This window comes from Hippocampus zosterae, chromosome 6 (assembly GCF_025434085.1).
Source record: "Hippocampus zosterae strain Florida chromosome 6, ASM2543408v3, whole genome shotgun sequence".
NCBI classification, from domain to species: domain Eukaryota; kingdom Metazoa; phylum Chordata; class Actinopteri; order Syngnathiformes; family Syngnathidae; genus Hippocampus; species Hippocampus zosterae.
Window position 1 is genome coordinate 11,173,465 of NC_067456.1, and position 61,460 is coordinate 11,234,924.

Sequence of the window (61,460 nt, forward strand, 5' to 3'; positions counted from 1 at the left end):
TACACATAACTTTAAAAAGAAAATATAACCCTTTCCACTGAATTGGTAAATCTATTTAGATGGCCATAGTGAGTTGGCTGAGCTGTTTAAGAAGAAAAGAAAAGCAGCTGTATAATTTTATAGTTGCCCAAATAAAAGATGAACACCCTGGGCAAAAAAATAACGAGGTGGCTGAATGATGTTTTTATCCTCACTTGTACGATATGACGTGCATTCAAGTGTGTAGCCTATTACAAAAGCAAAGACAATCAGCTTATTTGCGTGAATATAAAGTCAAGTAGATGCTCCGAAGTTTAACGAGCTCATAAAACTTGAATAAGACCAACATTTTCAGGGAAAATACATTTCTAACCCTAGATATCATAACCATAGCCTTACCCTAACTGGAACCTAAAGCCTGACCCTAAACCTCATCCCAAACTTGATCTAGCCTGTTCGTTGGCAGATTCGTGACACCCTGTATGATCTTCGTTGGATTGTAGCCTTTTGCTAATTGAGGTGATTACTTCGATGTAGACTCAATATCCTGGTGGACAAAATGACTCAATCCATACCACACACACACACACACACACACACACACACACACACACACACACACACACACAAGTGTGAATGAGTCACAGTTGATTTGATCATGTTCACATTTTATTTCTGGCTTCTCTTTTTGACAGTTTTATTTCAGCAGGCCGCCAAAAATTCAGTTTTACCATCATCAGACACACACACACACACACATTATTAAGACACACAACAAAATGCAAGTTTAAAAAAAAAAAAGGATGGAGAGGTTTTTGATGGAGGGAGAAAATGGCGAGAGTGAGGGTGAGAGTGGGGGACAGGAGGGGGAGGCGTAATCAAATTGAGAGAGGGAACACACAGTGCCGAAGCATTAGTGTTGCTGAATAATGGAATAACTTCAATCGTGTACACACACGCGCGCGCGCGCGCGCACACACACACACACACACACACACACAATTAGGCACTCCAATGCTGAGATGCTTAATATACATCCACACAGGTCGCATCCCAGAAACAATACTCCATTAACATCTCAGTAAAAAGCAACAAGTGGAAAGAAAATGCATGTTCACAAGCAAGTCAAACAAATTTATAGGTTATAGTTGGAACTATTCGATACACAAAAGCACACACACACATATAACATACATTCATAGACACAGTGGGTAAATATAAAGGTACAAACACCATTAATGTGATCTGTGGGCCCATTTAAGCTCGATATTTACTGCTGCGTGTTATACAACGTATGTGCAGTGCACTGTCTTTGTGAACATTCAGCATTTGTGTCATATAAACACATTATTTTATATATATACCGGTACTGTATATTTTTGGGGGGCTTACATAAACAGCAGAAGGGCACACAAAGGAACCTCATATTTGTTGGTGTCTCAAAGCAGTTTTTTTTTCCAAACTAAAGAAGGGAGAGTGAATTTATCCCTGCCAAGGTCAAACTGTGGCCGTCACTGAATATTTATAGACGGCTCGGCTAGAGTTTAATGTCACATATTGTCATGTAAAAGTGAAAATGACCCACTAAACTTTTAACAAGTGACGACGGCTCAAAAAGCATTCTCTTAGCAGTCATGCGTATGGAAAAATACTTCCGTATTGGCCTGAATATAAGACGGTGTTTTTTGCGTTGAAATAAGACTGACAAAGTGGGGGTTCGTCTTATATTCGGGGTCTAGACATTATACCCATTCACGACGCTAGATGCCGCCAGATATCATTGAAGCGAATGCTGAACTTGACTCCCCAGGCCAAAGTGAACCCGTCACGAAGAATAAAAATAGCGATAGCACGAAGAAGAAAAAAATAGCGGTAAGAAGGAAAAGAGAAGAAAATAATAGAGGAGATAACTGAAAAAATTGAGAAAATGGATAAATGTAGCAACAATCTGGAGAAAAGTGGGTCGAAGATCGGCCAGGTTAACCGGCAGCTAAGGAGAAGTTCTGATATAATTTACATTTCAAAAACCAGAAGCCATTCATTTACGAATGTGATTGCACTTTACATATTTCAATGTTCAGATATTAAGATTTGAATGAGGCAAAATAATTGAATTGAATAAAACTTTGTCAAATATTGTTAAATACCAGGCTTTTTCTCTCAAATATATTGTTATAATCATTTGTTTCAGATGTACTGTAATTATTTTCTGTATAAAAATTAATTTGGTGTTCAAAAAGTTGTTTTTGAAACTTGAGTTTTGAAAAAGGGGGTCGTCTTATAATCGTGACAATACGGTAATATGATTTTTAAAATTGCGGAGAAATTTTTTAAGACTATTTTTTAATGTATAATAGAGCATGGCCTTTTTATATTTTGATGTTTTGACATAACTAAACAGGGTACGCACTAGATAAAATGGATGGATGACATTTTATTTTACAAAAAGCAGTAATTCCGCCCCTAGTCTTTTTTTCCTTTGCAATGTTGGACCCCTAAATTGCGCACCCCCAAGTGACCAATAAAAAAAGTTCACTGATCTGAGATCTCACATGAGATGTTGTAAGATGGTGTGGAAATGTATCCACAACATTTCTGGTGGAATTCTGACTTTTATAACATCAGAGGTGTTCCATTTTCAAGGTTCCGCTGTATGTGCAACACACTTAAAGGGGGCGGAGGGATGCTTGCGAGGCCAAGTTTCATCAAGCGTCTTTCTACAAGGGGGACACTTGGTTCAGTCGTAGAGATTTCCGCCACAGCTCACGTTAAGACAGTAAGTGGGGAGTAAACAAGTTAAAGAGCAGGCGAAGCATGAGAAGGCATGCGTTTCGGTAGTCTGGGAAGCTTTGGTGTCATGACGAAGGCCCTTGCAAGCCTGCGATATCACCCCGGGGGGGTCATTACGGAGGCAAATTTATGAGCAAGTCCAAGAAGTGATCTGCGGTGAATGTAACTGCTCCCATTCGTGTGTGTGTGTGTGGGGGGGGGGGGGGGTTGTCTTCAGTGGTGCACCAAACAGCAGGTCAAAAGGACCTGCGGTTGCAGAGTTTTTTATGCCGTGACCGGCTTTAAGGCTGGATTTACACTACATGGGTCAAGCGAGGGCTATGTGAGGTCGTCAAGATACAGCAAATGGATGGCATGTGTACACACGCATTTTGACCCAAACAAATAAAATAACCTATTAGAGGCAAAGCATGCGGCATTAAGTGAAGTCCAGATATGCTAAATTACAGGTGTGTAGGCGGTGTTTCGCAGTGGATGCCTCACAGAGAGTGAGTTCAGTCGTACATTAAAAATGTGCATTTAATGGTGTACTTGGCAGGCTGGGATGAAAAATGTCTAGTTTTGGAGCGTAATTCTTAAGTCATTTTAAACTTTCAGTACTATTTAGGACAGTGATGGACAAACGGGCAGCTCACTTGTCCATCACACTCTCTGAGTGGCCCCTTGAAAATAAATACATTTAAAAATCTGATACATTCATTACGGGCAAAATTAATTTTAAAAATCCTGGGGGAAAAAAATAAAAATGCAGAATATTAAAAAATATATTGTACAGAAAGAAGAAAGAAAAATAAAATGAATGAATATTATCGACTGTAGTTTTAAGATGGAATATCACCATTCAGCACTAGGGCAGACATGGCTAAATTACCGGTACACTTACACCAGGTCTTATACTGTCCTAGACTACACCTTGAGTCTAAATAACCTTTTCAAAAAACTTTGAGAAGAATGAACAGTATTTATTAAAAAAAAGTTCAAATACCAGCTATTGTATTGTATTATTTAAAATTCTTATTATATTTTATTAAACATTATTATATTTTATTTGTATATATTTTTTAAGAAAAGACCAACAAACTTTTGATTGTGAATGTGGGGTGAAACCAATTCAGAGCACTTTGTGCAGACCTTCTGTGTTTAGTCAGCACTGGTCGACTAAAGTGCAACAGTTAACATTTGTCTTATGCTAATTAGCGCTGTCACTGTCCTATGTTCACACTTGTTTACGCGCATGCGTGGATTCAAGTAAAGGTAAAACAGTCATATTTGCAGTGTAAATCCAGCCTTCGAGACAGAGACATCGACAGTAAAAATAAAATCTAAAATGTGAGTGTTGTTACCTTCAGTAGTTTTGGAATTGAAACTGCTCGGGGGGGGGGAGAGGATGAATAAATAAATAAATAAATGTTTGTTTTAAACAGTCATTGGCTGCTAGTGACAGGCTCAGATTTCCAAGCGTCACGTTTGTTCTCGGAGTCTGACAGCAGCTCCGGAACTTCGCCGGTGTCTGTGGTGGCAGAGGCGGCGGCGGCCCCCAGGTCCACCTCCGTGTCCTCGTCGTTGCTCTCGGCGCTGTAATCCACCGCCTCCAGGAAGGATGGCTCATCCTCATCCATGACGTAGGTGGTGGGGCAGCTGCTGCCGGGCGACACAAAATACACATGTAGTGTTATCAAGACACTTTCAGGGACCGCGGTTACTACAGTGGAGAGTTTATCATGTTATCAGGTTATCTTTATTGGTACATGAAAGGGTTAAAAATCAGGAAAAAGTGGTACCTTAGCTTTCCTGAGTGGCCAATATTGCCACTCTGTTTATCGTATATATAATTTATTTTCCCTATTGAAATGAACTGAAATGAAAGCCACTGCGATTTTTTTTGTTACATCTGCCATCGAATGAAAGAGCCTTTTTTGCGCCTGTCACTTTGTGTCATTGGCATAGATAGCAGAACAAAGATCCATTCGGTGCAGGTAACACGTAATTTTCAGGATGTTCGAAACCATTTTTTTTTTTCAGACTGATAGCCTGATGAGTATTCGATGAGTACTCGACAATACCAAGTAACCGACACCACTTTTGTTCAAAGTTCAAAATAAAACACGAACAACTCACTCTGCTTTAGAATCGATTTGAAATAAATGAAAAGTGCAAAATAGTAGTTTCGGTCAAAATAAATCATAGTTAACTCCCACCTGTATCTTTGGAAATGTTTTTCTTTTCTTTTTAGTTTAAAATGGCTTATGTTAACTAGTGTCACAGTGTGGCCAAAGGTAGAATCCTGGTTATTGTGTCTTTTGGTGCTGTGGCAGATGCTGCATGCTTAATTAGCAAGCTAGCTCCGGAGGTGGTCCCTTCAGGTTTTTTTTTTTTTTTTTTGCCGTGAGAGGCGGCAGTAAAGTCACATCATAGATCACGTTAGTTGCACCAATTTTTTTCTTTATTTTGTTGTTGTTGTTGTTCTTCTTCTTCTTCTTCTACTTTCTTTGGGTGGTTGGCAACTACTTTTGGGGCATTACCGCCACCTTCTGAAATTGGAGTCCCAAAAATCATTATTTCAAGAAGCCACTGAAGATGACGCAGAATTTTAGTTGAGGTAAGCAATTTTAAACTAAAAAGAAAACATTTTCCAAAGTTAGAAGCAGAAGTTATGTATTCAACCAGAACTGCCATCAACACGATGAGGGATAAAAAGGCATCTATATATCATTAAATGGCCCCAAAAACTTTTAAATGCATAAAATCCTAATGTTTTTTCATTATTACAAAAAAGCATAATTTGGAATCAAAATGGCTGGTGAAGGACACCTCTTTCTTTCTTTCTCTCATTCCCCGTGGGTCCAGATGCTTAAACGCCTGGTGCATCTCTGAGGTTTTAGTGGCTTTTTAATGGTGTTGATGGTCTGAAATGCGATCCCGGGGAGACAGTGTCGTGCCGGCACAAGTGGGAGACAGACACACAAATGGTGTACTGTAAGTGTGTGCGTGTAATGGTGATGAGAGTTGCGAGTGGACAGGAAATGTCCTTTTCTTTGGGTTCCAGTAGCTCTTTGCTCCATTCTACACTACACATGCGCCTCGTCATTTCCAGCCACGCACGCACGCACACACACACACACACACACACACAGACCGTATCTTGCCTTTTACAAACTGGCAGACGCTCCCAATGGCCGCAATATCATTGCAATGACGACCTATTAAATGCTAAGTGCTAGCACGGGTGGGCGCGTGGCTCGGCCTGCCTGCCTGAGAGCATCCAATCTCCGAGGAGAGAACATTGTGAGTCCCTTAATGATCAAAGGCATCAATGATGAATGAACACCTATCAATATGAGAGCAGAGGAGACGGAGAAGGTCAGAGGAAGATGCTCAAGGGAAGGGTGGTGCTGGGGTTTGGGGGCGGGTGGGGGGAGCATTAAGTGGTTTTGGAGAATTAAGCCATCAACTGACTTAACAGAGGCAGCAAACATCCAAATGATTACGTAAACAAATAGCTTGTTGTTACAATTTGTAGTCTGTTGACGTTTGAGAGAGCTGCAAAACGTTACGGTACAATTTAGGTGACAGACTATGTCTGGATCACCGTTAGGTAGGAAGTTAGTTGTACTTTTATCCACAGTGAATTCTATAAATAGACTTATTAAAACTGTCAGTCGGCATGTAGACTCCAAGTTAATTCTACAAATATTACTGCTTCATTTGACCTAAATTTGACCTTGAAATTTCTGACATTATTTACATAAAATACATTTGCCCTTTTAAGATGACGTTATTTTTCAGAGAATCAAACGATTGCTCTGTAATGATTAAGAGTTAATTTGATATATACAATTATCATTCATTCATTCATTCATTCATTCATCTTCCGAACCGCTTGATCCTCACTAGGGTCGCGGGGGGTGCTGGAGCCAATCCCAGCTGTCTCCTGGCAGTAGGCGGGGGACACCCTGAATCGGTTGCCAGCCAATCACAGGGCACACAGAGACGAACAACCATGCACGCTCACACTCACACCTAGGGACAATTTAGAGTGTTCAATCAGCCTGCCATGCATATTTTTGGAATGTGGGAGGAAACCGGAGCACCCGGAGAAAACCCACGCCGACCCGGGGAGAACATGCAAACTCCACACAGGGAGGCCGGAGCTGGAATCGAACCCGGTACCTCTGCACTGTGAAGCCGACGTGCTAATTTGTAATTAATTGTATATACCAAATTAAATCTTTGTTCTCTCAAAATGGGGCTTCATTTCTCCCCAGAAATATTTTCGCCTACTATCACAATCACTGTTTGTGCTAAAATGCTGGCGGCCCAAGTAAAATTACGACTTCTTTCTCTATTACTATTACTTTATATATCCTAGAACTATCACTATATTCACATAAAATTAGATGCTTTTTTTTCTTTGCACTTTACGTTTTACAAAATAACTTATGTGGCCTTTTTTTTTGCTCTGCTGATATTACAACTTTGTTCACATAAAACAGTCGTATTGACTTTATTTGTTCTAAAAAAAATTCATGTAACATTTCAATTAAAAATTGTCCTAAAATTACGACTTTATTAATGTACTTTTCCCCGTGGTATTTTTTCTCTGAATGTTTTAGGCCTAGAATTCAGATTTTATTCACATCAAAAGGCACACTTCTTTTAATATTTCAATAGTTGACGTGTCTCACTGTAAATTCCCATCGATATTTACATACCTAAGTTGACTTGTATGATTCCCAATTTATTCACACACAATTACAAGTTTTGTTGTTTTTTAAAAACTTTTTGGTGGGATAAATTTGGTAAATAATCCCAAATCATTATTTGAATTAAGCTTGGGGTTTGGCGGCATGGTTGAGGACTGCGCCTTCATACCAACTACTACCTCTGAGCACTACAATGTGAGTGTTTATGCGGTCCTTATCAGGAAGAGTGTGCTTTTTTCCCCCCCAAAATCAATCTAATAGTTTCCAAATCGTCAGCTAAACAGGCTTTCGCCCAATTGTATTCAGCAACTTTCACCACATCAAATGTTGCTTTATCTATCTTAAGACGCAATCAACTCACTGTTATGTCCTTTGGGTGTCATTTCTAACCTGACTACTTTAGGCTGTGTCCCGATGAGGTCGCTCTCGAGGTCCAGCAGGTGCTGATGGCTGTGAATTCCCGTCATTCTCTTGAGCCTTAGAAGGGCCACACAGAACTGAGCTCCCATCTCTTCCAGCTCCCTGGTACCAATCTGAAAACCCTGCACGGATATAGATTCATCATAAGATCAATTGCATATAAAAAATAACCTGTCACACCATTACTTGGACATACTGTATATTGACTTGAATTTGGCACTGCGGTTCAATGCTGTAACGACCAACCCGAGGAAAGGCTTGACTGTCAATACATGTTCATATACTGTCATCCCATTACAGGAAGTGCGGATTCATGTGCATCGTTATGAGGCCAGTGAAGTCTCCACAGAGAAGTGCTCACACACTTACAGTACAATACACACACAGTCAACCACACATTCACAGAGCACTTTTTGTTCCTTCTCTGCAGGAAGGCCAATGCTGGGCCAGATTCGTGTGCTCCTTCACATCTCAGGGTACAACATTAATGGTGGCCTGTTGGTCCCAGGCCAAATTTCGAAGTTACAGTCACCAAAAAGTGCATTTTTTTGTTTTTGTTTCAGACCAAAAACACTTTTATCACTGGAACAACCTGGCAGAAACAGAATGTGATGACGCATTGACAAAACGCAACCAGCGGACACTTGACTGGGTCAACGGGCATGAATCGGAGTAAGCCTCTAGCGGCAATCAGCTCACCCGATTGCCGCTAGCCTTAATAGATTCATGGAAGTGCCAGCGGGACCATAAAATAGAACGACAAGGACAGCAATTCAAAACGACGCTTTATCACCAGATTATTATGTCCTGCAATATGTGGATAAAAATTGTGTGCTAACAAGAACGAAATGAACTACATACGTATATTGAAGGACAACGCGCATCAACACCACCACACAAATTTGTCTCCAACACTTGTTGGAATACAGCATACGACAGGCCTTGTTGAACAGTGCCTAATATTGTGTGCTTTTTTTAATCATGTGTTTGTATTTGTTCCGATGTTAGGCCTTCAAAATCAGTCTTCACATGAAAACAGCGAGTGGAACTAAAAGGTTTGGGGGCCGCTACCTTGAAATAAAAAATATATCTATTATGTGTTGTGCATTGTTGGATTCTCGGCATAAGTAAATTTTGTAATTGATTTATTCTTTGAAGCATCAATGTTAGTTAATGCCTTTATTTTAGGAGGATTAGCATAGAGTCATAGGCATTTTTGCAATGATAGGAAATAATTGTTCTGGAAAGTGCTTTGTCACAGCTGAAGCTGTTGTGACAGCGCTATCTCAAGAAATATGTATTGCATTGTGTATTGTAAATTATTACTAAAACATAATGTATTCCATGGTTACAACCGTATCGTGGCCATTACCACGGGGCCACCAGAACATGGCTGGTCGGGCCACCGCCCAAAAAGACTTCATGTCGGGCCCTGCATATGGACAAACGCTATAACGCACAAGGAACAACGGGGTACTTTTCAATGTCCAAAGCCTTTCATCACACAACAGTTCCTCTGTTGCCAAGGCAGCCTGTTGGACTGCAGCACCACCTGGTGGAAACTTCCCTCTTCGTTAGAGGTTGTGCATCAGAAAAATGTGTGGCATGTAAAATTACAATTTTACTCAAATGAAATGTTGTCTTTTTATGGGTATTTTACAATGTTATTCACATATAATTATTACTTTTATTTTTGTAGTGTTCAAAGTTTCACTATTCTTAAATTCTGGCTTTACCGATGTAAAATTGCAATTGACTTGGATAACATTAACATTTTATCTGCTCTTATAGTTACAATATATTCTTATAGAATGATGTATTTTGTACCCAAACCTTTCCCAAAAATACAATTTCATTCACATAAAATCACAAGATTTTTGAGTAATTTTTTTCTGATAATTTTACAACTTAAAATGAGCATCTTAAAATCGTGTCTTTTGTCTCCTAATCTTCTAAGTTTGTCATATAATTCTGGCGCTGTTGAAAAAAAACCCCGCTAATTATTTCTTTAAACCCTTTCATGCAGCCTGTCACCTGATAACATGATAAGCTGTCCACTGTAGTGACCGTTGTCCCTGATAGGTTTTAAAATCATGACTTTATTTGCTATTGGTTTATTGTTACGATTATATTCTCCAATAAGATAATGTATCTTCTCACACTATCACATGCTGATTTATCCAACTTTCTTCATCCAAAAGTTTACAACTTTGCTTTTCAAAATCACATGAATTTCAAAATGCCTCTGGCCCCAAAACTACTGTATAGAAAAGAAGCAAACAATTCAATAAACAAAACATATTAACAAAATGCAACTTGGCACGGTGTCATAGCCGTGCAGCAAAACTGAGGTCACAAGACGTTACCTTATATTTGCCCTGGTCGCAACCGCAAACGGTACTCTCCATGGTGTAGCTGCGCTGCACGCCAATCTCCCGCCACACCACCACGCGCGCCGTCGATTCCTTGGAGTGCTCCACCACAAAACTACAGCTGGCCATGCTGAAGGCCGGCGCGATCTGGGAGAGGATCTTTGGTAGGGCCTGAAAACATTGGCAAAAGTGAGAAGCAGAACACTGTGTGGGTTAAGCGTGTGTGTTAGGAGCGTCTGCTCGCTCACCCTGTATGCGAGGTCCTCTTCTATGTCATTGGACGCCGTGCTGATGTTGGACTGCCATATTGTTTCCTTCAAACTGCAGCCGTACATGAATACGTTCTTCTTTCTGGAATGGCCGTGGTAATCGCAGAAAACCTGAGCACGCACACACACACACACACACAACGTCATAACCCCCACAACCAATCCTGAAATCAATAATGTGGTATGAAGGTGTACCAGTGGTGCTCGTTGCGTGTGTGCAAGGTACTGCAACAGGCTCTTGGTGTGGTAGATGGTCGGGTGCAGCTCAGGATTGGGGTTCTGCCATTGGCGATTCAAATCTTCCCCGCTCAGAGAACAACGATGACTAAACCAAAACAATAGCGCTTTTAAAAGCAGCTGGTCTAGTCTAAGCTCCCGTTTTGCACACCTGCACACTCACTTTCCATTGATGACACCATCCGGGTTGAGCATGGGCACGATCTTGAAGATGTAAGACTCTCGTAAGTTGGCCGCCAGCAGGCTCGTACCCATCAGAAACTCCAGCGTCCCTTTCATCACCCAGCTGGCATTGGTTTCCCCAGGGTGCACTCTGGCTGAAAGGAAGATCAATGGACGATTTCCTGCAGAGAGGGAAGATCTTTTTTTTTCTTTCAATATGTATCAAATTTAAACTTTTTTTTCTCACAGGAATAAAGTAGAAATTTTTTTTGTTCATGTTTTTATGAGAATAAAAGTTTGAATTATATATTTCAGTAAATTCATAATATCCACCCATCTATCCATTTTCTGACCTGATTATCCTCACAAGGGTCACGGAACAAAATTTAATTTTTGTGAATAAAGTCCTCATTTTCGGACAAATTGTAATATTAGGAGTCAGCATTTTTGTCACAAACAGTGTGATTTTAGGACAAATATCAACTTGTAACTTCATGACAATAATCTGTAATTTTAGGACACATGCAGTTATAATATTATGACCATAAAGTTATAATTGTATCTGACAAAAGACGAGAGAATAAACAACTTAATATGTTGCTATGGCCCAAGGGGAGAAACAAGGTTTGCTAGTTTGACTTACTAAACTGGCAGATGTGATCACTGGAGTTAGACTCCGGCATGGCGGTGACGGTGAGGAGCGGGCAGCTGTTTCCCCCCAGCGTCTCGCAAAGGACATCCTCTCGCAGGTAAATCTCAGGGGCCTTCAAAGCCTCTAGCTTTGACAAGTGCATCTGAAAACATACGATGCCACAAATTGGCATTTGACTTCTGAAAAATTCTTCCAATGTCCGGCGATCTGTAATAATACCTTAAGAGAGGAATACGTGTACGGGTAGTGATAGGAAAAGTAGCAGACGTCATCCTTGTGGCTGAAGGCGGTGCTGAAGCTCATCGTGTAGTAGGACTTCCCTTTCTGACCGCCAGTTGCAATGGAACTCCTGGCAAAATGGTTCCTGGGGGCGGGGGATTGCAAAGAAAAGCCTTAAAAACTGTTTCTGTTAGGCACAAAAGTTGCCATTTTAGAATGAATAAAATCATGATCACATAATTTAAGAAAAAAAGTTATCTGATCTGAATGGAGAAGCAAATAAATGTAAATATCCAGAAGAATAAGCGATATTCTTGTTCTTTAAGAATCCGACCTACTTATAGTAACAGATGTCTGTTCCTGTTCTGACCCAGCAAGGCCTGCCACTGATGGCCTCCTGAACCGAGTACATCAGCGGCTGCATGCCTAAACACACACACACACACACACACACACACACACACACACACACACACACACACACACATACACACACACACGCAAAATCGGGGCTTTGAGAAACGAGTGACCTGACTTCGGAGTCTTTAAGATGGAAGCGAACTCAACTCATCCCACTTCGTGATACGTAGCAGTTTGGCAGAAAATTATTCAAAAAAGAGATGTAAAGCTGTGGACTGCCACCCCCAATTGAAGTTTACTGTCAAACTAAATTGACATACAACAAAGAGAATGACATCTTTTGTATTTGAAACAACCACATAGTTTTGCTTTCAAGTCTGTTTAGCTAAATTCTAAATAACAATGCAAAATGCCATAGATGGGCTAACTAAATTATAATCCTTTAATCCATGGACATTCGAACAAAAATGAAGGAGCAACAACGGTAGACAGACAATACAGCAATACTCACAAGCATATATGTATTTTTATCCACTGTGAAGAACAACTACTATCTCCACGTAACTGTACGTGTATATAATACTGGTGGCTAAGATTTGAATTATTTCCAATAAATTATGTGATTACGATTTTTTTTAATGAAGTGCTATTTTTCCTTTTAAAAAACACATTACATCATGTGTTGTTGTGGTTGTTGCTTTTTTTGGGGGAGGGGGCTAGAACGTATTCATAACATTTCCACTCATTTCAATGAGGTAACAATTTGGTTTTCGAGTCGGAAGCGTGGTCAGGCAACAAATTAAACTCATATTTCAAGCCACCACTGTTTATATCTTGAGTAATTTCACTTTATTTCATAATAAGAAAAGTGTAGTAGCAATCTCACCATAATTGAACTGGCTGTTGGACTTTTCACAATTGATGATGTTGAAGCGGTACATGGTTCCCACACGCATGCCGCTCACCTCAAAGTAGAACCACTGGTGGTGGTGGTTGCTGTTGATGTCCGAGTTCAGAATCAGGTCATACTCGTACCTGCGCACAATATCTGTATCATGTGCCGAGTGAACAGAACATCTTGTCATCACAATGGTAACGGATCTGCATGCTTACTTCCTGATCTGAATGGCCTTCCGGAGGTTGCCGGACTCAAACTGAGAATTGAACCTCAGTGACTCGCCAGCGCTTTCAATCACGGGACAACTGCAAAATAATGAAAATAGAATAAGATTTAAAAAAATTAAAGACTCTGTTCAAAATACTGTAGACTAAAAAAGAGGTATGAGATGAAAAACTAAAAACCTACCTGGGAATGTCAAGGTCGTAAACGACTTTTTCCATGATGTCATTTGGATGAATCAACCTCTCGATATCCTGGAATATCTTAGACCTGTATGGTTACATGAGCAAATTTAGGAGCTTTATTGCATTTTTGGAACTTGGAACCCCGCATAGTTACAGTTTGGTGTGGGCAAATTCACATATTTGCTGATTTTTTTTGGGGGGGGGGGTAATCTATTGTCCATTTTTGTTGCTGCTAAACTCACTTATTCACTGATTTTGTGCTCAGGAAAATTCCTGTATAATATAGAGATATTGCTTTAATGCCATTGTGGTGCCATGTAACTACGTTGACATAAAGAGAGAAGCACCATTAAGTCAGGCCAGAGCCTTGGATAATAGAAAACAGATGCTTTGTCGCAATCTAGTGGCATCTCCCAGCAATCACAAACCTTTTTTGCAGGGGGGAGAAACAATATAGGGTAGGGCTCTGTCCCTATGACCGTATATGAAATAGGTTGAACAAACCCAGCAGAAAGGGTTCTTTTTTACTTTTAATTTGAAATTAATCCAATACAAATAGTTGGGTTTCTGGAGCGTCTACCTATCAAGTGTGAAATTAAACAAGTACATCAATGTGTTTGCTGCGTATGCCGTAGGCAAGAATCCTGCACACTAATTCACAAAAAGTGATTTATTTTGCTGATGAAATGTTGCTGCCGGGAGTGAAAACATGATCTGTGTGGTTTTTGTGGGTGTTATCAGTTTGTACTCTCTTAAAGATTGGACAAGTAATCCACCCACAGGCTCTGTCTCTAGTCTCCATGATTAAAAAAAAATGCCTTCAAGTGTTTGCCCGCTATTTAGGGATAAGGGCCAAGCTCGGCCATGAATAACAAACATCGGCAAGTAACTGACGGCCCTAATGAAAATGCTTGAAATTGCCAAGACAGTGGCAAAACATCAACTCACGTCAACATAGCTCCGTGGTACTAAGAAGCCACAATAGGGCATGAAATTAATACTTTTATTGCGGCCTGAGCACTAGGGTGACTAGGGGAGTTTTGGGGTGAACAACTGAGTGGTTCACTGTATTCTGTATTGTAGTGTGATTAGGGGTACATTTGCATGAAACAGGGCAGTCGAACAGACGAATTTCTGCAAGACAAAAAAATATCATTACTTAATCCCTGGCACATTTTAATGAAAGCATGACATGCCAGGCAACAGTTTCAAATTGTGAACAAAATATAGCGTTTCTCCTCATTTTGATCATGAGTGAGATGGAGGCTATATCAGTCTTCACTCTCACATTCATAGCTAAGAACAATTTTGAGTCTGACATGCATGTTTTGGAATTGTGGAAACGCCACGCCACATAAGCACAGGGAGAACATGTAAATTCCACCAAGAGCAGCCTTAAGCCGAAACCTGAACCCAAAACCTTTCGACTATCATTCCGGCGCGCGAACCATTACATCGCTGTACTTCCCTGGACTGCATCATTTGTATTAAAATGTTCAAATGATTTTCACCAACTGTGTTTTCTCACCTCTGTACCCCGTACAACCTATCCAGAAGGGGCTCTCTATACGTGGGGGCCACGTGTCCAAAGTAGTCCGGGTAGGCTACCTCAGTGTAGCACGGCACAGACTTTGTCCCCTTCACCATCTTCACGTAAAGGTCCAGGTCATGCAAAGGGAGAAGCTGAGCTGTGTCGGGTACCTCCAGGACAGCGCCTTCACCAATTTCATCCTCTGCGCCCTCTGAGCCGCAGTCTGATCCACCTCCTGCTAAACAGCGAATGGTGATGCCCTCCAAAAGCAGAGGGGGCTGCGTGGCCTTCAGCGCACTAACTAGCGTTTCTTTTTGTTTGACTCTCAACGGAGCTGCATTTAAGGAGACACATTTACGAAGTTTCTGCTCCGCTGGTTGATTATGTGTCTCCTGTTTTTTGTTGGGGCCCTTGGCAAAATCACTGGCATCCAGCTGCAAAGGGCGGAGAGCGGGAGTGGGAGCAGAAGAGTCACAGACATCTTCAGTGCTCCGTGCGGTGACGTGATTTGGGGACGGCACTTGAGCGGTGGGCACAACGATGGGCTGAGCAGATTGAGCCGATGAAGATGTGGTAGAGGATCCAAAGTTGAAACCCTAGAGTGGAGGAACATGTGGAAAATATTATTCTCATGTGAACTCTCCACAATGTCTTTTTTTTCTCTTTCCTCTGTCTTCTGGCTCCTGGATGCTGCTGCACGTGACTTATTACACTATAGTCTGCCTCTGTTCTTGGAGGTTCATGATTTTATTATTTTTCGTATTCAGTAGTTAGTTAGTGAGTGTCTTGATAAGTTCAGTGCTTAAGAAGTGCAGTCTACATACTCACATATTGTTTGGAGTATGTGTAATTACAATTATATTGTTTTTCAAAATCGTTCAGACTTACCTGGAAGTCTTGAGACAACTCCATGAAAAATTTCTCGTAGACTTTTAACTCTTCGTAAGGTCGGCTCGGGATCTCCTGGGGTTTTAGCTTGTTTATATCTTTTTCAATGTCGTCATTCTGTATAAATGAAAGGCACGACAGTATGTGGGCATTTGCATACGTAGAGGCAAGAAAAGAAACCAATGTAAGAGTTACCAGTGAGCGACAATCCTTCTCATCTTCCTCGTTCTCCGTATCGTTCTCCGTGTCTGCCTCTGTGTCCTCGTTATCGTCACTTTCATCCACCACGTCGTCCACTGGTGGGACACACATACACACAGCGCATCACTTATTACCCTTAAAAATTGTTTCTCTGGAGGAACATATTATTCTTGTGAGGGGTCACCAGGATGTCTCCAAACACAAAATGCGTGCAGCCATGATCAAATGATAATGTTTTTTGAAGAAAGTTGAACATTTCTTCAAGTACCGGTACATACAAGATGAATAATCGTGTATTTGACTTCAGCGAAAGTTAATAGACGACGGTTGGTGTTCGTGGTTTAAATCTATCGATCGATATTTTTATTTTGATCTGACATTATGAATTAACAGTGGTTGAGTACGTCACAGTGAAATGTATATTAACCTGCCTGTTAAACTGCTAGTCAATTTGACCCCCATTTTAAAGTTTCAAAAGCAAAGAAAATATTTTTTTTAAATTAGAATGACACTTTCTACTGGCCTTATTTTTGTCATTTTGCTCTTTCATTAAGCAGATCATGTGTACACACACACACACACAGAGATTTGTTTTAATTATTTATTAAACATGCCTTGGGTTATTTGAGAACAAATTTGTCGTTGAAAAAAAATCTAAACAGCAGGGTTGAACCATTGCATGTTTCGTTAATAAAAGTTTGATGATGGCGAAAGTTTGAGCCTGAAACAGATTTGTTCAACCTAAATTATTTCCAATGGGAAAATAGTTCAACTTGATCTCTGTAGCAACAACATTGTATACAAGGAGTCCTGGGGGGTAGACGAGATATATTGTTGCACAATGATCTTTGAGAGCATGAAACGAGCATTATATGATGCATGTATACCACGAGTTTAGTAATGACTCATGCAGGGATGATGAATGGTAAATGTTATTCTCTGCTTGTCTTGAATAGTCTTACCCTTCTTTAAGGGCTTGCTGAGCTGTGCATGTGTTCTTCCTGTAAGTGTAGCAGTGTGTGAGAAACATTGAGTGTGCATATGTGTCCATGAATTGTACGGAGCCCTCCCCCACCCGCCGTCATGTTTTGGTGCATGTTTTCTCACCGCCGGGAGGTTGGTTGTATAGCTGTGTGACAGGCCCTGAAGCCAGCCCGTACTCCAGCTGATAATGGAAAGCTGACTTGATGGTCGGCAAAGGCAGGCGGTTTTTGGGGAAGCACTTCCTCATGATGAGACTTGAGCCATTGACAAGAGGATCCAAGGTGCGCAATGAGAGACACTCCTGGAAAAAAATACCACAGTGGAAATATCACTATTCATAAGAGGACATTTCAGTATGGGCGTAAAATGCATGATGAAATACCGGTAATTACATTCCACCGATAGATAGAAGCAAACACCAAGGATGTGTGCTTCTGCTGCTATTGAAACCTGCTGATGACGCTTCCCTCTCACATAATCCTTTTTGAGGGCCCATAATAGTGGTTTACTGATGATCAATTATTAGGCATCCTTTTGATCTCAAAATGTCGAAATGTGAACAGTATAGGGTGCATTTGAAAATCCGCCCCAAGCCTACACTGGTTCATTCAGAGTGCACAGAAGACGGAATGCCAGTGTGCACTCCAGAAAATTAGTCCATTCATGGATTGCACACCTGCTGTGAATTTTAAATTCAAGCACCTTGTTCAAGAAGATGTGCTCAAAAAATAAAAAATGCACACTAGTAAAAGTTACAGTGCAATTTAGGGCCATACTAATATTTTACCCTACAGCCAAACAACCCAAACTTTTTGGGAGGACTGTAGTGTGTTAGCATTCACTCAATACTCTCACTCACGGTGGAACAGTTGTACAGAATGCGCATGCCATCTGCTTTCGTAAACGCCCGCCTGCCCAACTTGATGTTGGTGACATTGCGCAGACAGCCCAGGAGTCCCTTGCGGATCACCGTATGACGATGCAACGTGTCGTTGCGATGCCAGTCCAGGTAGAGGGCGAGCAGGGTGGGAACGTAGCCACCCTCCACTGTTTGCCGAGCATTTGTTTCTGGATAGAGGATGAGAAGATACAATGAAGTACAGGCACATGAAAAACCATTTGCTCCTTTCCTGATTTCAGATTTTTCTTTTCCTTTCCCGATTTCAGATGTTTCTTTTTGCCTCCTTATTTATCATATACATATATCACATGATATATTGTCGCTCAGAGGGACAACCAAGTGAATACAAAATGCAGGTGCTTAATTGATGGTTTTATACAGATGAAAAAAATCCAACCAATCTGTCCTTTTGGGAAAAACTAACTTAAAAAAAATCTTTATATATATAAAAGAGAAAAAATAAAACTAAAAAACAACAAAAAACAGTGATGATTTCATATTAGTTGTGTAAATATTGTGTAATTTCCTGTCATTGCATATTTGATAAAACGGAAATCCATTTTTGTGTCTCTACCCTTGTTTGCATTAAAAAAAAAAATCAGTATGAACATTTTAGTCTCAGTTCCATTCCCATCTGTCTGCTGATTGATTCTTTAAAATGACCATTTTCCCTGTTGTTGCTTCCCTGTATGTGTTCAAACCCTTGCATCCAGGCTTGCATTATTACTTGCAGCATCAATTTTGAAGCAGTTGTGATCCTCAATCCTAATTATCAATTAAGGAAATTGTTTTGAGCCCACCCGCAGTTCAGAACAGCTTGACATCAGACTGTCATGCGACAGAGCCATCACAACCAGTGCACCCGGTAAAATCAATACTCACTGGATTTGAGCAGAGCAACAAGTGCATCCACAGCGACCCTGCAGAGTCAAACGCAGGGAACATCATTACAAATGCGGCTAGGGAGACACAAGACATTTTTTTCACAAATTAGGCTGTTCTATCAAATGAAGAGTACAGTTTTTGTTCCCATGACGACCATGGGATGAGCTGCAGTATTGGGAGAGGCAAGGACTACTCAGTGCTGTGCACTCAATGACTTTTTGTGGCGTTTTTGGAGACTTCGAGACAGTCCAAGGCTCCTTCCAGAACAAGAAATGTTCAATCCTCTGTGTCCAGACTGCAACTGAATAGGTAACAACCAATCCTGGCGCACTTGTTTCATGAAGCTAAGCCATGATTGGTTATTAAATGAGCTCTGACCAACTATGATGTCATCGTCAGTCGACAGCAAGTGGAAAAATAGCCACTTTCTGAGATGGATAAAAATGGGTGGATTTTACTTCTTAACTCATACTCCACAAACGCAACATTCATCAGAATGCTGTGTTTAGATTAGCGGGGCTGCATGAAACATTTTAGTCAATTAAACATAGGTTGAACATGATTTGCAAATCATTTGTTTTCTGTTTTTATTTATTTTTAACACAACGTTCCGACTTAATTGGAATTGGGTTTCTTGAATAGCTCATTTACAAACATGCATTTAAAAATAGACAACAAAAAAGAACCTTTGGTCGTGTAGATTCATTTAGTTTTCGTCCAAATACGTACTTAATCAGGCTCGCGTTCTTCTTGCTGTACGGTGCCACAATCTTGAACATCATATCGATGGCTCCGCTTTTGCCCAAGGCTATGGCGTTCACAACTTCACAGAGCAGAAGTAAAAACAAACATTAAACAATGTTGTTGTTGTTTTTTTTTCTTGGAGAATGAATGACAATTGAGCAATGTTTCAATTGACTTACTGTTGGCCGAGTACACCCTAAGAACCTGCAAACAGGGCAGGACCAGCTTGACATTGTGGAGGTTCTTCTTGATCAGGTTTATTGTGACGTGCAGAGCACCAGTCAGACGCGCCTTTACGCCCAACTTCCTGTCTATACAACACACACACACACACACACACACACACAAAGGCTTAAAGCTCAGCAATGCAATGCGCTAGTCCTACTTTTTGTGCAATGTACTGGTCCTTCGCAATATCGTGGTTCACATGTCACTTATCTGTCGTAGATATCCGTCCCTATAGAGTAGAAACCTGCAGTTTAGAGCAATCGTTTTTTTCCCACAGGATTTTACAGGACAGTACACTTGCTTACTGTAATGCCCCTGCATGTTCAAAAGGAGTGCTATCTTCATCAATGCACTTTTCAGCAGTTCAATGAAGTCCAGAAGAACAGTTAAATACATACAATGAGCACACTGTAGCAGGAGATTCTGTCGGCCACAGCTCACGGCCAGACACTCACCCGGAAATGTCACGCCCCATCCCGACAAGCCCGACCTCTTAAAGGAACTGACACTACAGTAGATACATACAAGTGTGTTTTACTTTAAGTTTAGTGTTTAAAGTATGTGGGAGGTTTACAGCTATCTCACAGATTTTAGCCTTTTGCAGGTGGATGTGGAACATATCCCCCCGTATGGTCATTGCAAAACACCCTACCTTTCGGGCCCACCTTGGCCAGTAGGGAATGAAGATGCAACATGAGCTCCTCGTTGGGGTGAATCTCTTTGTTGGCATTGATTAGAATGCGGAGTAAGACGGCTGTTCCTCCTTTTGATACAAAGGCCCCCACCCTGCGTCCTTTGCCTAAAATAGCAAAGAGATTACCGCAAGTAAAACAATTTGAATGTAATGATTATAACTAGTAACGGTAAAATGTAGTCCATAAAAAAGTGGCAAGGGAGATGGAGAAACCCGGTGTAAAATGCTGCTGTATTACTCGTGGCAGAAAACTTAAAAACTTAAATGATTAGAAATAGTGATCCCACCGGGCATCCTCTGATTTTTTTATGGGATGTAATAGAATATTTAATCCCTTCAAACAGAGTTCATTTCCACACTACATAGTAAAAGTAGAGTAAGCCCCTATGTATCTGCAGTTCACTATTCACCTATTCAGTTTTTTTTCCCCCCTGTGGAACCATTCACTGGCCCGTCAATGAAAAATTTACCGTTTTGTACTTTTCGTGGTCTTTCTAATCTATGCCACACAATCAGGGGTGTCAAACTCATTTCACATTGTGGGCCACATACGGACTCGGCAGATGTCATGTGGGCCGGACCATTAACATTATACCATACTCTGCTATAAATAACCAAAATATCATGTATTTCCTTTGTTTTGGTATAAAGGAGCATTGGCGGATAGATACTGTCTGCTGTGTTGGGTCTGTCTCAGGGACAGATTAAGACTGCTGTTTTGTTCTCTGATCAAAACAATGTTGTCTTCTACACAGATCAAAACGGTCTGCCCCTAGCGGATAATGTATGAATTGCATTTTATTAAAAATATTCATTCTGTGTCTTTAATGCATTTTTTTCACTTTCAAATTATCATGCGGGCCAGGTTGAACCTCATTGGGGGCCAGTTTCCGGCCCCCGGGCCGTATGTTTGACGTATCTGCACAAGATAGTATCAAAGGAAAATATGGGAGTTCAGGAATGGTGCTGAGGAAGTATATAGAAGTGAAACACCTCAACTGAGAGTCAAGCTGTTGTTGTTATGTTAAGCAGGAACCAAGTTTAGCCTGGACTGTCAGTAGAAGTTAAGGACAGTCTTCGCTGCATGCTCACGTTTGGTGCATTTTTTTTCTCAACCAAATCATCCATTTATTTTTTAGGTGTAAAGTTGTAAAACAAGTTCGAAATGATATTTAATTACTTTGATATTATCCAGTGTAGTAAACTACTACACGCAGTACAAATCATTTTTAGTAGGGTCATCACTCATGTTTTCCTGCTACATCCAGCAGGGCTTTGTCACCATCACTGTCCTCCAAGTCTGTTTTTATTGGATAACTGATACTCGGAGGGGATTACTGCATATTATGCTGTTTTTAAGGAGAGCAGGAAAGTAGTGGTTAGTACAGGTACTGCAGCTTCCTCCCATATTCCATCAAAATAAATGCTAAGTTCATCGACGACTTTAAATTGCCTTTATTTCTAAATGCGGAAGTGAAGGCTTGTCCATCTGTTCCCAACAACCATTTCAGGGCGTACCCCGCCTCAAAGCCAAAATCAGTTGGGATAGGCTCAAATTCACAAACTCCACAGAAATGGAGAAAATATCGACATACATCTTTTCTCACCCAAGGTCAGTAGTTCGCTGAGAATGGATAGGATGTTCATAATCGTCTGGATGTCCCGGGTGGTCTGTTAAGAGTCAGATTGTCATGAATTAGCTTTTGCAAATGATCAAAAAGCAGATAGTAGTCAAGAACTTTTTGTTAAAGAAATAGAAAAAAAAGCTTGACATTCATGACAGCATGTGTATTGTTTATTTAGAGGTTTTTATGCTCGTTTGATATGCAAAACCCATTAGACAATTCATTAAGTACATCTGCAGGTAATGACATCTAGAGATACTGTACGTAGGGAGGTTGGTGGCTAAGTAGGTTTGGTTGGTTGGTAGGAAGTTACATGAGTACATTGGTAGATGGGCGAGGTGGATAGTAGGGTTAGGAGGAGCCGGTATGTAGGTAGTTAGGTAGGTAGACTGGCAAGCAGACTCATGTGCGTTAAGTGGTGCCAACTGACCTCCAGTGAAGTCAGGATGACCTCCATGCCGCTGGTGCCTTTGGACATCACCTCCTTCGATGTCTTCTCTGCGAGACAAACAGGAGACAGCCGTTCATCCGTCTACTGGAACTTTCTTTGCATGTCACTAGGTCAGGCTGGTTCGATGCACATTATTTGGACAAAATTAGTGTGGCATTTTGTATTTTGTGGTATTCATTTCTTTTTTTATGCTGTCACTTGTCTTTCACTTCACTTTTATGTGCGTAACTTGAAACATTTGTGATTGCCACACATTCTGTAGAAATCATCTGAACTGTTCAATGTAACTTTACCTGAAGAGTCAGGGTGGTCGCCGCAGTACCTCCTGGTGTAGCGGCGTTCCATTTATAGGTTCTCAAACACTTATTTTTTGCTAATTGTATTTCCAAAGCAGCATGCCTGACTGCACATAGAACACCGCCTCTGTCTGCACAAAATACGCTATGTGTTGTCTTAAAAAATAACAACATAACTTCACATATTTTTCCCAATCAGCACGGGGAACCATGAAAGAAAATGAGAAACAACTTGAGTAATGTGCCTCTCAAGACACATTAAACAGTCCACTAAAAAAAATCCCGCTGTCACCCTTGTTCTTGACCTCCAAGTCTCGCACACTTTAAACGTGAAACCTGAGGACACCAAATTGCAGCCCAGGGTTTACAGTTACCGTCAAACAGATCGGTACTAGCGTCACACACCCTACAGGGGGGTGGTGTTGCTCAGTGTGTGTGTTGCAGATGAGAAGAACAGCTGACAGACAGGGAGGAAGGGGGAGCATGAGCGGGTGTGAGAGACATATGACATTCTTGCTGCACCCATTCGTCATAGTAGGGAGGTATAACCACCTTCAAATTCCAGAAAAGTCAGAGGTACTGTATGGTGGCCTCCGTGGCTCAAAATAAAATTTTTGAACACAGACAAGAACTGAGAAACATTTCTGACCACTAGAAAGCGACATGGGACCCATCCCAGCAAAGTCCCGGACTATAGTTTTTTAAAACCCTGTCCCGTCCCACTCCCTAGTGAAAATAACTCCCACTCCTGTCCTGCTCCCGTTCAGAAAGACTCCCACTGGAGGCCTGCTCTCACTTCGCACGTCATCTGCGTTAAAAATGGCTGCATATCTGTCCAAGGTTTTTTTTTTTCGTACTGGTCAATCCCACTCTCGTATCCTCCCGTGAAATGTTTAGCCCGTACCATCCCAATCTCACGGTGAAAGGTAAAGTTGACTCCCATTTCATTTTTATCTTTTTTTTTAATTCAGTTATTGGCACAGAAAAGACTGATGTAATAACTTAAATAAAAATTAAATAAAAACAAACAATTTAATAAAGATTAATCAATACATGAACAAGATGTAAGAAAATAAACAATACACTTGTCATAAATGCAGTGATTTAATCATTTAAGAGAGTCCTTGGCCCTTACTAAATATACATTTTAGTTATTTGTATTATAATCACTAATACCAATGAGTTCTTTTACTTATAACCTCAACCTTAAAGTTTGTGCACATTTTCAGAGAGATGCATCGGGTGTTTTCAGAAAAAAATGTTACTTGATATTGTGTGTGACATGCGTGACATCACGTGTGATTTCTCTTCAGTAACTGCAGGATTTTCACCCAAGTGGGGCTCATGTTTTGTGCTGTGTAGTACATGCCACGAGAGGTCAGTATATAGCAGCGGTAGGACAGTCGGTAGTATGTTGACAAATTTAAGCTTGAGCCAACAATTTGTGAAACTATTTCAGTATGTATCCAACATTTAAAATGAAACACACTATTTAAGGCTACTCGTCGTGTAGTTTTAAGGCTGTGTTAAACAATTAGGCTGGTGTCCATTATACTTGATGTTTTGGCTCCAACAGAGAACCACATACACACCATCAACGCTTGCAAAACCAGTTTCACTTTGGTTTGGTCTTCTTGTCAGTTGTTATGTTACGTCCTCGTAAGATTAGTCTTTGAATCTAGTCTTTTTGACCTTTGGGGTGATTCCAGAGTGCCTTGTGTTCCTTTTTAAGTTTTTTGAAATCAAATTCTTTTTTGAGAGAGCACCTGCCTTGCCTCACCGCTTCCCTGCACTTGGATCCTCAACAACGCGTGTTCTTGACACAAGCTTTCCAGTGTCCCTTTAGAAGAGGCTACTCCACCTCGAGGCAGTCTTTCGAGCTTCTGTGCACGTGGGCTTGGCAATTATGGAAAAAAAATTCTAATCACTATTTTGACTGATATTGAAATCACGATTAATTAAAAAAAGAAATGTTCATTGATTTCAACTCCTAACTATTCCAAACTACGATTATACCCCCATGCTTATATTCCCCCTGCATATTGAACACTTTATTCTTGAAAATTGTATTCTATTCGGGCGGCCCGGTAGTCCCGTGGTTAGCACGTAGGCTTCACAGTGCAGAGGTACCGGGTTCGATTCCCGCTCCGGCCTCCCTGTGTGGAGTTTGCATGTTCTCCCCGGGCCTGCGTGGGTTTTCTCCGGGTGCTCCGGTTTCCTCCCACATTCCAAAAACATGCGTGGCAGGCTGATTGAACACTCTAAATTGTCCCTAGGTGTGAGTGTGAGCGTGGATGGTTGTTCGTCTCTGTGTGCCCTGTGATTGGCTGGCAACCGATTCAGGGTGTCCCCCGCCTACTGCCCGAAGACGGCTGGGATAGGCTCCAGCACCCCCCGCGACCCTAGTGAGGATCAAGCGGCTCGGAAGATGAATGAATGAATGAATGAATGTATTCTATTCATCAAGTCCAAAATTACTATCAGGTGGAAATCCAGACTTGCATTTTCATTCTGCTGCAGCCAAACCTTTGCTGCATTGCATCTTGCTTCTCTTTATCATATATACTTTTTTAAATTTTGTTGTTATATTTTTATTTTCACACGTCTTGGCACTTAGTGTGTGAAGCTGGGCCCTTGGATATTCTACTGAATGGCATATCATGTGGAAATGGCTTCATATGTTGCCTCGGAACATTCGTTATTTGAAGGAATGTCACGAAGTCTATGTTAATTTCTCATTAGCATGTCAATGGGACTTTATACTCCCTTTAGCATCTGCGCTAGCAATGTGTTATAAACGAAATGTCTTGTATTTAAATAGACAATGTGTGTAACTATTTTTGTTGTGTTTAGTTTTACAGTAAACTCCAAATGGGGTGTCATTAAACAGCTTAAAGCACACTCAGGGAGGACAGAACCACAAAAAATTCAGACGCTTGGTGCATAAGCAACATGGTTCTTCCGCCATGTCGGAATCTTGCAAATGCGATGTTTGGCATTTAATCATTGTTCTTGAGCCAATAATGAAATTACAACTTAGATGAATTATAAAACAATTTTATACAGTATTCACTACATTATTCCTCCTCAACCACAGGTTTCCACTGCATTAATTCTGAAATGGAAAAATACTGCTTCCTAAATATCGCTAACATACATTTTTGTCACTGATTGAATTTCAAAGTCAGCAGTCATTAATCTCTTTCTGCCACCCAGTAGTCCAATGGCACCTATTAGTTAAAGATATTGTACAATACAGTGTATAGATTTATTATTTGTGAGTTGTTACCTTGTGTCTGTATAAGATGTAGGAGCTTGGAGGTGATCTGCCGCGCCATCTCAGGTTCCCTCACCATGGAGTCCCCGGTCATCTTCTCCAGCTGGGTCAGCAGGATCTGCACTCTGGAGTTATTGGGAACACTGGGAGAGAAATGAGCGCGACCGTCAATTGGATTGAATTTGCTTGAATTTTGAGTTTTGTGCAAAAAAAAACAACTGCACTGTAGAGTAGAGACCGAGCACAGCATTGCTTTCATCCATTTATTTGTGGATTGGAATGTTTGGGAATAACATCCCATTGGGATACATCAGGGTCATCTGAGGTTAGCCCTTTAAATTCTGTGTTCTCTTAGTTTATCCCTGTTCAGTTCAAAGACAGCCCAGGCTCCAAAATGACACTTGATACACAAAACAAATAATCAACGGGTTTCATAACACATCAACAACAACAAAAATTTTTTATCCTCATGGGCGAATGATTAATAACAAGGCTGCATTTAAAACAGCCATGTTTCAATAGACAGGGGTGGTATTTATAGAGCTAGCAAAACACCAGGGTCTGCAATGTGGACTTTGGTAGACACGATTTCAGAAAGTTTAGGGCAAGGTCTTTTGATCAGGTGGATGAGCGGGGTGAAAGGTTGCTGCTTGGTACGGCAACGGCAATCATGGGAGAAGAGAATCCAAGTTGTACCCAGCGCAGCTCAATGTTCCCCATGTCCTTATAAAGACACAGCAGAGAAGAGTGCACACTGGGGACAGCGCAAGTAAAAATGGCAAGCGAGCGCATAAGAGCGTTCAATACATGCCCAAATAAACACATTGCATCAGTTATACATGAAGGGGCATGAGGGCCACACTAAAAAGAAATACCGAAGCATTTCCTCATATTATGTTACTCGTTATTCTCATTAGAATATTCTGGAAATAGTTATCCTCCTAGAATCATGAGATTTGGTCATGCTTCATAATCTTGCGAATTTCTTTGTATTTATGAATGTATTCTCGCTTTAAAAAGTGACTTAATTCTCAAGATTGTAATCTTGCAAATGTGGAATATTTGTCAGAAAAGGGTTTTGTTTCATTTTTCTTGTATATATGAACAGTTTTGTGATATTAAGACTTTAGGGAGGGTTCCCCTACTCACAAAACCATGGCTTTATTCTTGTAAAGCAATTTTGTTGTTACATTATAAATACAATTGTATAAAAGTTATTTCTTTATTCCCTTAAGGACAACTTTATTTTGTTTTTTTGTTTTTTGTTTCAAGCTGGGCAGATCTGTTCCTAGAGGGCAATCATTCACTCTCCACTTGCAATCAGTTGATCATTCATCAACTCGGTTTAAGTGCCTAACTGATCTTTATGCAGGTGCGAGATGATTCCAACTTCTGGAAGTGGTATTTTGGCGAACACAACGGGGTGTAGCTGCATATTTGACAGTGTCTTCTTTTACTCTTTTCCTTCTCACTCGTACCTCCACACGGCTTGCTGCCAAATCCTTGGTCCAGCCATGTTCCACCTTGTCACCAAAGTCCCACATTTACTAAGCACACCCAAAAGAGCCCATCGCATGGCCATCTGCTTCACTAAGAAATTTCTCCTGCACCCTGCTCATACGCTATGCTTTTTTTGTCATTAAACCCTGCCTCAGCTCTAATCCTCTGTTTCCTCTTCACTTTTGAGTCTACCAAAAAGAAACATAATTCTCATAAAATTCTCAAAAAATCAAAAAATGATTGTTTAACATTGTTATTTTCTTCTAGGGTTATTTTTTTCCTTTGGAAATATTAAATTTTTTTGCAGTAACTTTTTTTCCCCCCTCATAATAACATAAGATAAGATAACCTTTATTTGTCCCACACTGGGGAAATTTGCAGTGATTTAATTCCCATTTAGTTTCAGTTTAGTGCATAATATTTTTTCTTGTAGCATAACATTACAGTTCTTTCTTTCAACATTTAGTAAATGTACATTATACATTTGCATAACACACATAATTTTAAAATGGAGAATTGTGACAAGAACAAAAAGCCTCTGCATAATTGCCTATGTTAACCTCATTCACGTGAAGTTTCTGTGCACAAAAATAAATAATAGGAGACAAAACAAGCATTGGTGCTACACTGGGAGTTCAATAGGTATGAGAACGCACTCAAGGGTGCGTAACAGTATGAAAGAGTCGAAGCGTGGACAAATGGCATCATTTTGCTTGGATGAAATTAGGCTTTTAAAGTTAAAAAAAACACTCACCCCTTCTCTGAGGCCATCTTCGGTTTGTTCATTTTCGTCACATCAACGTGGCATGTCGTCTATGAAAGACATAAACACTGAATGCATGCAGTTTCAAAACTAAGTGGCTTGAGTGAGCGGAGCCAAAACAGGAGCACTTGAGAGGCAAAATAAGGCCAGTCATAAACCGTTTTAGAAGTGCATCAGTAGTACATTGAGTCTTAACAATATTATGCTTTCATTGAGTGTATAATGTGTCATTGCAGGACAACATGCAGCTGTGTTGCTGTTGAATGGGCACCAAAATGGGTCACGAGTCAATTTCTATTGACAACAGTCAGAGGCAACTGTTTGAATATATTTGTTTTATTCATTCAGGCATATCCTTTCCTGGCAAAGGGCTTCATGATCCCTGCTTGTTGCACTGAATTAAAGTGTTCTGTGTTATATTTAGTTCATGATAAAATGTTTGGGTGCACGATATATGCGTGTTACTTCCTTGTTGGGTGCCACAAAAGCACTTCCAAATATGGGCAAGCTGGGACTCGGGTGTTGTCATCCATGCCTGCTGCCCCGCAACAAACGCATTGAAAACCAAGTGCGGTGTGAAAAGACAATGTAGTCATACAGACAATGAAGAAGAGTTTCATTCAACTACTGGAAGTAAGACAGTAATCTGCAGTAGTCATACCTGCTTTTCGCATAGGATAAAGAACACATGCCTGTAACTGTTATTAAATTTGATTGTCTATATGTGTTACTGCACCGATTGTGTACAAGCCTCTGAGCCTGAAAACATTATAGTCGCTATTCATTAGCATTAAATTAGTAGACTTGAATGCTAATCATGCAGTCGTTTTACATACCAAGCGTGTCTTTTTGTTTGTGACATTAAACTTGATTGGGAGTGGCATCAAAATGCTCTTTTTTGAAGATTTACTCACAATGACTGAACCGCTGCTTGTTGTGAGTGAGCAGAGTTGAATCCCTTGCCACCACAGACCAAACATAGCAATTTTTCCCCAACAAGTCATAGCATGACTCTTTTTCTAAAAAATAAATAAATAAGCAAATAAATAAGAATACCCAATTTGTAGCAATTTCGTACATTTTATGTACTTTATTTTGCATGTATTATGTAGTGTGGTAAATGTGTGTCTGCATGGGGGAAAATATATATATATTTGTAATTAAGGTTGACAAACGGTCACAAACGGTCACAAACGGTCACATAAAGTAAATACTAAGCAATAAGGTAACATAAGGTAATATTTATCAAAACTACACAGAGCATTCTGGGACTTCCGGGTAGAGTGAACGCTGGCGCGTTTTTGGCTGCCGCTGCTCTCCCACAAACTTTTGTGTTTTACGGTGTTTTTACGCTCGATTGTTTTACTGTTTCGCATGGAATCACGATCATCATCTCACAGTCATTCCACCCAGCCCCCATTCAGGCCTGTCTCGCACTCTCAACTATCTTCGACTGTTTCGTCCCGGCGTCTCAGCGTCCTACCTGTCAACCTGTCGATCCTCCATCGACCTGTCAAGGGTCTGCTCCAGTACTCGTTGGCCGAGCTCCTTCGGCTCCGCTTCCAATGGCTGGGCCCTCCTCCTGCGCTACACCGGCTCCCGGACATCGTTCGCTTTCCTTCCCGGAAATATATTCATCGTGGGTCTCGTCGGGGCTTCTGCCTCAACCGATCCAACACCATCGTCTCCTTCTGGTCTTCCTCCCGTCGGCCATCCAGAAACGCCGGCCGATCCATCGACCATCGTGCGTTAGCCGGCTTGGCTAGGTCGGCTAACGGCCCCCGCAGCAGCGAGACTGCCGCCGTCAACTTCGGGCTACTTAACATCCGTTCGCTTACTGGGAAGGGTAATCTCATTCAAGATATCCTCACGGACCGTAAGCTTGACATTCTCTGCTTGAATGAAACCTGGCAAACTCCCGGGGACTTCTCACAGTTGAACGATTCCACTCCCCCGGGATTTGTTTACATTTCCAAGCCCCGCGATTCTGGTCGCGGAGGAGGTCTCGCGATAGTATACCGCGAGAAGTGGAAAGTACTTTCGGTTTCACTCCCGCCACTTTCCTCCTTTGAATGCCTTGCCTGTCAAATATCCGGACCCATCCCCACGATTATTGCCACAGTGTACCGCTCCCCCAAACCCCACCGCGACTTTTTAAATGAAGTGTCTACTGTCCTCTCCCATCTCTCCTCTCTGTCACCAAATGTAATAATCCTGGGAGATTTTAATATACATATGGACAACACTGCTCTTCCTCTCACCATTGACTTCACTTCTTCAATTAACAGTCTTGGTTTTGATCAATTTGTAGATTTTCCCACACACATCAAAGGTCACACCCTGGATCTGATCTGCTGCTCTGGTATTTCCCCCTCCAACTGTACTGCTGACGAACTTCCAATAACGGACCACTTCCTTATCTCATTCAACATTACACTCCAGCTCTCAACTGCCAAATCACCCCGGACCATTGTTTACCGTAATATTAAAGACATTAACATTGACTCTCTCACTGCATGGCTGACCACCCTGACTCCGGACATTGACTCCACTCCTGATGATTTGGTTTTCCAATACAACTCTGGTCTCACCAGCATCCTCAATACGCTCGCCCCTGTCAAGTCCCGCTCTGTCCTTTTTACTCGGTCTGCCCCTTGGTTCACCCCTCATCTACGTTCCTTGAAATCCCAAACCCGGCAGCTTGAGAGACTTTATAGGAAAACCGGCCTCACTGCTCACAAGGACATCTATGCAGCTCAGCTATCCCTCTACAAGGATTCCATCTCTCAAGCAAAATCACACTACTACTCCGGACTCATCTGCTCCAATGCTGGAAATACTAAGACTCTCTTTTCCCTTTGGAACAGAATCACTCAACCTCCTGACTCCCTACCACCTCACTTTTACTCTCGTGACACCTGCAATGCACTTCTCCTCTTTTTCAATGAAAAAATCAACAGAATCCACCAGCATCTGGGCTCCTCTGTACCTTTCCCCTCATCTGAACCTCTCACCCCTTGCAAACTGTTCTCTTCTTTTGAACTCCCCCATCTCTCATTAATTTCAGACCTCATCATTAAATCCAAGACTTCCTCCTGTCAGCTTGATCCCCTCCCCACAGTTCTGGTCAAATCCTGCCTACCCTCTCTGCTTCCCTTCATCTCAGCCATTATCCATTCCTCTCTGTCGACTGGAATTGTTCCTGTACTCTTCAAAACTGCAGCTGTCACACCAATCCTGAAAAAAACTGGTTCAGATCCCAATGACTTCAATAACCTACGCCCCATTTCCCATCTTCCCTTCATCTCGAAAATTCTGGAGAAAACTGTCGCCTCTCAGATCCACTCCCACCTCACCGACAATAGTCTTTATGAACAATTCCAGTCCGGCTTCCGTCCCCGTCACAGTACTGAAACAGCCCTCATAAAAATCACAAACGATCTTCTCATGGCAGCAGACTCTGGCCTTATCTCCATCCTCATCCTCCTTGACCTGAGTGCAGCCTTCGACACAATCTCTCACCCCATCCTCCTCAATCGACTCTCTACCATAGGCATCACCAACACCCCTCTACATTGGTTCCACTCATATCTCACTGGCCGCTCTCAGTTCATTCAAGTTGATTCTTTTACTTCACAATCCCTCCCCGTTTCTTCTGGTGTTCCCCAGGGTTCTGTCCTCGGTCCGCTCCTCTTCATTGTCTACCTCCTTCCACTCGGAAACATTTTCCGCAAATTTGGCTTACACTTTCACTGCTTTGCGGATGACACCCAGCTCTATCTCTCCAGCAAACCCGACGCTTCTCTCCCACCCTCGTCCCTCTCTCACTGTCTCTCAGAAATCAAATCTTGGTTCACCCACAATTTCCTCAAGCTAAACAGCAATAAAACTGAACTCCTACTCGTCGGTACCAAATCCACTCTAAACAAAGCCGACAGTTTCTCCCTCACAATTGATAATGCCACTATATCTCCTTCCCCCCAGGTGAAGAGTCTGGGTGTCATCCTTGACAGTTCACTATCCTTTCACTCCCACATCAATAACATTACCCGGTCCGCTCATTTCCACCTTCGCAATATAAACCGCCTCCGTCCCTCACTCACTCCGCACACCACCGCTATCCTTGTTCACAGTCTCGTCACTTCCCGTATTGACTACTGCAACTCACTCCTCTTCGGTGTCCATCAAAAATTCCTCCATAAACTTCAACTTGTTCAGAATTCAGCAGCCCGGATCATCACGAGAACCCCCTCCTTCCATCATATCACCCCCATCCTCCGACAGCTCCACTGGCTTCCTGTCAAACTTAGAATCAACTTCAAAATACTTCTCTATACATTCAAAGCCATCCATAACCTTGCGCCCCCCTATCTGTCAGATCTTCTTCAAATCTCCATTCCCTCTCGCTCACTCAGGTCCTCATCCTCCCTCCACCTTTTTCTACCCTCTGCCCGTCTCAGTACAATGGGGTGCAGAGCCTTCAGTCGCTCTGCCCCCAAACTCTGGAACTCACTTCCTCCCAACATTCGTAATATTGACTCTCTTTCCTTATTCAAAACCCAGCTCAAAACCCACCTATTCAGACTTGCCTACCCGCCTTAAATCTTTCTTTCTTTATTTATTATTTTATCTGTGTTTTATTATTGGTCTTGGCTGTACAGTGTCCTTGAGTGTTGTGAAAGGCGCTTACAAATGTGATGTATTATTATTATTATAAGGAAAAAAAAAGATTGGGCCAAATGGTTAAAGTAAAGGATGAGAATTGGGAACTTCCTTTTATTGTTATTAGACATGGGCACTTATGTTTTGGGGGCCTTGTGGACTTATTTACACTTGCAGGTTTCCAAGCCCTGTTTAAATATTTATCAATCCAGCTTGACGTTGTTGTTCCTATAAGGTCTTTCTGTCACTTGACAGCCATTGCAATTTGAAAAATGGCTTATTGCCTTCCTATGACCCAAATCCATCACAAAGCAAAGTGAAATAACAACGTAGATGAAACACGAGACCGCCGCTGGTAACCAAGTCGCCGTAACTGTCTGGAAGGGCGTAAGAAAACACTCAAGAGGCTACAAGCGTTAGCTGCCCGGGGGCCGCTGCACCTGCCGTCGCGGACGAGTGAGTCTGTTACCGCCGGACTGAGCTCACAAGAAAGCCGATTTTAAGAACGTCCCCGCCGCGTTAAGACAAAGCGGTCAGCCCGGGCGGCGCCGCACGGAGGATGGGCATGACTTACCTCCGAAGCAAGGAACGGCTGTCCTCCTGAGATAACGGCGGCAGCTCAAAGGTGTGTATTTATTGTGTAATAGTGTGTTTCGTCTGGCTGGCTGGCTGAAACGCCCTGGTGATGTTGTGATGAGTGGCAGCCCCAAGACTGTCAGAGAGAGCGAGGCTGTCAAAGTGAGCGAGCCACGCGAGAGTACGACTCTTACTGCGGTTTTACGTACTCATACGCCTTTGATACAGCCAGTGCGCCATGGTCGTCACCAAATACAACACTTATGGTGTAATTCTCAGCATTGGGCGGTGAATTACAAACGGGAAGTGTCCCGCGGGGGCTGGGTTTTGAACGGGATGCCCAAAAACTACAAATCCCAGCAATTTAGGTTTACTGATGACGTCATATTATTGAGCCCGGGCTGTAGGTCCCGTGAAATTATTCCCCTTCAAGCTAAAGCTACATGGCTATTAAAAAACAATAAGGTATGTATCGGATTTCAGTCAAAGCAACACTTTTAAACTGTTATTATTCAAGTGTGGGACTTGGATGGTTAAAACAATAAATATAAACATGTTACCTAAGACAAAATGGGCTATTAATATTACTGCCTCTAGCTAGCTCTGCATCTTTTTGTGGATTCGGAACATATTTTCGTATTGCCTATGTCTCTCCAGTCATTTACTTTCATTAATCCAAACAGTGTGTGTGTACATGTTCCTTTCTTTCACTCCGTTGCATGATAAATCAAGTTATTGTGAACTGTCACTGTTCGTTTGTTTGTTTATTTTGTTGGAAAGTAAATTATACTGGCACGAATCTTCCCGATTAGAATCTGTCTAAAGTGGTAACATCCTCTGATTTTGCTAATCTGTTATAATTGACTGGAATCGTTATCCATGTCAGTCTGCTTTGAACCCCTAATTTGAGATCTTGATCCTTGTTCCAAATCCTAATACAAGCTTGAAACCCGGACGTTCTCTTCAAACTCTAATTTGAAACCCTAAAATATTTTTGCTTTTGCTTTTGCTTTCGTTACTTATTTTAGTTGTAGTAGAGCTCTTGTTCTAGATAGGACTTCCAAAGTAGTTTAATGCTCCCGTGAATTTCTTTTATAGTAATTCACTGTAGCCTCAATTGTTATCCTAAGCCAGTTCGACATGCAGCAAGCAATGCAGTATTAAATAAATAAATACATACACACATACATAAATGCTCTTGTGATTCTCTAGTAGTGTGACTGTAGTAATTGTTATCTTAATCCAAATAGACATGGTTTAGTCGTGATGGGCACTCTCCCCTATTGCAGTTCACCAGAGAGTATTTAGTGCAGCCAAGCATGCCATTGACCTACCATGAGCTGCCTCTTCGTGTGATGCCAGAGTAGCGTTTAGATTTGATAGGTAGGAAAATTAATAAGAAATGTGTCTCTTTGTGTCCTCTGTGTGTGAATGCACAGTTGTCACCATGGTGATGAAGTCATCGGGGGAAGAGGATGATGCTGGCTGGGGTCTGGGCATCCCGGAAAAGATGAAGAACAACGCCAACTGGGTGGACATTACCCACGATTTCAAGAGTTCTTGTAAAGGTACATAATAGTGGACGTCAGATAGATCTGTCTTCCTCTCTTTTTGCATTTACCTTCATTTTTCTTAATGTAGAATTGAGCCTTGGGGAGTTGCTTCATGACATGCTGTAAGTATGGAAAGGACCAGAATAGTCAAACAGAGAAGATTTAAGTGTATTTCCAGCAACAACAACAAAAAACACTTTTCTGACGGTGGCAGGTTCGGCTTGTTTGAGGCCATGTCGGCCATCGAGATGATGGATCCCAAGATGGACGCCGGGATGATCGGGAACCAAGTCAACCGGAAAGTGCTCAACTTTGAGCAAGCCATAAAGGTACACCACTGCTCGCATTGAGCACATGTGAGCACATCCCATTGCATGCACAAAGTCAATTTAATGTGTGTGACGGAGATTAAAGTTTTTCCTTACAACAGACCTTAAACCTTGAAACCCAAACTCAGACTTGAAACCCTAACACAGGCTTGAAATCGTGAACCCCGATTTGAAATTTCAACCCATGCTTAAAGCTTAATCCTAAACCAGGTTTAAGACAACGTTTTGAAACGTTAATTGTAAAACCACAACCCAGCATTGAAGTAGACAGTAGAAACCGTGTCCCTTGTTTGAAATCCAAACTTGGGTTTGAAATCCGAAAGCAGCTTTGAAACCCTCATTTGAAATTATTTCCCTTGTTTCAAACTCGGAATCGAAACCACATTGTGAAACCCTAAAATGGATTTGAAGCCAAACTTAGAATTCGTAATCCAGGTTTGAAACCCTAACACAGTTTTGAATTAACAAAACAGGCTTGAAATCTACCTTAAAACCGTAACCCTTGTTTGAAACCCTCTTGAAAAACACTAAGCTAGGCTTGCAACGCTAATATGTAATCAGAATAGTGGCGCATAGAACATATTATGGAAAATAACATTTTGGGCTTGACTTCCCCTTTAGATGTTCCTCAAAAGTGTCCATTTTATTCCCTGAAGGAACACGCCATCAAGGTGAAAGATCTGAGCCTCCCTGAACTCATCGGAATCATGGACACGTGCTTCTGCTGCTTGGCGAGTCTCCCACTGAACATTGAACAACCTCTCACCGATGTACCCATGCAAATGTTTGAACATGTACTGTACGTGTGACCGGGTGCAGATCACATGGCTGGAGGGCCACTCCCTGGCTCAGACGGTGTTCACTTGCCTGTATGTCCACAACCCGGACTTGATTGAGGAGCCCGCCCTCAAGGCCTTCGCCCTGGGCATTTTGAAAATTTGTGACATTGCACGGGAGAAAGTCAACAAGGCAGCTGTGTTTGAAGAGGTGGGCCGTAGGTTCGATACCTTCATGGATGTGTGGGAGGACGAACCCGGGAGTGACATCTGCTCTTTGTTTCTCTAGGAGGACTTCCAGGCCATGACGTACGGCTTCAGGATGGCCAACAATGTCACTGACCTGCGGGTGACAGGTACAACATGATTACGCTTTCGCATGTTGTCTCATCCGAAAAGGTCAAACAAGAGCAAAGATCAATACCGTCGCCCCACTTGTCTTCCAGGTATGCTGAAAGATGTGGAGGATGAGTTACAGAAGAAAGTCAAGGTAATCTATTGATCACGGTTAACCCGCCGTGCCTGCCGACTCCTTCTGTGTTTTATGTTTTGTTTTTGCGTCCACCTTTCAGAGCACACGCAGTCGTCAGGGCGAGCAGCGAAACCCCGAGGTGGAACTGGAGGTGATTGTCTTTTGGGATACATAAACGCTAGCAGATAAGTGTGTGGACAGCTTCAGATGTGTTGGATAAGAGAGGCTCACTACAAATAGCTTGACCAGTTCTTTTTTTAAATGATCGAGTAGTGGGTCATCCATCACTGCTTTTATTGTCTTATAGAAGCTAAATGAACATAGCTTCCCTTTCTTGCACAGACAGCAAATATTTAGTGTGTCTCGTGAATAAAATTTCCCAAGGAAATCAGATCCAACTTGTCGTTTCTACTTCCACTACTTTTTTTTTGTAAGGGTAGCACCGACTTGTTGCTAATGTTCCCTAAATTGCTGTTCCTGTGTGTGTGTGTGTTACTTCCAGCACCAGCAATACTTGGCGTTGTTCAACCGCATCAAGTTCACACGTCTTCTCTTAACGGCACTGATCGCCTTCACCAAGAAAGAGGTAACTTGGCTAAGTTCCCCTTCAAAAAAAAAGGCACGGAAGTGAGTGACATGTTTGTGTTGTGTAACAGACCAGCTCGGTGGGGGAGGCCCAGAAGCTTGTCGCCCAGGCAGCTGACCTCCTGTCAGCCATTCATTCTAGCGTGCAACACGGCATCCAGTCACAGAACGACACCACGAAAGGAGGTTAGCAAAAAAAAAGCTCACACGTCGAATATGTATTTTTAATAAAAATGACTTGCTCAGCTAGTTTTTGTGGGGGGGGATAAAAAAAAATATTATAATGGCAGATCACCCCATCATGATGGGCTTTGAACCACTGGTCAACCAGCGGCTGCTGCCACCCACTTTCCCTCGCTACGCCAAGATCATCAAGAGGGAGGACATGGTGGCTTACTTCGGCAAACTCATCGAGCGCATCAAGACCGTCTGTGACGTCATCAACACCACCAACCTGCACGGCATTCTGGTAATGGCGGAGGATTGTACCTCATGCAAGTTGAAACCAAAGGTTTACATCCACAATATAAAAATGCAGATGCTTTTTTTTTTTCTTACTGGCTGACATGAGATCATAGTAAACTTTTCTGCCTTCTCACATTATTCTGCCATTTAGCAAATAAAAATAATCTCGGTCATCCTAACAGGAAAAACTATTTTGATTTCATGTCAGAAAGTGAAAAAAAAAGTACAGTATATATTTTAACATATTGTGAATGTCTTCTGCTTTCTTATCTTGGTTACACTGAACTATAGGACTTCTTCTGTGAGTTCAGCGAGCAGTCTCCTTGCGTGCTGTCCAGATCTCTACTTCAGGTGAGCTCACGCCCGAGCGGATGCTTGTTAAGGCACTGTGGACACTGAACGTGATTGTTGTGGTCCATCTAGACAACCTTTCTGATTGACAACAAGAAAGTATTTGGCACCCATCTGATGCAGGACATGATCAAAGACGCCCTCCGATACTTCGTCAGCCCACCCGTCCTTTCATATAAGTAAGTCTGAGATTTCTGCATCTTGAAATCCTGTACATGGAGGCCATCACTACATTCAGCTGTGCTTTTGCTTTCTCGTCTTGCATTTTCTAATGAATACAGAGTTTCATTCTATTGTTCCCGCCCATGGCTTGCTCTTCCTGTTCCCGACTTGCTGTTGCTCTAAATCTCTCCCTCTAGTGGCCTTTGTCATTCAGAGAACCGAGTGAGCATGTTTATGTCGATTTTTTTTTTCCATTGGCCCAGCGACATAACTACTCGCATTCACACCGATGGACAATTAAGAGCCTTCAGTGAATCGAACAAGCGTGTTTACAGAGTACATGCATCAGAAATTCAAACGCAGAACCTCTAACTGTGAGGTATCCGTTATTCCACCAGAGGAAATACTCATAGTACTTGTGTGTGTCTCGTGTGTGCAGGTGCTGTCTGTTCAACAATCACCAGGCCAAAGACTACATCGACTCTTTTGTCACACACTGTTCCAGGGTATTTGAGCTGTCCTCTCTGCTTCTTGCCCAGTCACTCGTCTTCATTGACGTAACTTGCATCCTATTATCTTCCGGTTGATTTTTGCCAGCCGTTCTGCAGCCTCATCCAAATCCACGGACACAACCGGGCTCGGCAACGGGACAAGCTGGGTCACATTCTGGAAGAGTTTGCTACCTTGCAGGATGAGGTGACATTACCTTGACAATAGTACGCAATATTCCAAACAAATATCGATCACCTAAAAAGTAACGTGATCCATGCTGAGACTTTTTTTTTTACCCCGTAAGAAAAAACAAAGGTGGTGGTATCTCACTGAGCGACCTCCCCCCCGAGATTTCACTAATACAGTACAATACAGCAGCCACGTGTGTCCCCCCCACCACTCTCACCGGCAGGCAGAGAAGGTTGACGCGGCCCTTCACAGCCTGCTGATCAAGTATGAGCCCCAGCGGCAGCACTTGGCCTGCCTGGGTACCTGGATCCTCTACCACAACCTGAGGATCATGATCCAGTACCTGCTCAGCGGCTTTGAGCTCGAGCTCTACAGCATGCACGAGTACTATTACGTCTACTGGTACGCCGCTCAGCCCTCGTAGCCGCGACAGCTGCGCTCAAGTCAACTGATTTAACAGCTCGTCGTTGCGCAGGTATCTGTCGGAGTTTCTGTATGCTTGGCTTATGTCCACGCTGAGCAGAGCGGATGCGTCACAGATGGCCGAGGAGAGGATCCTGGAGGAGCAGGTGAAAGGACGCAGTAGCAAAAAGAGCAAGAAGAAGAAGAAAGGTACATGTTTTTCTTCCTCCCCCTCCATGAAAAAAAGGCAATCTGACAATTTAGCATTCCTGTAGCATATTATAATTTAATAAATGTATGTATTTGTATAGGTGCCGTATTTTCTGCAATATTAGGCGCACCCAAAAGCATTCAATTGTCTCAAAAGCCGACAGTGTGCCTTATATTCTCATGCGCCTTACATATTGATCTATATTCTGATTTATAACTTTTAGATGTTCTGTAAAGTGCTATGTTACAGCTGCAGCGGTTGTGAAGCTCGATATAAATAAGGAGAGCGCTATATAAATCAGCATGTATTGTATTGTATTGTATAAGGCTGTATTGTATTGTATTCCCTTTTAGCGTAGCTCCATCTAGTGGATGCATAATGGAACCGCAGGCACTATTGTGCCTTGTATTCAATGTACCTTGTAATGTGGTGCGCCCTATTTATGACTTTTAAAGTAGGCCATTCATTGACGGTGCGCCATAAATTATACATCAAAGCGCCTTACAGTGCAGAAAATGCGGTATTTGGTTTTTATTCATTTCATTAAAAATATATACTGTGATTATATCTCTATCTGTATTTTATTATTTATATTACTGTATAGAAATGTTTTCATTTTTAAGGATGGTATATTAAGTGACAAATGGTCATACATTTGTTAGCCTTTTGGTTATTAAAGTATAAGATAAGATAAGATAAGATGTCCTTTACAGCCTTCAGCAGCAAGAATGTATGTAGAAAGAAGAAAGAGAAAAAAACAACAAACATCTTTCAATTAAATGCAATATGAACACAAAATGGATAAATCGCAGTACTATTTACAATTTTCCTTCACATCATTTAATTATTATTATTATTATTGTTATTTTTTATGAATATTTATTTTAGTATCTTACATTTAAATTGTATTGACTGGTCCAGATGTAGAAAAAGGGACCAATACATATGACATAAATATGAAATTAATATTTGGTCATTATTTTGATCTACATCAACAAACCAGTGACAATGGAAGAAAAAACGTTTTCATGATTTTAACACTGAGTTGTGTTAATTATAATTGCGTTCAAATGAAAAAAAAATTATAAGTGTCCGAAAATAAAAGTCATGACCTCTGTGAATGTAGCGTTGCTTCACAATTTGTGCGCAGTTCGTCCCCTGAGCAAAGAGATCACCATGAGTCAAGCCTACCAGAACATGTGTGCCGGCATGTACAAGGTACAACAGCGCCACCTTTCTTTGACCTCCGCTCAGTTTGTTAGTCAGTAACCCTCGTTCACCCTGCGATCAGACAATGGTGGCACTGGACATGGACGGCAAGGTGCACAAGCCTCAGTTCGAGTTGGACAGTGAGCAGGTTCGCTACAAGCACCGCTTCGCACCCTTCAACAGCGTCGTCACCCCCCCGCCCGTACACTACATACAATTCAAGGTGGGTGCTTTTGCTTTGGACTTGTAGGGTTTCTTTTCTCAGGATTTGAGTTATAAAGTGCTGAGACACTTGCAGTAAATTTTCAGAGTTAAGATTGGGGAATTTTGGAAGTATTGGAGGGAAACGTATCTTATTATATTATCTCTGACGCTTTAACCTTCAAAACATCATCACACATCATGTCGACAAACCTTGTGAGATTTCAGTTCAGTGAGAATGTGAGTGAGAACGCCCTCCACTCCACAGGAAATGTCTGACCTGAAGAAGTACAATCCTGCTCCGGGCTCTGCCGACCTCTATCTGGCTGCCAGCAAACACTTCCAACAGGCTAAGTTCATCCTGGAAAACGTCCCCAGCCCGGACCCGGAGGTCTGAACATTCATTTATATTTGCTTACGACCTTAAGTTATTCCAATATTCTCATGTCGCAAATGAACAAAAATGCCATTACCGGTCATCCATTGGCCCCTGCTCCCCAAAACAAATCAGATTACATTTCTCTATGCATGTAAAAAAAAAAAAAGATCCACTATTCAACATCAAAGAGTTTGAAGTAAATAGTAAAATAGCAGCTGCTGTATTTTTTTTTTTTCAAGTGGAAAGGAAAATGCACAAAATGACCATTCAAGGACAACACAAAGCTGCTGAATAAAGAAACCAACGTCGCGTGGAATAACTCATTTTGTTCATACAAAAATCAATTGACATTTTGAAATATTATATAATAAAATATTGGCCTTGTTTTTTTTAAGAATCTTTGGGGTTCATTAAAAAATATGATGGGAGTGGTCGCAGTTGCCCATGCAGTAATAACATGATTAAATCGAATGTAAAGATTGAAACCATTTTATTCAAAGGATGTTGCGCTGTTTTTTGTACGTGCACCTCAACATGCATACGTACAATCCGTGTAGATTGGATGTATAAACATTTTTGTGTTGTGTGATCGCAGGTGAATGGTATTCTAAGAGTGGCCAAACCCAACTTTGTGGTGACCAAACTCCTGGCTGGAGGACACAAGAAGGAGACCATGGTATGAATAACTAGAATTCTTATTACCACTATGTCACTTGAATTCCGTTGCATTTGAATCACCAGGTTTTGCCCGAGTTTGACTTCACTGCTCACAAGTACTTCCCTGTGGTCAAGATTATGTGACACTACAGATGCAATCACCTGCCGTGCTTCTAATCCACCCATCGCAACCGTGTGTGTGCGCTTTTGTGATGAAACTGTAAATTGTGTGTGTGTGTGTGCGCGCGTGTGCGTGCGCGTGTGTGCACGCATGTGCGTGTGTATTGCCAATTTAAGTGTTAAGACCAGTGGCGGCTTGTCAATGGAGGGTGCTGCCCTCCCGCTGAGCTGAGTCAAAGGGACAAAAATGAATAAAAATGACAAAATACTTGTAATAAGTGTGTTTTTAGATGAGCAGAGTGGCTCCTGCATTACACGAAAACATGCCACATCCAAGTTGCGACTGGCATGTCATTGGATGTTACTCAGCCAAGTTCCTAAATCGTTACCTCGTTTTAGTTTGTCTTCATATTCACCTCAATGAAGACACTTTATGAAGACACTTGACAGAACTCTGAGCCCGGGGATGAATAAGGAAAGGTATGGTGGATTTATTCGTTGGTTTTGTGACAAAATTAGACACAGGATAAAGTGCAACTTCACTCAAAACTACCATCACGATCTTTGGCTACTTTCAGAAAAGTATTGGCTTGAGTGATGGCTACTATATGTAAACTATATTTTTTGTGACAATATTTCAGTAATAGTTTACCTTTATCTTCCATTTTATTCTCAATAATGACAAACTAAATCCTTTCAACACCACATTTATTGTATGATTTTCATAGTCTTTCTTCAGCAGGTCTAAATATACACATTACAAAAAAATCTGTCTAGCACACACATTTAAAATCAAAGTGATCTGCTGGGCAGGTAATATTTGACTTCATTCTTCAACGGTTCTGGGTCCATTTGTTTGTATGGGACAACAAATGTGCTTTAACTTCATTCAGTAGTCATTTTGGCGAATGAGTGACCACGTCCATCTTGCCAGCTCAAATATGACTCAGAAAAATTAAACTATCATGTTGGTGCTGTTCATGTTCAACCAGTCAACTGGCAGTCAAAAAGCCGCAATTCTTCACATGTCCACCGGGTGTGCTTTCCTGCAGGGAAAACATCATCCAGTAACATAAGATACAGTAAGACAGTATGGAGTCATATTCTACTTATGTTCTTAGGTTCTTACTTAGGTTCTATTAATTAAAGAATATTTCTAAATATGAATATGCTAGAATATATAGAAAGTCTCACCTTAATTCTGAGCCAGTTCAGCTTGCTTGTCAGCCTCAAACTCTCCTTCGTTGTCGTCGTCGCCGTTGTAGTCGGCCAGCTCATCCTCCATTATTTTGTCTAGGGGGTTACAAGAACTCTTGTCACTTTTCCGCTTCTGTAGTGCCGACACACAAACCGAGCTCAAGAAAATTCAACTGGTTGAGATTACTTTTTTTTTGTATTTGCATTTTATCTTTGTATGCAGCGATGGCTGTTTGAAAGTGCTCTATAAATAATGTTGACTTGACATTTACAGAAACATCAATTCACACACACACTCACACACGTATGATCATTTATGCACAAACTCGCATACGGACACAAAGACAAATTCAAACAGCCACCCAAACAAAACACAGAAACAAATACACAAGCAAAAATTCACACACACACACACACACACACACAAATGCAAATTACGGTAACAGTTTAACAGACATGCAAAATAACTGACACAGACACTTGCATATACCGACAGACAGACCCACACTCATGCAAACAAAACACACACATACCTATGGTTTCATCCCGTCTCATTTGCTGCTGTTTGTCCTGACCCAGTTCTCCTCCCAGCACCTGCTTGTCATCACGGTCATAATTCTCCAGTTTCTCTTCCAAGGCGGTCATGTTGGCTTCCCCTTGGCCAATCAGAACACGTTCTGTTCCCGGGTCCACTCCTTTAAAAGACATCATAACAAGGAGAACCCCAGCACAGAAACTGACAAACTGGTGGACCGGTGAAATTTACTGTCTGAAGCGGTTAAAATAACATGACGGACTGACGATTAGGTTGGTTTGGCTTCGCTTGAATAAAATGACGGACTGACGATTAGGTTGGTTTGGCTTCGCTTGAATAAAATGACGGACTGACAAAGGCAGCTGATGAATGACAGACCGTCAACATTCCGTAATTGTGGGTGTAAAAAGGAGACACAAGAAAATATGTACCGGTCGGTATATTTGAACTAAAACAATTAAGCAACGACAAAAAAACAAGATCAGCTGTTTCATTTTAAGTTCTGCTCCATTCACGATTAATGACACACTGCCATTTATACGTTTCTGTTGAGTAGCAAAAAAGCCTTCAGTAAAGTAAGGATCAATGATTCCTTGATTGTAGCTTCTCCAGTGAACCTCCTTGATGCTCAATCCTTAACTCCTCTGTTAACTCCTCCTAAACTCACATTTAGGACAATTTTTTGGTTGTGGTGGAAGTACCGCGAGTAACACACCTGAGATTCACCCAACGTGTCTTACCTTGGCCCGGGGAAGCTAACACGTCCACTTGCGTCAGGTTATTTGACAAAGAGAATTTGCTGGTCTGTGCCGGAAGGGCCATGGCAGGCTTTTTTGTTCCATCTTTTGTCATATCCGACTGGTGGACGTCCTCCTCGTCCGCTGCAGCACCTTGCAGGTTGAAAAAAAAAAAAGATATTTATTTTCAGTTCAATTAAATGTTGATTAGACAACTTGATGCTTGGGCTGCAATTAACTCATTTAATCATCCATCTGTCAGTCTGTTCCGTCAGAATTTAAATAAAAAACAAAAAACTTTAAATGTCAATCTTTTTTTTTTCAAAAATAGGACATCAAATTGACTTAGCAAAAAATGTACAACAACAAAAAATTATGATTCATTTACTACCATAGTTTGGCCCGTACCATATCAGAGAATAGGCTAAAATGCTGACCAATAATTTCCAAACGTAAATGCAGATATTCGTCCATGTCCTATTTTCATTGAAAACAAAGAAGGGAACACAATTTTTGTTGACTTAGCCCCACACTATCACACTGCCACCACCATGACAGCTGTTTTTTGGGGTGCGAAAGCCAAAACTGACCTCACTTTTTTTCTATATCATGTCACGTTTGTGATTTATAGGATTCCCATTTTCTTAAAAATAAATGAAATAGATGTGAAAGGATGTAAATATCACTAATCGTCTTAATTCCTACTACGCTAGCTTTCTGTTTGCAAATATTGAGAGTGGTGACCTATTGGGAGCCACACCCTCCCCTCACCACACTGTCTCAGTTGTGACTATCGCATAGCTGTAGATGAATCCAACTGTAATCAGGTCTTCTTACGACAGTCTGACTATGGCTAATCGGTGGAATTTTGTTTATCTGGTGGATAGCTGTGGAGAAAAAAAAACTTGACATACTGGAAAAAAAGACTGCAATTTTGGAATCAGCATGCCAATTTGAGTTGGAATCGTCAGAAAGGTCGACCTCGATATTTGTTTTCAAATTGTTCCCCAGTGTAATCAGACTGCTTTCATATTTTCTGTTGTCTGAAATTACAAGAACTCAAAGTTAATCAGCCTATCATAGTTAATCTCTATGATGAATGGAATATCTAAATGATCAATTTGTTTGATAATCAATTTACCTTTCTCCTTAAATATGTTGTTGGCGTACGCTGCAAAACGCTCGTCGGCTTTGGCCGTCGTGAGATTGGAGGAGTGGCTGAAGTCAGCCGAGCCCTTCAGGGACGCGTTCGTCGTCTCGCCTTCCGCATTGACACCATTGTCCTCTGCCTTCTCATCCTGCCGACGGTTTGTGAGTCATTCAACGTGATGTCACTCAAAGGGTGGGCTGAGACGGCACGGGCGCGTCAGAGCTTTGGGTTACCTGGATGTGGGTGAGCTTGGTCATCATCTTCTGGACTTCCAGTTTGGCGGCGGCCACTCGCTCGTCACACAGTTCCTTCTGTGTCAGGATCTGTGAGTTACATTGTGTCCTACACACGCATACACATGACACACCTGTTAACATAAGACTACTGACGATAGCATATCATTCTTATGTGTGTGTGTGTGTGTATGGAATAAATTAGAGCTGTCTCACTTCATTTATTCAGTAGTGCCCCTGAAAGTGAAAGTTTTATCAGTCGTCATGAAATAGGATGGAGTCGTCTATCACAACAGGACTCACGAAAAAAATCACAAGAATCCATGACCGGCAGTCGGAAATGACTGTGTGAAGCGGCAAAAAACGAGGCCCTTATTCGCCAATCATCACAAAAAAGCTTCGACTTGTGGCTCATAATGGAACAGACGAAAAAGTATCAACCGGACGGAAACTGACGAGAAAGTGGGTCATTTTAGGTTGAAGCAGCCATTTTGGTGAATTCCAGGGCTCAAACTCCTTCGAGGGAATCCAGTCAAATGAGGCCTCATGGAAGGCGGGGATCTGAGATGCAAAAAGTGGGTGCAAGAAAGTATCCATTGCTGCTTGAATCGGTTACTTTATTTCCATTTTACGCAAAACTATTTTGGATTCCCACATCTTAAAATGAAAAGTATTTGCGTGGGTCTCTTTCCAGGTATGGCTTCCACCCGCATTTCAGTCAGATACAATGAAGACGCTAATTCCCGAGTCTGTTCATTGGGGGCCGCTATCCTGCCTATCTTCGATGTTTCCCTCCTCCCACGCACCCGATTGAAATGATCAGCTCATCAGCAAGCTTGGCAGAAGCCTGATCGCAACTTGAAGGCGTTTCTTACATGTCATACGTGAGTTTGTCGTTGAGGGTTTTGACGTTGCTCTGGCAAGCCTGCAGCTCCTTCTGAAGCTTCACCAGGTCGTCATTCATTTGATTCAGTTGGCCTGGCAAAGCAAAGGTCGCAACTTTTTTTTTTAAACGGCTTGAAATTGACAAAATGGAGACAGAAACAAACCATATCTCTTAACAATGATCACAGCATCAATGGACATTGGCCACTTGTCAAGTGGCAGAATTTCAAAATGACCCACGGTGGCATGGGAAGTACAGTGATAGTCACCACAAACAACAAGTCAGACGCACATGAAGAAAATTTTCGAATTGGGTTAAGCACATATAGGGGGACAGCGATTATTAAAGCAAAAAATGGCTACCTTTAAGTTCTTGTATGGTTTTGGTGCTGGTGGAAATGTTCTGCTGCAATGATGCCTGCAGGACAGTGTAATGCAAAGTGAGTTTCGATTCCTCAAGACAAGGAACTCTATTATATTTACTGCACCTTCTCCTGGATGCAGGTGTCCCGCGCCCCCTCCAGCTGGTTCTTATAGTGACTCTCGAGGAGTCCAATTTGATCCTTCTGCCTGTGGATCTCTTTCTGGAACTCTGATTTTTTCACCTCGTCAGCGCCGCGCTCTGCCACTCCGCGACGCACTTGGCCCTCCAGTTCGTACAGCTTGGTCTGTCGCCAAGACACACAGGGAGGCAATCAGATGACGCCGTCACGTAAACACTCACTGAGGCTTCAAACATTCAAATACGGCCGGTGGAAATCACAGCATGCACTGCATTGAACAAAAGTTAACTTGGCATAACATGACTTGACAAACATTATTTCGTAAGGGGGAGGTGTGGAGAGGACAACATCATTCCCTCTCGTGTGATAATGCCTATTCTTGTTACCACCCAATAAAAATGATTAAAACAGGAAATTAGCATCAAAACAAAGCTACACACGCTATATAATGGTAAGAGGCTACCTGGAGCTCAAGGTTACGCGAGCTGGACACCCAGTAGTTGAAGCCCAGAACCAGGATGCACGCGACCAGGGCGACGATCATTAAAGGCGGAGACCTTCCTCCACGCCGCCCGTTGACCAGACCACCCATTGCTTGTCTACAAACACACCATAGAAAGGGTTCATCAGCTTAATATAATTTGTTCAAGCCATAAAATCACTCTGCTGTGGGAGGAAAAAAAATAACATTTTCAAATTCTACCATACTGACACAAATAGAATTTGGTCAATCTAACGTTGTAGCGGGCGGCACGGTAGCCGACTGGTTAGCACGTTGGCCTCACAGAGCAAAGGTGCGGTTCAAGTTCGGCTCGGGCCTTCCTATGTGGGGTTTGCATGTTGTCCTCGTGCCTGCGTGGGTTTTCGCTGGGTACTCCAGTTTCCTCCCACATTCCAAAAACATGCATTGACGTGAGGGCAACAGAAAACTCTAAATCACAGGTGTCAAACTCAAGTCCTGGGGGCCAGATTCGGACCGCCACATCATTTTATGTGGCACCCTGAAAAAAAAATTGTGTGTCAACTTGCATGATCCTTGCTAAAAAATGTACCGAAAATGTCAGAAATTGTCATGTTTAATAAATAACCCTAGATTTTGCAATCATTTTGCTACCATTACAAGTAATAATGCGATAATGCAATTAAATGTGTTTTGTAGCTTCACTTCACCGATATCAACATTTCTTTAAATGTTATTTTAGGGGTATCTTTATAGAACTTGGTGAATTGTTATCACTTTATTGTGTTGAGTTTGATTTACTGACATTTTTTTTTTTTTGACGTTTGATTTTTTGTCTCTCCATTTGAACTTTAACGTTTGGCTCAACAACACTGGATAGCACCTGCACAAGCTAACGAGATCTAGGACAACTGCCGTCTTTACGGGGACAATGCTCAGTTGTCATATTGCGAACGTGTATTATTGCGGTTGCAACTTGCAATGGCAAAGGGTGTCTCTGATGTCAAGACACACAGGCATTGAATCAAAGCAGACAAGCAGAAAATATGAGCCGAGGAATCTTCCTGAAATCACAGCTATGAATAGGCAATGCTTTTTAACAGCAATCTGCCACATTAAAATCAAACCCAAGCGGCGTGTGACGCATTATTCGGTCTCGGACAATGGCAGTAACTTCATTACAAACCAAGCGTCAGTGTCTATTTTAAAAGACATGCTGCAAAACCTTATCGATGACGGTTTCCTTCAAATTGGTCGAAGCTAAACCTAACTCTGCTAGCAATCTATCGGCTGTCCTTTATTCAGTCATTCCTTCCCTTTGACACGTTAGCTTGCTAAGAGGCTAGCATCATTTTACCCGGTAAATCCAAAGAGAGGAGCTGGAATGCCTCAGCAAGATGATCCGACGGCTTTTAATCTTATCCAAAAGCTTCGCAACGTTGACCCAATCGACAACAAAGGCGCATCACGATGTGTTCAAATTGAAATTTGAGCTAATGGTCAAACACGAATAGCAGCATACTTCTGTTTACAACGCCCGTTGACTGGAACGGCAGGTGCGGCGTTCCGGTGCTGTCGTAAAAAAGAAGCGCTGCTCTTCGCACGACAAAACGTGACAAACTCCGCTTGTTAAAATAATCCACCGACGGGCGACGTATTTGAGTGTGGAAAAAACGTTTAACTGATTTAACATTCGGGATTTCGGAGATAACCTCAACTACGCCAAACATTTGACGACAGCATTTTTCATTCATCTTCCGAACCGCTTGATCCTCACTAGGGTCGCGGGGGGTGCTGGAGCCTATCCCAGCTGTCTCCAGGCAGTAGGTGGGGGACACCCTGATGTCAAATGTTTTATCAAAGCATCGTGTCGATTCCTGGCGACTGCATTCTTATTACGACGTAACATGAAGGCGGCACAACTTTGTATACGGTGTGTTTGTTGAGCACCGCCTATTTTTACAACTCACCCGAAAGCGCAGCACAATTTGTCATTTTCTCTGGGAACCCTCCTCGAGGGTGTCACAATTTGATAATCTTCTAAATGATGACTTAGAAATTCGGGGGGGGAGGGGGGCCGCAAAAAACGTTAATGTTTCATCTGTATTCTTTAATAACTTATCAAAGAAATTCCTCATAAAAATGAACATATGCAGAAAAAACGACACTCTACGCCCATCACTCATGTATGGTCAGTTTCTAGGCGTGCATAATGGAAAGCATGTCAGAATACAGTACATAGCATTAATGCTCTTGGCAAACGTATCTTTCCCACTTGATAGACTCAGATGGGTGTTTTTTAGAATTTTCCTGAGAGGTTTCATTAAGACCTTCTTAAAGAAAGCCAATGTTAAACAACACAAGCATCCTTTCATGCTTCAGGATGTCATATATCACCAAAGATTCACAGTCACAGGGTAGACCTTATGCAAATAGTTCCATGATCAAGTTGGACAACAAGGTTGTTCAGTGTTAAACAAAACAGTCCCTTCTAAAGCAAACATTTTATTATCCATCGTCACTGGTGTGCAGTAAACTCCTCTGCTGCTCGTCTGACTTGCGCCAACTGAAAGAGATAACTGCAAAGACAAAATAATATTACGTGAAACTTCTAGCAAGAGTACCAATTTATTCTACATGTTTCATGAGTCCCCACTGCTTTTCTTGACTTCTGTTTCCTGCTCGTCTTTAATTTCAGTGTAACCAGTTCTGCTCCCACCGGAGGCCCCTTGGGTTCCTCCATATCGCTCTCTCCATGCCTGACAACACAAAGCAAAATCCCAACAACCGAAGTCATAATTAACATTCCTAAATGTAAAAACAAGTTAATCGCTTTGAATAGATAATCCAATGAATATGTAAAAATGACAAGTTTTATTTTTCTGCTAACATGCTTGTCAAAAAAAAAATGAGATTCTGTTCTTGTCTTACAAGTGTACATAAGGTTAAACACTGAATATTAATGTTTAAACAATTCTTGTTTTTGTTAACACTCTTCTCCTGTCAAACATAAGTTAACCACAGTGATTTGTAAAATATAAAAGCAAAGCTTGTAAGATTTAAATTATTATTTGTTAGCGTAAAAGGAACAAAAGAAAAGATTTTTGTTTCGTCATGTCATACAAGCGTAAAAGGAAGTGAACCACAGCAAAAGCAAAAATGTTTCACAGTGTTCGGAGTTCAGTCACCAAACGCAAGAATTCATGCGAATGTGAGAGTGCCAAAAGGATGAAAACGTTCCTATAGATGCCCTTAGATGGAGGCAAAGTACTACATTTTTTGAAAGATTTTCAACTCACAAACCAAAGCATGTCGGCATTGAGAGGCCAAAACATGGATCTTACATCATCACAGATTTTGGTGGGGCAAATTCTCCATTATTTGCTGAAAAAAGACCCAATTGTATTTTTGTAAGCATTGTAAAGCACAAAAACTGCAAACTGCTGATTTGGTCTTTGCAGTAAATAAAGGAGAATAGATTCCGAAAATACAAACTAAAGTAATTTAACCACTCCTAATGTCACCAGAAAAAAAGAAAAAGCAAATACATGTTTTTCATGATTTTACAGCAGGTTAAAAAAATGTAGACAATTTCCAATTTCAATGACCTCATTGGATTTTATTTTATGGCTTCCTCTGAACATGTGAAGGAGAATTCATAAACGTGTCTATGTCAGAAGTACAAGGAAAATACTAACAAATCTTCTATTTGCTGCATCGATACTTTTCTGTCGTTTTCTTCTTTCTGCAAAACAAAATATCATCATGATTAATATGTCCTTAAGGGGGAAAAAAAGCAAAAGTCATAATTGGGCAATGATTTTAAGCAACTGGTGAAGTGATAACGCAAAGGCAACCTCTCCTGACAAGCTCCTTGCCCTCATCCACTAGATCCAAGCTCAGGTCGTCATCGGTGACATATTGATGGACGCCCAGCAGATTCAAACAGCGAGAACCAAGGCTAAGAACATTAACGCATCAAATTCCCGTTAATTATTTCGCATTTTATGTACAATACACATCAAAAGTTTAAAGTATACTTCATTTTTCCACGAATGCACACTGATTTATGTATAACGTCACTTAAGGCATACGTGATACAAATAGACAACAGTTTGTAATAGCTTACTTGGAAAGTGTGGCAAAGCAGAGAAGCAATACCAACACTGGGTAGTAGATGTAGAAGCCGTTGGATATGAAGGACAGGAGATGCATGGAGCCCATTATCTAGTAGACATAACAATAAGCGAGTGCCCGTCATAACATACAGTGGTACCTTGACTTAGAAGTGCCCCAACGTACCAATTTTAAAATTGCAAGTTGTCACTCGTTTGGGTTTTTTTTTTTTTTTTGCTCTGTGTTACAAGTAAAAATGTGGTTATCAAGTGTCATTTAGCTATCCAGAAAATCACAACATCAGCCGCCATCAGTTTGTATTAGCTACCTGGCACTTGCCGTGTTAAGTATCTGTAGTGTTTTGCGTTGCCATTTTCTGTGGCTTTTGTGCCACTAAATTGCCATTTTCTAACATCGGATCCAAAGAAAGTGTTCTGAATAAAAGACCAAGACCATTGAATTAAAGCTCGTAATTATAGAAAAACATGAGCAAGGTGTTTGTGAAATCAGCTTGGCTTTGAGTTGTCTTATTATTAAGCATTTTTTCAAATAAATTTGTATTTATTTGTGATATTTTCAGCATTGTATTGCCTTTCACGAGGGAACAAAAATTTTAGCCATTCCGGAAATTTAAAATGTCATAATATTATGACAATGTTTTTGTACAGTCCAATAATGTACAATCCTATTTCTACTATCCAAAATCAAATGACAAAATCTCTGGAGTGCTTTTAGAAGCGAGGAACAGATGAATGGCATTTTGATTCATTTCAATGGGGACAGTGATCTGAAATCCAAGTGATTTGAGATTCAAGCATTGTAACCGAACAAATTCAGTTCCTAAGTCAAGGTACCAATGTACTTCATGGGACTGCATTCTGACAGTAAATCCACCCACAGATGTATAGGACGTGTGTAATCGGTCCTGTTGGGATACGGCGGGATCCATGTGGATCAGACCCAGGAAGTTGAGGCACAGGGGAGGAGTCAGGCGACAAAACAACCTTCAGAGAAGATACGCAACACCTTACATGCGTGCAGGTTTATATAATAATGCGACCATGAGTGTGCTGTGCATACATGCCGCTGAACTGCAGGCTGTAGGCGTCTGTCTGGTGATGCGGCGCCAGGTAGTAGTAGTTGAATACACGGATCTGGAACACGGTAGAGTAAACGCAAACGCACAGGAAGATGATGGTGATGAAACACACCGCCTGGTGGACATGGACAAAAAAAGGCCATCAATTAAGGTATTAATGTGGACTCATTTGTGCATTTTTTTTCCACAATTCAGAACACTCGACTGCGAAACACTTTGATCAAAATATTCCAAGAAGAGTAATCTACAATTAAATCAACATAAATATGAAAACCAAAATTACAGACACCTTACACACCCTATATGTGGTATTTACTGAAGTTAGTAAACCATTTGATGGACAACCTATTGAATGCTAGCCTACCCTTCCTCCTCTTCTTGTCATGGTTGCATTTTTCTTCTTGTCATGGCTGCATTCTTCTTCCCTAATCCTGGGTCACATTCTTATCTCAAATTAGTTTTCCCCATTGAAATGGTAATGCCATAAACTGATACATTATCCATCCATCAATTTTCCACTTATCCTCACAAGGATTGCGGGGGGTCTTCAGGCAGTAGGCAGGGGACACCCTGAACCGGCTGCCAGCCAATCGCAGGGCATACACAGACGAACAACCATCCACGCCCACACTCCCACCTAGGGACAATTTCGAGTGTTCAATGAGCCTGCCATGCATGTTCTTGGAATGTGGGAGGAAACTAGAGTACCCAGAGAAAACCCACAGCTGGAATTGAACCCGGCCGGTACCTCTGCATTGTGAGGTCGACACGCTAACCACTGGACCAACGGGCTTTATTCATCCTTTTCAGCCCCCTGGATATATGGACTGCTTACACTTAATAATGACAAAATGTGACTTTAAACATTGCCTGTACGAGTATTTCAATTGTGACATTGGGAATGATTCCAAAGAAAATGGATGTCAATGGGAAATTTAGTTTTGAACGTCAACCAAGTAGGTGCCAACCTCAGTACAAACATAGTAGCGTTGCTGTTCAGTCATACGGACAATAATGGCGAAGAGGGAGAGAACGGGACGCATGCTGAAGAAGGTGCACTCGGACCACACCACCGCCACAGAGAGGAAGAAGAGCAGAAATGCCAGCAGCTTGTAGACCACCTGACGGAACACACACTCCCAGTACCACTCTGGACAACACACACACACACACACGTAGTCACACATCACTAAGCAGAATCCAAATTGGGAAAAATAAATATGTCCATTTTTAAAAATAAATCTATTTTGAATAAAAGAATAAATACCTATACATACATACTGTACATGAAGTTAAAGGGGACCATCTGGGCGTGCATTGGAGGCCTACATGAAGTCCTTGCCAGTGCTCCCATTTTGTATATGCGTTTGACTGTTTGTTCATCAAAACGTAATCGGCCACGGTGGTGCTCCTTGTCCCCAAATATTAGTCAAAATAGTCTAACAAAATTCCCCATTCACTCACCTACTTTAGGTGTGTAAAGAAACCTTCGGATGCAGCCGTCTCGCTCTGTGGCAGTGAAGCTGCGCACAAAGTGGCACATGGGGTTGCCGCGGCTCTTAGCGGCATCTTCAAGATGGAAAATCCGCTCCAACAACATGGACCACTGAACGCGAGTCTGACGGCACCGCTGCACAGCAGCGATCACCTGAAAAACACACATTTTCACCGTCGGGGGGGACGGGAATCTCCGATGTCCAAATTCGGTTAAGTTGATGTTGTTTCTACTGTATCTATTTATTTATAAATCATTGACCAAACTTAGGTGTTGCAAATGGCGTGCTCTTTTGACCATGCAATGCTAATGGCTCAGCAAATGAAGGTGACTCTCTTTGTGTCACTCTGTTTACTTTTTTATGAAGCTGAACGAGGCCTCTTTTGGTTGGAAGGACGGTCTGATCGTTACAGGAATGTTCCGCGTCGCTGCCCATCTCCTGCTGGTACTCTGTGGGACACTAAAGTGAGATGATGTTAGCATATTAACAACAAAAGAAGAGCAAATAGGGTACTTGAATGCTTCACCTTGGTCAAAATGGTATCCACACACTCCCTGAGCGAGTGGTTGTACTTGACTGACACATTGATGACTGACACCTCCTGATGATGACATTGGAACAAACGCTCATTGCGCAAACATAATGCAGTGCATTCATTTGTTTAAAAAATATATATGAAGAAGCATTTCAACACCCTCACCTCCATGACATCGGCCAAGTTCTCCTCAGCCGACACCTTTTCACAGGCCATCTTTGCTACCTTGAAGTAAGTCTTGGCCAATAAGTGGGTGTGGCAGGATGACAGCCAGTAGGAACGTGGAATTTCTACCAGGCCATAGCCCAGCAACAGCACCAGCAGAAAAAGGCCCCACGTGTTGGCAGCTGTGATGCAGATGGTCTGAAACTCAGTCCTGAACACAGGTGAGTGCGACATTTTTGAAACCGCTCGAAGACAGCTGGGATAGGCTCCAGTACACCTTAATGAGCAGTATGGATATGGATAATGGTTGGATGCCTATTACTGTTGTATTTTTCCTAGTATTTTTGTATCATCCGTTTTACAAATTGGCATTATTCTCTTCTATTATTGAAATAGTTCTCGGATTTTTGTATTTTTTGCCCGATATCCGTTTTCACTCTTCTGTACAATTTTGGTACTTAAAAAAAAGGTTTTTTTCTTTTATCGACTTCTCATAATATTTGTCACAGCAAAGATGGTGACAAAACTGACAAACCTGATCCTCTTTTCTTCCTATAATTGGGATCTGAAATGTTCATTCAGTTTCATGACTAGAATACAGTGAGGCAGAGAACTGACCATGTGAGTCGCCACTTTGGGTGCGCAACGACGTAGATGACCAAAAAGATGAAGATGAGCAGGTAGGTGCCATAGTAGATAGCATTCTCAACAATTGCGGCTTTCACCTTTCCCACCAGGGAGAACGCGCCCGACCGCGCGTACGACTGCATGAAGGGCAGCAGCAACCTAAACACATGCACAAAGGAACGGTTATGACGATCTACTTCTTTAGAATGTGTGTGTGTGTGTGTGTGTGTGTGTGTGTGTGTGTGTGTGTGTGTGTGTGTGTGTGTGTGTGTGTGTGTGTGTGTGTGTGTGCGCGCGCGCATGGGATCTTACCAGGTGAGAAACTGAGAGGTCCAATACACAACTCTCCAGAAGACAGGTAGCACACCCTCTGGTATGTAACTCCATGGCTTTTCACACACACTTGGTGCACTGTCAACACACACCATCACTAATATATATTTTTTTCGAATGATTTTTAATTGTTTTATAATATCTTTGTATTTTTGTCTCACAGATGTGTGTGTGAATGTTTTTAAATATTCTGATATTCGTCATCTATTCACTGTGAATAGCAGAGGTGAACTGTAAGAAAAAAAATACATATTATATTCAGTATATATATACATATATATATACACATACCAGCCAGTTGATTAATCAGTGGGGTCCTAATAAGTGGTACCGAAAATGGATGGATGGCTGTATATGCAGTGTATACTGTGGGAGACGACCACCATGTAGCTTAGTTACCTCTCAGTTGGGGAAAGAGTGGAGCCATTTTCCATCAAATAAGAGATTCTTGTTGGCGAAACAGGGGAAGGATGATGTGTGTTATCCAACAGACATTGCTTGTAGATGGTCTGAAAGAGAAGTGCATTTGAAACTCCTCACTGGAACACACTCATGAATATATGTACATACCGTGCTGACATCCAGCGGCAGGACAAAGACGATGAGGAAGCAGAGGTACCAGGATGCCAGAGTCCCCAGCAGGACGATCGGCTGCTGCTTCTTCAGGTCACCATAGCGATGGAGAAGGGCAAGCGCCAGGAAGAACACAGATGCGAGCACCAGGCCCAGCGCCACGCCGCTCATTGTGATAGGCAGACGCAAGCGAGGGCCAGCATCAGGACGTCATAATGAAATATCAACTGCACATCAGTAGAGGCATTCACTTTATTTGACTGTTAGGGGCTGTATATATTTATCAATTGAAAGTGTCATTTAAAACAAGTTTATATGAAAAGAGCAGTCAAAAATTTTATTTTCGTTAAAAGAAAAAATATTTGACAGATTTGTATTTTTTACAAATCATTTCATACAACATATTAATTTAGTACTTTATTTACACTTTATATATATGTTCGTGGCTGCACAATGGTTGACTGGTTAGCACGTCAATGGTTTTAATGTTTGTGTTGTTTGGTTATTCAAAGAGCCTGTTTCTTTGAATGCGAAGTGGATGAGGTTCACCTCCAACTATTCAATCAGTGCACCGAGTCTAGTAAGATGATATAACGTTAAATCGTGTTTACAGGTCAGTGGTACCCTGATTTTACAAGTGCCCCAACGTGGGAATGCTTCCAGTTAAGCCATGCCTCTGCAGATGTTTTGCTTTGTCCAAGTCAGGGGTGCCCAAACTTTTTGGATCGAAGATCTACTTTTCGATCAACTAACCTCACGGGATCTACCCTTACTGGCGCGCGCACGCACACACACACAGAAATGTAAGATTTACCTGCTTTATTTTATTTTAAAAAAAAATTTTTTGTGAAAATGAGACTGATAAGATGATTAGTGTGCAGTGTATATTAACACAAAAAATATATTACTAAAATGTACAAAGACACACAAATGGTTGTTTGGTTTTTTTCTTCTCGACACTCCTCGGATCTACTTGGGACCTGTCTTAGATCTACCGGTAGATCAGGATCTACCTAATGGGCACCCCTGGTCCAAGTCGAAGCCAAGATTTCAAGTCCAAGCAAGCTTCTGTGCATTTCATTTAAAAAAAATGTTTTAAACATTCTTTCATTTGCTATTATGTCTTAAATATATGTTTTAAAATACAGAGCTATTTCTGTTTATTAAAACGTGTTTTAAACAGACACGAATGGATTAATTGCATTACATTCCGCTGTAATTTACAGTGCAGCTAGCCGGAAATTTTTCACTGGCTTTTAAATATCTGGTTGCGAACATATTGTATTATTATTTCACTAGTTGTAACCAGAACGGTCTCCATAACGCTAACATGATTGATCATATGATCAGTAATATAGACAAAAGTGTATTTAAGACTGTTTTGAAAAGCTTTATGGTCAAAGTGTCATTCATCAGCGAAATAGATTCATCGGCCACTGTTTACAGTGACATTTAGCCCTTTTTATCCCCATTTTAAGATGTTCAAAAGTGGCTTCTTACCTTCCCTAGCGTCAAGATGCTGACACTCTGCTCTTGTGACGTGGAAACCCGTACAAAAGCACACAACCTTTGAAATTACATTGCGTAACAACTGAAAATATAACATTCGTTTGCTAGCTAGTCAACTAACGCGGCATGGGATTGTGGGCGTTACAGGTATACTGCCCGACCGGAAACCATGGTGCAGAATATTGCAATTGTTACCTTAAACTTGACATTTAAAAAAGACCAAATATTGAACGGCTATTTCAAACTGAATGTAATTACATTGCTGGTAAATAATGTGACGTTGTATTTATTTTTAAAAATATATACATGGAGCGCAGTAGCAAAATAATCGTATTTTGTCTTGTAGGAAAGATTACAAGAAACCAGGCGACCGGATTTCCGTTTATTTTGACATATTTTTGGAAAGACGTATAGAGTAAGTAGGCAAGGTATCAAAAACTTAATACCTCACGTTTACTATAAGCATTATTCATTCATTCATTCATTCATTCATCTTCCGAACCGCTTGAACCTCACTAGCGTCGCGGGGGGTGCTGGAGCCTATCCCAGCTGTCTCCGGGCAGTAGGCGGGGGACACCCTGAATCGGTTGCCAGCCAATCGCAGGGCACACAGAGACGAACAACCAACCACGCTCACACTCACACCTAGGGACAATTTAGAGTGTTCAATCAGCTTGCTACGCATGTTTTTGGAATGTGGGAGGAAACCGGAGCACCTGGAGAAAACCCACGCAGACCCGGGGAGAACATGCAAACTCCACACAGGGAGGCCGGAGCTGGAATCGAACCCGGCACTGTGAAGCCGACGTGCTAACCACTGGACTACCGGGCCGCCTATAAGCACTATTATTATTATTATTATTATTATTTGTGTAAAAATGTTCCTATATTTTAATATACAATCTCTCTCAGGAAGCATTTGTTTGGTGGGACATTTTACTTCAGATCTTTTGTACTTTAAATTACAGCTATTTTTTATCCGTGCCAAAAACAAAACACCTTAATAGCTAACACATGAGAACGATGGATCTTGAGAACAAAGTTTACTGAATTTTAGTGCAGACCATTCAATTCTAAAATTGTTGAAACGTTGGAGAAATTGCAGTCCACAAGATACTCTATATAATTTATATCTGCATTGCGTGTTGAAATGAATCTGCATTTTCTGATCAGATGTGATTAAACAGCCACGCGTAGAAGTCATCCGAAGAAAGTGGGCCTACCACACTGACATACGTGTCTCTGTGCTCCAGCAGAAAGTCCATTTGTCCCAGCAGGTCCAGGCACATGTGCTACCTATCCACCCTGAGCCCCAAATGTCCAAATGTTCGGACCCTTCTTCCAGAAAACTCTCCATCTTGGAAAATGTCTTTGATCGTGTCCGGCAAGCAGCAGTTGCAAATACTAGTGTTGAATAGTGCGGCCATCTGTCAAACTAAATGTGCACTTCATCCCTTAATAGGGCTGAATTCTAACTATAGCCACAATACTCTAAACACTCCGTTGTTTTTAAATGTATTATTATTATTATTATTATTATTATTTTAAATACAGCAGCCATTTATCCATTTTCTAATCTACCTATCCTCACAAGGGTGACGGGCATGCTGGAGCCTATCCCAGCTGTCTTTGAGCAGGAGACGAGATACATCCTGAACTGGTTGCCAGCCAGTCACAGGGTAGCCTATTCCAATTCATGAAATTAACATGCATATATGTACATATATACTTGTATGTATATTTTGCATGGAAACAAAAATATATATTTCGATATTATTGTACTTTTGTCGAATATTTTTCATTTGGACATTTTTCATTGACCTGTGCTTTGTCTGATCTTTCACTAAGGACCGTTTGCCATGGGCGACCCAGCCAGAGGCATGAAGCCCCAGACTCTCACCACTAGATGCCAACAAATTCAATATAATGGTCTACGGAAGTTTGCTGTTGTATCCTAAATTCATTGGGGTGTCACGAATGTATTTTTTTAAACACCGAATTTTCACAAATAGTGTACGGGCTTGTTTATTGACTCAACTGGGGGGAAGCATTTATTGGTTGACTTACAATACTTTGTTCGTTTGACTATAAAGCAAAAGAAAATGTCACCCACACTCGTTACTGACTACTCGCATGCTGTTTTTTTGTGCTCAGACCCAAGCAATCGCAGTAGTGCAATAAGGCAATGATGAGCTCATCAACAATCTGTGAGAAGCCTGATAACGATCTTGGTCATTTGAATCAGGTGTTTTGGAGGAGGGGGACATTTTAAACGTGCTCGATAATGATCCGGGAGGACTAGAGTCATACAGGTACTGGACAGCTCTGCAATTAGCAGTAGGCAACATCAGTAATTCTTTGGCACCATCTGGTGGTATCTCAGTGCAAAGAAAAAAATTGAAGTAAGTTGAGAGACTTAGACAAAAGTAGCTTTTTTGGTGCGTTTTTTGTGGCGTCTCCATTACACACCCTTTAACGGGGGACATTCATTTTCGCTGTTTGCAACAGGTCTTTGGCTCTTTTTGACAAATCTTGGCCTGGGGATCATTTATTTACTCAAATGCAATTGGGTCAGCATCAAGTGAAAATGAACAAAATGTTGAAAGACTATGCACTTTATTTCCCCTCAAAGAATGTGTGCCTCATTCAGCGCTGCTGTTTTGGTTAGCAACGGAATTTGAACAAAATTCTCTTATGTCCATGTGAATAACATCTATTATCTCAAATTATAACCTGTTTTGCTTTACTTTTGTTGATTTGATGGGGAAAAGGAAGGTGTCTATTTGAGGGTGGCATTAAGTGGATGATACACCCAGTGTCAAAAAAGGGATGGCGCCTATTTGAGGAAATATAATAAGCTGCTTGTATCATTTGTCAGACTGTACAGGGTGCTCATTTACAACATGTGATAAGACTCCATGCTTTCATCCATATGAGACATTATCTACACGTCTTGGGAGGTGCTGCTGTTTTTGTTAGCAGCAGGGTTCAAATCGTGCAGGTTGCGGTGGCCTCAATCGCAAAACAACGCTTGAGCGTCCAAGTCACTGAACGGCAGAAAGGAGCGCTCTGGGACTCTC

At 41.5% G+C, this 61,460-nt stretch overlaps 4 protein-coding genes across 17 annotated transcripts; 1 reads left to right on the forward strand and 3 right to left on the reverse strand.

The window, feature by feature from the left end:
- Positions 1-630: 630 nt before the first annotated feature.
- agtpbp1 (ATP/GTP binding carboxypeptidase 1) lies at positions 631-33,951 on the reverse strand. Of its 6 annotated transcripts, none has more exons than XM_052067810.1 (28): positions 33,673-33,951; positions 29,351-29,455; positions 28,428-28,486; positions 26,186-26,316; positions 22,580-22,647; positions 22,132-22,195; positions 20,483-20,629; positions 19,782-19,913; positions 19,588-19,681; positions 18,856-18,893; positions 17,932-18,140; positions 17,196-17,373; positions 17,051-17,089; positions 16,083-16,183; positions 15,888-16,004; positions 14,997-15,595; positions 13,470-13,553; positions 13,277-13,366; positions 13,050-13,198; positions 12,142-12,229; positions 11,804-11,948; positions 11,576-11,726; positions 10,934-11,114; positions 10,729-10,858; positions 10,513-10,644; positions 10,259-10,435; positions 7,863-8,014; positions 631-4,410 (listed from the first exon to the last, which is right to left on the reverse strand). In XM_052067810.1, exons 2-28 carry the CDS (start codon positions 29,438-29,440, stop codon positions 4,194-4,196), a joined length of 3,762 nt encoding a protein of 1,253 aa, XP_051923770.1. In that variant the 5' UTR covers positions 29,441-29,455; positions 33,673-33,951; the 3' UTR covers positions 631-4,193. The 6 variants fall into 6 exon arrangements, with proteins under 6 accessions (XP_051923770.1, XP_051923769.1, XP_051923773.1 ...); XM_052067809.1 differs by having other exon boundaries at positions 22,120-22,195; XM_052067813.1 differs by lacking the exon at positions 29,351-29,455 and having other exon boundaries at positions 22,120-22,195; positions 33,673-33,950.
- golm1 (golgi membrane protein 1) lies at positions 28,691-49,499 on the reverse strand. 2 transcript variants are annotated; one of them, XR_007962689.1, is made up of 12 exons: positions 49,285-49,499; positions 47,931-48,066; positions 47,453-47,632; positions 47,328-47,382; positions 46,955-47,057; positions 46,080-46,188; positions 45,838-45,994; positions 44,700-44,849; positions 43,958-44,119; positions 43,422-43,520; positions 43,207-43,273; positions 28,691-28,700 (listed from the first exon to the last, which is right to left on the reverse strand). XR_007962689.1 is itself a non-coding variant. In XM_052067839.1 (11 exons), exons 2-10 carry the CDS (start codon positions 48,057-48,059, stop codon positions 43,423-43,425), a joined length of 1,143 nt encoding a protein of 380 aa, XP_051923799.1. In that variant the 5' UTR covers positions 48,060-48,066; positions 49,285-49,499; the 3' UTR covers positions 42,919-43,273; position 43,422. The 2 variants fall into 2 exon arrangements, 1 of the variants encoding a protein (XP_051923799.1); XM_052067839.1 differs by lacking the exon at positions 28,691-28,700 and having other exon boundaries at positions 42,919-43,273.
- On the forward strand, positions 33,981-42,505 carry naa35 (N-alpha-acetyltransferase 35, NatC auxiliary subunit). Its single transcript, XM_052067823.1, has 23 exons — positions 33,981-34,139; positions 35,114-35,242; positions 35,316-35,349; positions 35,442-35,556; positions 36,213-36,287; positions 36,376-36,543; positions 36,622-36,688; positions 36,779-36,822; positions 36,905-36,955; positions 37,307-37,390; positions 37,461-37,575; positions 37,680-37,858; positions 38,146-38,205; positions 38,278-38,384; positions 38,807-38,873; positions 38,965-39,063; positions 39,272-39,450; positions 39,524-39,660; positions 40,812-40,879; positions 40,953-41,093; positions 41,340-41,462; positions 42,046-42,126; positions 42,192-42,505. Exons 2-23 carry the CDS (start codon positions 35,122-35,124, stop codon positions 42,249-42,251), a joined length of 2,175 nt encoding a protein of 724 aa, XP_051923783.1. The 5' UTR covers positions 33,981-34,139; positions 35,114-35,121; the 3' UTR covers positions 42,252-42,505.
- A 517-nt stretch (positions 49,500-50,016) lies between the features above and the next one.
- LOC127602019 (G-protein coupled receptor-associated protein LMBRD2B-like) lies at positions 50,017-58,539 on the reverse strand. Of its 8 annotated transcripts, none has more exons than XM_052067826.1 (17): positions 58,372-58,539; positions 56,869-57,098; positions 56,698-56,807; positions 56,278-56,376; positions 55,957-56,124; positions 55,339-55,549; positions 55,165-55,239; positions 54,993-55,097; positions 54,607-54,790; positions 54,111-54,292; positions 53,124-53,257; positions 52,942-53,047; positions 52,057-52,154; positions 51,785-51,888; positions 51,626-51,672; positions 50,584-50,686; positions 50,017-50,506 (listed from the first exon to the last, which is right to left on the reverse strand). In XM_052067826.1, the coding sequence occupies exons 2-17, from the start codon at positions 57,040-57,042 to the stop codon at positions 50,436-50,438; spliced, it is 1,971 nt and encodes a 656-aa protein (XP_051923786.1). In that variant the 5' UTR covers positions 57,043-57,098; positions 58,372-58,539; the 3' UTR covers positions 50,017-50,435. The 8 variants fall into 8 exon arrangements, 6 of the variants coding, with proteins under 6 accessions (XP_051923786.1, XP_051923790.1, XP_051923788.1 ...); XM_052067830.1 differs by having other exon boundaries at positions 56,869-56,958; positions 58,372-58,537; XM_052067828.1 differs by lacking the exon at positions 58,372-58,539 and having other exon boundaries at positions 54,153-54,292; positions 56,869-57,641.
- Positions 58,540-61,460: the final 2,921 nt, after the last annotated feature.

Coding starts and splice junctions, on each gene's coding strand:
- agtpbp1 (XM_052067809.1), bottom strand. CDS start 29,440: ATGACTTGTTGGGGAAAAATTGCTATGTTTGGTCTGTGGTGGCAAGGG. Junction 18,894..19,587: donor AAGAACGCGAGCCTGATTAA/GTACGTATTTGG, acceptor TTGACTCTGCAG/GGTCGCTGTGGATGCACTTG. Junction 13,367..13,469: donor TACGACCTTGACATTCCCAG/GTAGGTTTTTAG, acceptor ATTATTTTGCAG/TTGTCCCGTGATTGAAAGCG.
- naa35 (XM_052067823.1), top strand. CDS start 35,122: ATGGTGATGAAGTCATCGGGGGAAGAGGATGATGCTGGCTGGGGTCTG. Junction 39,451..39,523: donor GAGTACTATTACGTCTACTG/GTACGCCGCTCA, acceptor GTCGTTGCGCAG/GTATCTGTCGGAGTTTCTGT. Junction 40,880..40,952: donor TGTGTGCCGGCATGTACAAG/GTACAACAGCGC, acceptor CCCTGCGATCAG/ACAATGGTGGCACTGGACAT.
- golm1 (XM_052067839.1), bottom strand. CDS start 48,059: ATGGGTGGTCTGGTCAACGGGCGGCGTGGAGGAAGGTCTCCGCCTTTA. Junction 45,995..46,079: donor CCAAGCTCACCCACATCCAG/GTAACCCAAAGC, acceptor AACCGTCGGCAG/GATGAGAAGGCAGAGGACAA. Junction 44,850..45,837: donor CAACATATTTAAGGAGAAAG/GTAAATTGATTA, acceptor TCAACCTGCAAG/GTGCTGCAGCGGACGAGGAG.
- LOC127602019 (XM_052067826.1), bottom strand. CDS start 57,042: ATGAGCGGCGTGGCGCTGGGCCTGGTGCTCGCATCTGTGTTCTTCCTG. Junction 54,791..54,992: donor TCGTTCAGCTTCATAAAAAA/GTAAACAGAGTG, acceptor TGTGTTTTTCAG/GTGATCGCTGCTGTGCAGCG. Junction 54,293..54,606: donor TCTTTACACACCTAAAGTAG/GTGAGTGAATGG, acceptor TGTGTTGTCCAG/AGTGGTACTGGGAGTGTGTG.